General features: G+C 36.6%; 3 protein-coding genes, 1 long non-coding RNA gene and 1 other non-coding gene across 6 annotated transcripts in view; 4 read left to right on the top strand and 1 right to left on the bottom strand.

The window, feature by feature from the left end:
* LOC145562310 (zinc finger protein BRUTUS-like) overlaps positions 1–4824 on the top strand; it is a 15480-nt gene extending 10656 nt beyond the window's left edge. Inside the window, exons 11-14 of one of the 2 annotated variants that reach the window (XM_081622537.1) lie at positions 1–183; positions 289–348; positions 3770–3841; positions 3930–4824. The exon at positions 1–183 is cut by the window's left edge and continues 52 nt beyond it. In XM_081622537.1, the coding sequence (XP_081478663.1) occupies positions 1–183; positions 289–348; positions 3770–3841; positions 3930–4070 (456 nt within the window). In that variant the 3' untranslated portion in view covers positions 4071–4824. Of the gene's footprint in view, positions 184–288; positions 349–3769; positions 3842–3929 lie in introns of those variants that run through there. The other variant, XM_081622539.1, reaches the window with a different exon arrangement.
* An 8197-nt stretch (positions 4825–13021) lies between these two features.
* On the top strand, positions 13022–14083 carry LOC145564964 (protein FAR1-RELATED SEQUENCE 5-like). Its single transcript, XM_081625108.1, has one exon. It carries the CDS (start codon positions 13022–13024, stop codon positions 14081–14083), a length of 1062 nt encoding a protein of 353 aa, XP_081481234.1.
* Positions 14084–14379: 296 nt separating this feature from the next.
* LOC145564963 (uncharacterized) lies at positions 14380–18076 on the top strand. The gene is made up of 4 exons (XM_081625107.1): positions 14380–14577; positions 14706–14985; positions 15253–15434; positions 17765–18076. The coding sequence occupies exons 1-4, from the start codon at positions 14380–14382 to the stop codon at positions 18074–18076; spliced, it is 972 nt and encodes a 323-aa protein (XP_081481233.1).
* Positions 18077–46648: 28572 nt separating this feature from the next.
* LOC145565883 (small nucleolar RNA R71) lies at positions 46649–46755 on the bottom strand. The gene has a single exon (XR_014095245.1). It is a non-coding gene; the product is annotated as a small nucleolar RNA R71 (small nucleolar RNA).
* Positions 46756–50693: 3938 nt separating this feature from the next.
* Positions 50694–54317, top strand: LOC145563733 (uncharacterized). Its single transcript, XR_014094587.1, has 4 exons — positions 50694–51190; positions 52361–52528; positions 53121–53270; positions 54059–54317. It is a non-coding gene; the product is annotated as an uncharacterized LOC145563733 (long non-coding RNA).
* The last annotated feature ends 17772 nt before the right edge of the window (positions 54318–72089 follow it).

The raw sequence follows: 72089 nt of genomic DNA, 5'->3' as shown, positions 1-72089 counted from the left end.
GGCTCTGACTTCTTCCATTGTATGACATGCAATTGCTGCCTGAGTGTGAAGCTAGTCGATCATAAATGCCTTGAGAAAAGTTTAGAGACAAATTGCCCTATCTGCTGTGACTTCCTCTTCACATCAAGTGCATCTGTCAGAGCTCTTCCTTGTGGCCATTATATGCATTCAGCTTGCTTTCAGGTTGGTTGATGGCAGAATTTTTTTGTTACTTGGTTTCATGTTCAATTTATGTAATAAATTTGATGAATAAGTGCTTGAGTTCTCTCCTCTTTGCTGTGATGTCAGGCTTATACTTGCAGCAGTTATGTTTGTCCGATTTGTAGCAAGTCATTGGGAGATATGGCGGTGAGAATGTTATTTATGCTGTCGTGCATTTTATAATATGCAATCTTCATTTATTCTTTTGTTGAATCATGAAACATGCTTCATGAATTGCTATAAAAGTATCTGCCACTTATATTTCCCGTAATTATTTCCTGTACTGCATAACTACCAAAACTCTCTTCCAAGTGAATATAATAATGGAAACGGAGTATATTAGTTTATTTATACAGTATAAAATATTAACTATGTTTAAAGCTGTATAAGATGGATAATATTTTATTGCTTAACCATAATAATCATGTAAAATAGTTCTGAAACATAATAATTATAATACAATGTAGAGGAATGAACATGAAGGTGATCAGGGCATAACATGTGTATTAGCACATTAATAATATATTGTTGGAAAGCCTTTAATAACTACTCCTAAGACTGTAGTATGAAAATGTTGTGTCCTATGTTAATGATTTTTCCATGTGGTCGACTATTTTTTTGAAATTTATATGCCTTTTTAGCTTTGACCAATTGATTACAATTGCGGCTTTTTTTTATTACTACCTTTGTCCCAAAAAGGATACACTCACCTTTGCACGAAGTTTTAGGTGTTACATGGTTTGCCTATCCATTGTTATTTATTGAAATAATGGATGCGGTAGATGTAGTTTCACCTTTTCTTTGTGTGAACAACTTGAATTGGTGAGTATGGAGACTATATCTAGCAAAAAGACCTATTTCTCCTATTCATACCCAAATTGACTTGTCACAGCTATCCAGTACAAAGTTAACCCATCGAAATCAAACTTTATTTGCTTTCTCTATAAGCTAATTTTCTATTGACCTAAAATTGACCCAACTCAAATGGACTCAACCGGTGCCAAAAATTTCCTCTCCCAAATGACTCACACCCATTGTAGTTAACCCAAACGGAATAACCCTTTTACCATCTCTAGCGGGGACGAAACTTCTTAGGTGTAAGAACTCTGGGTCCTTTCTTGCAAATTTATCAATGGTGAGGTCCTTGCTTGCAAATTATTAATAGTTGTAGCTTGAAGCTTACCAATGTAGAGCTACATTAGATGTTGGTTGGGTCAAACTACTTAGGTCTACAAAACTATGTAGTTTCACAAATCCCAAAGCATGTGCTGTCAAATAAAACAAATAAATTGTGTGCGAGTAATTTCTCCTTTTTAAAAAAAAAATTGATGTAGTAGCTTGCAATTGTGGAGGTTGTAACTTAAATTGATGTAGTTTGGGAATAATGTTGTAGCAAGCCAAAGCTACATCCCTTGTAGCTATCCATTGTGGATGCTCTCATTAATATTTTAACAGCGACATCCCTTGTACCTTTGGCTTGCTACATCATTATTCCCAAACTACATCAATTCAAGCTACAACCTCCACAATGGCAAGCTAACATTTTGTAAATTTAGTATTTACATGTTACAAAAAAATTTTAAAAAAAAAGAAAATCAATGCCAAAAAAATAATCGCATATAATTTATTCTTTTATATTTGACAACACATGCTTTTGGGCATTTTGAAACTACATAACTTTGTGGAGCTATGTAGTTTCACCCAGCAACTTCTAATATAGCTCCACATTGGCAAGCTAGTAGCTACTACTGTTGAATATTTGCAAGCTAGGACTTATCTTATACCGTTGTGGGTGCTCTGATGGTCATTCTTAAAATGCAAGTATAAAGAGTATTCAGGAACAGAAAAATAGGAAAGTGTAAAGAGTATTATTGGACGGAGGGAGTAACTTTTTACATAGGCTGTTATAGTGTTGAAAAATCAACATAAACAACAGTCTCTCTGTTATACAGCTATAAGGCCTGAAGATAGAATGATGAGAGATAATTATTGAGATTATGGAATATTGAAAATGAGATAAAACCTTTCAGCTACATCAGAATTCTGAGGGTTTTTATTTTTTATTTTTAAAAAAGAGTAACATAGACACCTTCGCTTACAGTAATTGACTAATTTCTCGCATTTTCAAAAGCAAATTCTCATCAGAAATACGATTTCTTCACACAAACTGTCTTTCAAAGCTCACTATTGTTGGTGTTTTATGTGTACATTCTTAAGAAATTTTAAAGTTGAACACTCCATATTAAACAATCTTGGTAAAACTTTATAGATAACCTGCTTTATGCAATAGCTAAAATGCAAATCATTCTACTTTTGAATTGGCTTTAAATTTATGATGCTATTACTGCTCCTTTAAAATTGAATTTTAAACAATCTTGAACGGGGTTTTCATACTCTGTTTCTCTCTTCCTCCCCTTTTTAGATTTTATTTCCTTCCTAAGGTGTGCAAAATGTTATTGTCTCTTCATCCTGAGTTTTAGCATTTTCATTATTGGTCATTTCTTTTCTCACTCCATGACTACTTTTAGTTTTTTTACTTTGATAAAGAGAAAAGAAGCATATGCGACTTGCTGCAATTCTGATGGCAGACATTTGTGCCAAGATTAAGTAGAAAATGAAGTCAGTTTGAGATGTTTAAATTTATACAAGCACAATCTATTGTATTCAATTTGGAAAAACCTATGTATACTCTTCATTTCAATAGCTTTACATTTGGAGGGTTTCTAGAGGAAAGTAAAATTGGAGTTAGAGTTATTTATTGAAACGAACTCTAAGGTTAATTTGCTACAATTCAAAGTAGAAGGGTGGATTGCACAAGTAGAGCTAGGCTATATTCTCTTAGATGGGGCGCTTGGTTCACAAATTTGCATGGCTTGGAATCAGGACTGAAACCGACATCTATTCACTTAGTTCGTAAATTTTAGAATTTCAGGATTACCATTATTTTCTTATTTTGGTTTTTATCACCAAAAATCTATAATCTTGTATTGATAAAACTATGAAAATTCGATATTTGCAAACCGTAATACAAGATCCCACATGATAATATTTTTCCATAGTGTATATATGCAGTCAAAAGTTAGAGAGATCCAACTAGACCAGATCACCAATTCACCACACCAGAAATTTCAGAGTAGACAACCCTAATAACTTCATATTGGAGAACAAAGCCCTAGTGTTGAGTAACCACTTTGCTGCCTGTTCTCCCCACCTAATCTAGTTTATATACAGTGGGCTCTTTTATTTGTATATGTTTAGATATTGAAGGCTTTTTCTCCCACCTTCCCCCACCCCACCTCCCCCCACACTACCTCCTCTTACTCTTGGAGAATCACTCAAAGATGCTGGCAACAATCTGCTAAAGGAATTGAGATCTGAAAGCTACTTTGTTTTTAAATTCTTAGTCCTTTTTCTTTCAGTAGTAAAGTGATGTTGATAGATTAGAATATGCTGTGTCATTAAGATCACTTCATTATAGGAAACTGGAGGTTTTTTTTCTTGCTCTATTGTTTTTGGCACTAACTAGAAAATTATGTTCTCTTGCTCTTACGGGGTTCCTCTCATGTAGGTCTATTTTGGAATGCTTGATGCTCTGCTGGCTTCTGAACAGTTGCCTGAAGAATATAGGGATCGTCACCAGGTGAGGGCATGCACTAATTTTTAATATTATAATAATTTAGTTTTTATGTTCTTTGCCGGTTGGGTTCATAAAAAAATTGGTGATTCAGGACATACTTTGCAACGATTGTGGTAGAAAGGGAACTGCACGGTTTCATTGGCTTTATCACAAGTGTGGATCATGTGGATCATACAATACCCGTGTCATCAAAACTGGTCTGGTTGACGCCGGCAGTTCAACATTGAAATAACAGCAATATAGGTGTCCTTGTGGGTTGCTATACTGTATATATCTTGGCGGCGGTACATATAGAACTTCTTTATTCTTTTTCCTCCCTCTAAGGGGTGGTGCGGGAAGGCTAAATTCTAAGATTTCAAAATTTTTGGCCAAAGTAGGCAAGATTCAGACCATCTTGCAGTTCCACGATGATTGCTTTTCAGCAAATTTGCAGAAACGAGTACATAGTACACACGTCCAATGAGGAAAATATTACTTTGATACCGTGTGTTAACTGATTGTTTTACTTTGATGGGGTTTGGGGCAGTTGCAACTCACAAATGCGTAAGAGTAACATTAAGAGAGCGTTTGGGATGTTCTTTGAAAACAAGGGTGTTTGGAATGTGGATTAATGTGCAAGGGTTATTGGGTGGGATGAATATTCTTCAGGTAAAGAACAGCTTCATTCAACCACTATTTTTTTGAGATTAGCAAGAACTTGTTTTGATAGCATATCTTAAGGAATTTAAACAACTGCTTCAAATACAATGTTCAGAAGAACAAAACTCAACATCCACGAGCTTATTAGCCAATGGCAATAGGCATTTTGCACATACATAATTACATATGTATAGTCCTTTTTTGTGGATTCTCGTAACCTTGCTGTACGAAAATGGTATGCGCAATTAAAATGGATGATTGTAGCATTTTCCTTATATTTGGAATGTATTGAGATTTTTTTAAAAAAAAATCATATAACAAATACGGAGTACTAAGCTACTTTAATATGCCTTTGCGGCTTTGCCGTTCCATTTTCTTGATCAAACGCACATTAAATAAATGAAATTGGGTGTTGATATTGCCAAGGTAAAAAAATTACTTTCAAGGCTAAATTATCTATTATTGGCTGTAATTTAAAAGAATCTATAAATATCAAACTTGTTTATTCAATAAAATATTTTTTAATCTTTTAATAGTCTTTTATTGCTAATAATCTTGTATTACCTATAATTTTTAGTAGCTAAATATTCCGATTAAAATTTTTTCAAACTCCACCAACTGATTATTTTCTTCAAAATCCTCCATTAAGTCAATACTCTCACAATTTACTAGTCCTTATACCGAATTTATATACTTCTTAATTTTTATCTAGCCCATGGTGATAGTGCACCAACTTCAATTGATCATCCTGTCAAAAAAAATAAATAAATAATATATAAATAAATAAAACTTCAATTGATCATAATAATGCACCTCATGTGTTGGTTAGATGGATTGTTTTTAGTTTCTTACGGATATCATGTAAGTGGCTATTATACTCTTTTTGTTATGTAGCACTTCGTATAAGTTTTAACCTTTTTAATGATATACAAATTAAGCTTTAGAAAACAAAAGTTTACTCTAACATTGAGAAACTACTACTCCGCATTTGTTCAAAAAAAAAAAAAAAAAAAAAAAAAAAACACTAAAAATATGTATTTGGCTATGGATATTGATCGTATGATGTACAACTCCTTAGGCATATGATATATTTCTTCGAAGAATGATGACTAGCTGGTTTGCCTATTAATGTTTATCGTCTTTAGAATGAGAAAGATTTAAATTGAAATATTTAGCTACTAAATTATAGTAACAAAATATTACAAGACATTATTGGGAATATAAGATTATTAAAAGATTACAAAATTAATGAGTTTGACATTTATAGATCGATTCTCATAGATTACAGACAGTAGTAGATAATTTAGCCTTGGAAGTGACTCTTTTGCCTTGGCAATATCAGCACCCATGAAATTTTGAGTTTTGCTATCATCAAAATACCCTGTTTTGATTTTTGTTACCTGCCTAAAATTTTATTTTGCTATCTAAAGTTACAAAATTTAGCTTTTGCTACCATTTAATGGAATCTGTTAGGTTCTAACAAGCTAAGTGTGGCTTATCACATTAAATAATGATTTAATATATTAAAAAAAAAAAGCCTTAATGATGTGGATTAAACCACGGAAAGGGATTCTAGCGATTAGGGTTATACCTAATTCAATAAGTTTTGATTTTTTCGACTCAAACGAGATGAAAAGCAACATTAATTTTGATCTTTTCGAAAGAAAAGCAAACGTTTTGAAATCAATCCGATTCACTCGAACTAACTCACAATTTTCATGTTTTCATAAACTCAATCAATCTTTCTATTCTCATTAACAAAAAGTCAAAAACAAATATATATATAGGCATATAATCCAATAAAAAAAAACCTAAAATATAAAAATAAAATCCTAACAAACTCTAATAATATCTTATAAAAAGATAAATTTTTCTAAGTAAATCATAGGAATACTAACAAGATAAAATAATATGACTACTAACATAAATTAAATAAATCTAATCGAAATAAATCTAGACTCATAAATTTTTTTATGCTTGATCTGCATCACTCTACTAGCCCGTGAGCCACCCCCCTATCCCCGTTAGCCACCCCTCCCCCCTCCCCGTGCCAGCTGTCGACGCCCAAACGATCCCCCGGTTGGCGACCTCGCCTCCTCCCTTTCCCCAACCCACAATGCCCACCAAACCCTTTACAATCACTGCATCCCCAACAATCCGCTCATTGGCCTCAATCGAAACAAGTGATGCTGCCCCTAATAATCTTCACGGCCGTGCAAATGATTTCTGTGAAGATGAAAGAGGTTATATTGATTAATAGAATTACAAAGCTTAATATAGTACAAAAGGAAAGCTAAGAATATACCTACGGTAGGAACAAAGTAAACCAAGATAATATCCTAGACAAAAAGATACTATGTACATAAGTAGGAGATTACAAAGAATAATAATATTTCCTAACAATATAATCAAAGATATGTGCAAAGATTATATTGAGAAGATAATATCAAGTGATACTCCTAATATTATCTTCTACATGCCCCCGCAAGACGGACGACGGTTCAGAAAGTCCGATCTTGGATAATAAGATGTCCAACCTTGGTCTAGACAATGGTTTTGTGAGGAAATCAGCAAGCTGGTCGCCAGTAGGAACATGGGTAACTCGCAAAGTACCTTGTTGAACTTGTTCTCGGATAAAATAGAAGGCTATTGCTAAATGCTTCATTTTTGAATGGAAAACTGGATTGGCAGAGAGGTGAGTAGCACTTAGATTATCACAATATATCACTGGAGTATGGAGAAGTTGCACCCCTAATTCGGTGAGCGGATTGTGAACCCACATAATTTCAGCTGTGGTGGAGGCAACGACTCGGTACTCGGCCTCAGTAGAAGAACGAGCTAAGGATTTTTGTTTCTTTGAGAACCAAGTAATTGGAGTGCGACCAAGGAATACTACATGACCCATGGTGGAGGTGTAGTCATCTCTATCTCCTGCCCAGTCGGCATCGGAGAAGGCATGGAGGATACAAGGTGAATCACGATAGATGTTGATGCCTTTGTCAAGAGTACCATTGAGGCAACGTATAAGACGTTTCAATGCAGACCAATGTTCCGAAGTTAGACGGTTCATGAACTGAGATAATTTATTCACAGCATAAGCTACATCGGGTCGTGTTAAGGTGAGATATTGTAGTCCACCTACAGCAGCTTGGTAATCTCTTGGTTCATCAAGAACAACCCCCAAATGAGTGGTAAGATGTTGTTTTACAACCATAGGGGTGGGGGGGGGGGGTTTGCTTCTAGCATGCCCATGCGCTCCAGCAAATCTGTGATGTAACATCTTTGGTTGAGAAATAAACCATTAGGAGTAAAGATGGGCACGGGCCGTGTCAGCACGACTCTGGCACGGCACGGCGGCCCACTAGTGGGCCGTGGACTGTGCCATAAACAAAAAATTGAAATCCGGCATGGGCACAGCGGGTGACATGGTCGTCGGCACGGCCCGTGGCATGGCCCATGCCCAATTATATTAAAACTAATTTAATTAAGTTTATTTATATAAACTTATTTAATTAAATAAACTTAATTAATTAATAAATAAATAAGTTTATTTATATAAACTTATTTAATTAAGTTTATTTATATAAACTTATTTAATTAAGTTTATTTATATTAATTTATTTAATTAAGTTTATATAAATAATTTATGTTTAAGTTTAATTAAATTAAAGTTGTTCAAAAAAAAAAATATTAACATTAACATAAACATAAAAAAAATAACATTATTTATATAAACTTAACTTGTTCAAAATATATATATATATATATATATATATATATATATATATATATATATATATATATATATATATATATATATATATATATATATATCGATTTTTTTTATATACATATATATTTAAAAATAAAAAATAAATTACGGGTGGCCCGCATCCCGGCACGGCACGGCCCGCCAGGCACGTGGTTTGTGCCGTGCCGTGGGCTGGGGTGTGCCAAAATTTGGCACGGCCCGCCGCGAAGCCGGCCGGCACGAGGCCCACCCAGGCACGGCCCGCGACGGCTCGACAAGGCACAATGCTCACCTTTAATTAGGAGTAGGCATAACCTCTACCCCAAGGAAATACGAGAGATTACTCAAGTCCTTAAGTGAGAATCGTTGGGCAAAACTTGCAATAAAATAGTCAAGAGCTGCAATGTTAGGGCCGATAATGATAATGTCATCTACATAGACAACCAAGTAGATGGGATTGGACGAGTGATGCAAAATGAATAGTGATGTGTCATAAATACATCATTTGAAGCCTTGTCCAAGAAGAAAATTTGTAAGCTCGGTGTACCATGCTCTAGGAGTTTGTTTGAGACCATAGATAGCCTTTTTGAGTTTACACACATGAGTGGGGTGCTTGACATCAATGAAGCCTGGAGGTTGGGACATGTAGACTTCATCATGAAGTGTGCCTTGAAGAAAGGCATTATTAATGTCAAGTTGACAAAGATGCCAATCTTGGGAGATGGCAAGACTTAGCAAAGTACGAATAGTTGCCGGTTTTACAACCGGGTTAAATGTCTCCGTATAATCAATGTCGGGTCGTTGTTGAAATCCTTTTGCAACCAAACGAGCTTTGTAGCGTTCAATTGAACCATCCTTCTTGTATTTAATACGAAACACCCATTTGCATTTTACAGTAATGCAAATATTATGAGAAGCAACTAAATCCCATGTACCAAGTTTGTAAAGAGAAGCAAGTTCTTCTTCCATCTTGACACCTAAGTGGGTCTTTTAGAGCTTGAGCTACAGTGGTAGGAGTAATTGGCTTACTCTGGGTGGAAGTAGGTGACGTAGGGAAAATGTAGGTCATTATCTAATCTTCCCTAGAGCCAAACAAATTTATAACCACTTAACAAACCTAAATACTAGTATAGAGGTAAGTCAAGGGTCGAATCCAAAGGAACGGTAATGTTCAAGCACTCTCAATTATGTGCTTAAGCTAGGTTGAAATCAAAGGTAAGAGGTAACACTAACAACTAACAAAACAAACAACCAAACAAATAAAACACTAGGAATGGTATCAACAAGTAATCATGACAATTGCAACAACTTGAGAAGATCATGTCAATCAAAGGTTGTGAAGACTAATGATAAGAGCTATCAATTGGAATCAAAGAGCTATCTCCTAATTGTTAAGCTAGGGTTCACTATGAATAACAAACTAAGAGAATCACAATCCAAACCAATCAATAATTGAAATTCCTAAATCAATTGGTCGTGTCATTAGCAATTACAATGCAATCTAGCATAATTCTCAAGGCCTAATCGAATTACACATGCAAACCTTCATTAATCACTTTAATCTCAACAATCAATCAACACAATTACCAAATTAATCACAATCAATCAATCATACAAGTTTCACCCAATTCCTAGCCAAACAACTACTCAAGAATCATCATCTATCAACAATCAACTAAAGAAATCAAGAATCAACAAATATATCAAGAACAATTCCACTATCAAGAATCAAACATCAAAATTAAACCAAACAAACATGAAATTAAACAAAGCAATAAAGAGGAGAGAGAGTGAGAAATCCTCATTGATTGATAATGAAGATCTTCAATACAATTGTCATCTTGAATCTTCAATCACTCAAATAACCATTGAAATCCCTCGCTTTCTCTCTCTAAAACTACTCCTAAACTATCCCTAAAACTAGAGAGAGAAACTCTCAATCTAAGCTAACATATGAGAGAGAAATTCTAAGCTAGTCTAAAGTTGTTCAAAAATAGAAAGGTCACAAGTATATATAGCAAAGAAAAACAAAAGGGACGGAGAGCCACGGTGCGCACGCACAAGAGGGTGTGCTCGCGCGCACCAACCTATGGTGCGCACGCACAGGAGGGTGTGCGCGCGCGCACCATATGGTGTGCCAGTCATGCATACTGTTGCGCTCACGCACCATAGTGATGGTCATGCACTCGGCCTCTTGCTTTAGTTCTAGCGCTCACAAGCATGCTCCTCATCGACGCTCTCCAGGTGATGCCCGCGAGGAGGGCATCCATTTAATCTTCAAATATTTGCGCACTTTGGACCTAAAATCAATGAGAAAACATCCGTAAGAGAGCGGCAAACAAGATTACAAAACTTCACTTGCAAGAAATCAAGTAAAAGTAAGAGAGAAAGCAAAAAGAATAGAAATTAAACTAAAATAGCTAATTAAGAACAAAAATCATGGAAAACTCATAAAAGTAAACGAAAAACCAAAATGAGTTATAAATACGGAAAACCAAATAAAACTAAGAAAATTATATGAAAATAATGAAAGACTATATAGAAAATGAACTTAAATCTTATTCTTTTGAGCGCCATAAATGACGCTCATCAGTAGGATGAGAATATTTGGGGTTAGGTTTAAAAATGTTATTCTTGGACCTAGAGATGATACCAGCAGGTTGTGGGTTAGATGAAGATGATGACTCGGGTTGTGGGCTTGATTGAATCTCGGAGCTAGCATCATCATTAGTTGGGCAGTGAGATAAAGTATGTTGGTTGGAGTACTCCACGTGAGAACGAGGACTTATGTTTGGGTAGAAGAGTGGTGCAGTAGGTTGAGAAGTGGAGGTGACATTATTATTTATGGATGGAGTATTAGTGGAATCATGAGAGGATGGTGAAATTGGTGAATGTAAGTTGCTAGTATTGGATTGATGTGGGCCCGTGGAATTTGGATGTTCTAGTGTAGGCATGCGAATAGGATTTTGGAGTATGGGTAGATTAATGGAGCACCAAGAATCAGGGTGAGGAGTAGGAGTCAACGGTTGATCAACTAATTGAGAATATGAAAATTCATTTTCGACAAAATGAACATGCCTAGATGTATAAACCCGATTATTTGTTGGATCTAAGCAATGATAGGCACTTTGTGTTTTGGAATAACCGATGAAAATGCATGGTTTGGATTTTGGGTCTAATTTGTGAGAAGTGTCAGGTTTAAGCCAAGGGTAACACAAGCATCCAAAGCTACGTAACACTACAACAAATCATCACTTGTACCACGAATTATGCCACAAGAATTCTAAATTCGTGGCCTAATTTCATTTAGCCACTGGAAAAATAAACTATGATACAAACCTTAAATTAGAAGAAATATTTATGCCACGGGTATTTATAATCTCGTGGAAAACATAACACTTGTGCCACAAGCAGCGCTTTTCCTGTGGCAAACTTTACATTGGTGCCACGATTAGCTCTTTTCCTGTGGCGAACTTTACATTTGTGCCACGAGTAGTTTTTTTCTGTGGAAAATTTACACTAGTGTCATGAGTAATAATTTTTCCGTTACAAACATACTCTTATGCCACAATTTTGGGTACAATATAAAACTTTTGTAGCTAAATCTACACTTTTCAAGAAAAGGAGGAAATCATATCATACAATAAATTTACTACACAATTACAAAAATGTGATTAAAGATCGCAAAATATAGAACGATTAACAAAGACAGACGTTTGCTACAAAAATATAGAACTATTGGAGGCATTCTACAATTCAATAAATATTGAACAATTAGCATAGTTAACCCTTCTCCATTAATTTTATTTACTTTAATAAGAAGAAAAAAAAATCAAATAATTATTGTATATAATGAAAAACGGTTATCTTACAACCATTTAGCATTTTTTTAAAAAAGAATTTAGCATGTTTTTTTATTTGTATTTTATTTTTATTTATGGAGGGCTAGTAGAATTTAGTACCTCGTTACCTTTTTTTTTTTTTTTTTTGAAAGACCTCTTTTACTTTTTATTACCTCGTATTATTCCTCATTATTTTTGGAGTAGACTGCTAAACAACGCCCACATTTTTATCGAAATCGCCCACATTTTTATGTAAACTTCCAACATTACCCTTTTCTTCCTCTCTCTCCTAACACAACCACCACCGCCCGTCACCACCATTGCACCGTCGCCACCAGCGCCAACATGACGGAAAGTGATAGCGGCAGGCCGCTCCGCCGGATCCACTTGGCGAGGTAATTTATTTTCGCCGGAACTCAAACCGCCCAAAAAAACGGTCCACCGTGGTCAAACCGCGCAAACCGGGCGGTTAAACCGTGGTAAAACCGTGCAATACGGGCGGTCCAACCACGGTCAAACCGTGTAGTCCAGGCGGTTTGACCAGGTTTGACCATGGTCAAACCGCCTGAACTACACGGTTTGACAGTGGTTGGACCGCCCGGATTGCACGGTTTTACCACGGTTTAACCGCCCAGTTTGCCCGGTTTGTTTTTTTTTAAATTAATATTGTTTTTATTATTATTATTTAATTGTTATTATTATTATTATTATTATTATTATTATTATTATTATTTCATTGTTATTATTATTATTATTATTATTGTTGTTGTTGTTGTTGTTGTTGTTATTATTATTACTATAACTATGATTATGATTATTATTGTTGTTATGATTATGATTATTATTATTTTGATTATTATTTTAAAAATATTTTGTTGGGATGTTTAATAGGCATCACTACCGGATTATGGTGGCGATGGCATCGAGTACAATTCATATTTTATAACGTCAATGATCTTCCCGACTTTTGAAGAAGCATTTGAATGGGCACAAAACATTTCCATACGTTATGGTTTTTTCCTTACAAAGTTTTCGTATAAGAAACAACGAGATGGTCGACCGGTCAAGTATCTTAAGTGCGATCGTGGCCATAGAAACACAGCCGAAGATAGAGATATGGAGAATGTTGTACGGAAAAACACGAAAAGAAAGGGTGTTAAGTGTCCATTTCGTATCAAGGTCACATGTATGGTGGACGATCAAGGGTGGAAAATCATTCCTTCATCAGGTTTGCATGGCTTGCATAACCTCCCAATGATGGTATATCGAGAGGTTCATTGGCAAGTGAGTGGTCTAAGTCCGGCTGCAAAGAAATTGGTTAGTCAAATGAGTTCAGCATGTGCTAAACCTAGTCACATAATGGCGGCAGTGAAAGATGCGTTTCCCACTGAGAACCCTAACATGAGACACATCTACAATTTCAGAAGTCGTGTTAGGGTTGATGCTAGTGAAGGGAGAGATGTCGTCAACCAGTTCCTTCACTTGGCCAATGAGCGCAAATACGTTGGTTGGGTAGCTGCTGACCCCGACACACGTGTTGTCACCCAGGCCTTTATGGCACATCCAGTGATGGCGAATATGTTACGAACATATCCACATGTCATAGGGATGGATTCCACTTACAAGACAAACAGATACAACATGCCGTTTTTTGAGATTGTTGGGATCACACCGACAAATCAAAACTTTTTGATCGCGTATGCTTTAATGAAGACAGAGTCCTTTGAGAGTTACAAGTGGGTCTTGGAGAAATTGAAGTTGTATATAGGTTTTGAAGTGACTCCTAAGGTGATACTAACTGATCGAGAGTTGGGACTTATGAAGGCGGTGAAAGAGATATTCCCAAACACAGCTCACTTGCTATGTAGGTGGCACATCAACAAAGATGTGTTGGCCAAGGTATACCATTTGTGTAAGAAAGACATGGTGACTGCCGAGAAATTTAGGAATGGGAGGTGGTCAAAAATCATGAATGCGACAACTGAGGATGAATATGAATTTGAGTTGCAATAAATGAAGGATACTTGGGGAAGGTCAAGGCATACCATTGTGGATTATGTGAAAAAACTTGGCTTGTGCACAAGAACAAGTTTATTCCGGCTTGGACAAATAAGGTGCTGCACTTTGGCAACGTGAACACGTGTAGAGTGGAGAGTCAACATTCTGTGCTTAAACAGTGGCTCGGAAGCTCCAAAGGGTCAATAGATTCTATCTTCAACCGTGTACACCGCGCCACTGAGAGTTTGCTTATTCAAATTCGTCATCATTTGGAGGACTCCAGACGACGAATTGGAGTGGAGTACAGGGGAATGCCCTTGCACAATCTCAGTGGCTATGTTTCCTTCCATGCTCTCAAAATTCTTAAGCAGGAGGTGAACAGGATGAGAGAGTTATCTGATGATGTGTACGAGCGTTGTGGTTGTGCGATGTTGATGACACACGGACTCCCATGCGCTTGTACTATACACACCTCGATTCAGGGTGGTACGGGGTTGTATTTGGATCAGGTCCATCCTTTTTGGAAAACCCTAGTCATTGGAGACGGTGTTGACATTCCTATCTTTGAGGGTGAGTTGGAACAGGACACGACGCAGTTTAGATCCCTGGTTGATGAGGTACTACTTCGTGATGCCAGTTTTGTGCGAAGTGTGAACCGAGTGTTGTGTTTGCGGAGCTTTACCCTGAAGATGTAGATTATGAAGAGCCCGAGATAAATGAGACAACCAGGGGTCGACCACAAGGCCAACAGTGGTCCTCATCTACCAGGCGTGATCCAAGTGGCTTCGAGCATATTCCGGGCGGTCGTAGTCGTGGTCGTGGGCGAGGTCGCGGCCTAAGTAGGGGTCGTGCTACTTCTACATCTAGCTCCGGATGTGGTCGATCACAATCATCAGTAAACATGGAAACGCCTTCTGGTATATGCTTTATTATTATTATTATTATTATTATTGTTGTTGTTGTTGTTGTTGTTGTTGTTGTTGTTGTTGTTACTTGCTATTATTATTATTATTATTATTATTATTATTATTATTATTATTATTATTGTTACTTGCTATTATTATTATTATTGTTGTTGTTGTTGTTAATATGTTTTACATTTAATTAATTCTTTTGGGATTTAATTAGTGCGGATGTTGTCGGGTTTTTATAATGCTAAAATACTTTCCTGGTGATTATTACAGGTAGTCAGATGAACATCGATGATTTTTTATACGTCGATCATTTTCCAAAATTCATGTTGCCGTTTTTGGAAGGTTGGCTTGACCCGATAGGTGACGGAAATTGCGGATTTCGATGTGTTGCAGATTTCTTTTTGGGTGACCAGGAGCAGTGGATGTTGGCCAGGACTATGGTTGCAAACGAGGTTGTCGCGCATTGTAGGGAATATTTCAAGCATTATGATAACCCCAAACTTGAACCCCACTGTGATCATACACTAAAGTACGGTGGCGTTCCAAAGGGAAAGACAAAGAGCAAAAAGAGTCGCCAACAAGTTTTAGGAACTTGTAAACCCAAAGGACAATCCAAAAGGACCATCAACTACTCCATAAGGTCTTGAACCAAATAGGGTCCGGGGATGAGGGTACGAATCCAATCTACAAAAGAAAAGACCCGCCCTATAAAATAGGCCTCTACTTTGTTCTGCTCGTATTCATGTGCGCTTTTCGAATAACATACAAACATTATATTAAACCTACCCTGTTTATCTATGTTGGTTGAATATTAATGCACAAACAAGACTATTATTGGCGATCACTTGAGTTAAAATCACATTAGCCTAAACCAAATTATTAATTATCTTATTAAGCGTGATTTCAAGTACAAATTCCCTTTAACAAGCATAAAAGGTGTGATCAAGCAATAACAATAAAATATAAATCAAGCAACATAATAATAAATCAATAACAATAATAATAATAATCATGATAATCATGATAAGGCATAATAAAGCTTAATAATAATAGCAAGATCCTAGGCATGATACTAACAATATTAATAATAAATCCTAGCATGTCACTAAACAATAAAGATCAAAGCTTTAAACCTAACATGGTACTAACATGATATTAGAAAGAGTAAAGGCACCCTAAACATGATACTAGAAAGCAATAACAACATCCTAACATGATACTAGGAATTATAAACAATAATAAGCAAATCTAAACATGCTTTCTACATTGAAAGAGAGTAATAAGATTACATACTTTGAAGCCTTGTACCTCTTTCTAATAACAAAATACAAAAGTTAGTAAACTTCAATGAAAATAATAAACAATAATTAAAGAATTAAAGAATTAAATTAAAATCAAATTAAATAAAGTTTTGACTAGTTTTGGACCAAACCCTCAGAAAATATCAACCTTACACGTCTAGGGCGAAGGCAACTTCGAACTTGGCTAAGAGACTCTAAGTCTTGTGAATGCGGAATATTGTGTGAAAAAAGGCTAGTTTAGAAATAGAGAGAGAGAAAATAAGAATTAAGTAGTTCTTGATGAGAGAATAGAGAGAATTGAGGATGAGAGTTGATAGAGAGAATTGATGATTGTGAATGATCTCTGAAAACAGGAATTCGGACCCTATTTATAAGAAAAATAGTCCGGAAAAACATAGAATTTGATAAGGAATAAAACTCCACTCTGTCGCTAACAAACCGACCTTGTCGCCAGAAATTTATCCTGTCGCCAGGCGACAGAGTCTGTCGCGAGGCGACAAGCCTGTCGTTTGGCGACAGAGACAGTTTTTGCGGATTTTGTTTTTATCATATCTTTTGATCTAGAAGTCCAAATAAGTCATATAATATGTCGTTGGAAAGCTCTTGAAGTCTACTTTCTAATGCAATTAGAATCAGATTAAAATCTTTTGTAGATAAAAATATATGGACGAAATAGTGAAAGGGTGTCAGTTTTGGATAGAGTTTCGTATATCTTTAATATCTTTTTCGTTATAGCTCGGAATTATTATTATAATATATCATTGGAAAGATAATTTCAAGATCTATCCAACCATATAAAATTTGGATAAAAAATATGTGGCACGAAAATAATATCTGACTATCTTGAACATCTTTAAATCCGAATAGAATTAGGAAAGTTTTAAAAAAGGAAAGTTTATATTCAAATCAAATTCTATGATCTTATCTTTTCAAAAAAGGATAATTAAGATATTTTAGAAACTTATAAAAGATTCTAATCAATCCTAATTAGTTTAGGAATAGGATTAAACCTTTGGACCCTCCTCATGATCATTGGATCGTAGGTAAAATCTGGTTTGGGCCCAGTTTAGTATTTTGGCCATAACTTCCTCATTATTCATCGGAATTGGGCTTATAATATATCGTTGGAAAGGTCTTTTCAAGCCCCATCCAATTACACCATTATTGGACCCTTATCATGGACCAAAATAAACTAAATTGGACGTTTTCATAAAATAGAAATGGTTTTCGAAAACAGAAAGAAGGATTTTAATAAAAACTAACTGCAACACTTGACTTTTCACACTTTCACCTCATTCGATTATGGTTTGACGTGACAGGTATTCATCACTGGGTTTGGTTTTGGGGAGACACAATTTGGTGTCTACACGCATCCTAACATTTACTCTCAAATTTATGCTGATCAACTGGAGAACGAGGTTCGTCGTATCAGATGGACTGGTGGGAGATGCACAAGTGAACATTGGATGGTAGTGTTTCAGGACTTGTTTCCGATCGCTAACCTATTCAACACTACCATTATGCTTTTCGGTGCTGGCGTAGATGGAATAGGTGTGTATCCATGCATCACTGTGCTACCATGGAGTGCCCCGTCCACTGCCACGGGCCCATATAGGGAGTTTGCACTCCTCACAGTGGCAAACTATCACTATGTTCGATTGGACATGTCACCTAATTTTTCATTCCCTCCTGTAGCAGGTTTTTGGTACGACGTGCGCGATTTTAGTGTGCAAGACTGGGATCAACGATATGTAGGTCGGATAGCAACATGGCATACTTTAGCTACAAATTAGTGATAAGAACTTTGCAATGTTTAGTTGTAGAACTTTGCATAGTTGTAGAATTAAGCAATGTATTATGCAAATTTAAATTCAAATAATAAATTTAAAATTTTTTACAACATAACCTAAAACAATGAAGTTAGTTTCTAAATAAGAAAATGAAATCAACTACATCCTCATCATTGCGTCCCACGCCGCAATAAGGTCCTGGGCCTCAACCACTGTGTGGGTAATCTCACCGCCGCTATCAGCAATGAATCGTCGTATAACATGCATGGAGCGACCCATCCACTGTAAAAAATACGAAAAATAATCAGTACCAATATTAAGTTGCACAATAATCAATGGAAAACAAGTAACAAATACTTACGTAATTAGTGTTCGTCCTCCCTGGAATTGGTGGGGGGGCAAGTATCGCGGTATCACTAATAAGCCGAGGATGGGAGTACGTGTAAAACCAGGCCAAGTAGTCAGGTGTGCATGTGGGTTGTCCATCCAATAGAGGTGGATGGAACGACAGGCCGAAACAGCAGCTCCTAGGACCAAACTTATCCTATAACCCCTGACCTCGAAAAGTAACGCTATACGACCGGACATTAGCAGGTCTGTACGCGCTGTCAGGCCTAAAACCGGGCCGCGGTATCCCCTGCACATGACCAAGTTGCCGTAAAACCCTGTCTGGGTTATACGGCTCGACGATGTCCCGAAACTGTATACATCCCATGTACGTGGTTCTCGGGACGTCCTGTGCGGGGGTAAGTGTATAGGGCCGCCAGTTAACCTGCACACGCAATCATAAGAAGAATGTTACATTAGTTTTGAAGACGTTAAATAATAATATAATATACGCAAGCGAAGTTCACATACTACCTCAGCATCAGTCATCTGATCAAGTCGGGTACGGAAAGATATAAGTCGCTGGTGATCCCTCGACTCTGAGCGTGGATCCCACATTGAGGCCCGTGCCTCACTTGGCTGTACCACTAAAGCTCCCTGACAAGGCCGAAACATGGGAAGTACTCGTATATCCACGCCTGCAGAAGCATGAGACAACCTCTGATAGCCTTACACTCAATACGGGAGGCGATACCCAACTGCCGATACAGGAAAGCAAGTGTAGTTGACCCCCAAGAATATCGGTGAAGATCGTCATAAGACTTCTTCACCTCTAAAATGCAGGAGGGAAGAAGGCGGTGAGCACTCTTGTCAACGAACAAGGTGCTACCAAGTAGTGTGACAAAGAAACCCATGAACTCAATGTCTGGGACCCGATCCAACAACTTGCACCGTTCATAGATGCTAGTCACCGCTACAGCACCGTTCTCCCAAATAGCTTTCGGCTTCACCAAAAGCTCATCCCTACTTAGCCCCAACAACTCCTGAAAGTCAACCTGGAGAGATGCACTGTCGCTAACCATGTCAACCAAGTCACCCTCAACGGGGATCCCCAGAATATAAGCGACGTCATGTAGTATGATCGTCATCTCACCAAAGGGGAGATGAAAAGTGTTCGTATCCGGCTGCCACCGTTCAACGAACGCAGAGATCAGAGGCCAATCAATGTGGAAATGCATGATAGACGGCAAGTGCTGTAGTCCAGTGACACTAAGGCGTGCACGTAAATCTGCACTCAGCTCTGTCTCCTATTCCTGCAACGACCTACACCACTGAATCCTACTGTGGCACCTCAACGGATCACGATCATCCCCGACCCAAACACGAGAAGCAACGTGAGCTGCATAGCTAGGGATAAGACTGCCATCAGCTGGACCACCTGGCATCGCCTCGTGAACAAGCCAAGACGTATCTGAGTCTCGAGAACCACGAGACCTACGAGTACGGCCGGTGCTCGAAGTTGTAGTCGTAGAACCCACAAACCTCCCTCCTCTACCTTTCCTCACGAAAATCCCAGACGACGACTCCCCGTGCTCGAATCCTCCTCGCCCACTCTCGGAAGTCATGGCATCCTCCGTGTCATGATGATCAGAATCATAATCATCCATGACCTGATCTAGCTCGTGTTGAGCATCCGAAGGCCAACCCAGGACATCATACGCCGTGCGAGAAGCTGCCCTCTCCCTCCTAACAGAAGCATCAACACCACGAGATCGAGTATGTCGAGGACCCGATCCTTCGACACGTGTGAACTCGATATTTAGCCTTCTAACGGTTTGTGGCTATTATTTAATAAAAAAATACTCAATTCTATAAATCTAATTAATATTCACTAATAATAAAAAATTACATTATTTTATTTTCCTAAACATAAATCTAATTTATAATCACTTAAAATAAACAATTACATTATTTTATTTTCCTAAACATAAATCTAATTAATATTCACTACCAATAAACAATTACATTATTTTATTTTCCTAAACATAAATCTAATTAATATTCACTAATAATAAACAATTACGTAATTTTATTTCCTACACATAAATCTAATTAATATTCACTTAAAATAAACAATTATATTACTTAATTTCTTAAACATATTTCTAATTAACATTCACTTAAAATAAACAATTACATAATTTTATTTCCTAAACATATTTCTAATTAATATGCACTTAAAATAAACAAATATATAATTTTATTAATATGCAAAATAAATATATAATTAAATTAAATTTTTTTTAATTACGTAAACCGCCCAAGTAAGACGGTTTAACCACGGTCAAACTGCCCAGGCAATACGGTTTTACCGTAGACAAACCGCCCAGAAAATACGGTTTGACCGTGGTCAAACCGCCCAAACTATACGATTGAACCATGGTCAAACCGTATATCCTGGGCGTTTTGACCATGGTCAAATCGTCTAACTTGGGCGGTTGTACCACGGTTGAATCGCACAGACAGGGCGGTTTTAGTACTTTTTCGGCGAAAAAAAATATACCCGCTCCGCCTGGGCTGTGTACTCCTCCCTCGCGCGTGCTGCGTTCCTCGACCGTGGCATTCTCAACAGTTATGGGCGGTGGTGGTGGTGATATTGAAGTGGTGGACCTTGTGGTGGTGGTTGCAATGTGCGGTGGTGGTGGTGATTTAAGGTGGTGAATGTTGTTTTGCGGCGGTAGCGGCGGCAATGGTGGTGTTGGTTGGTGGTGGTGGTGATTTTAAGTTTTCTTGAGAGGTTTTAAGTGAGGAGAGAGAAAGAGGTGATGTCAGAGAGTGAAAGAGAAAAAGAGTTTAGGATTTTGAGTATGGGTAAGAACGTAAATTCATTCCTAATTTGTGGGCGTTATTTAACAACTCCCTTTTTGGAGTACTTCTTATTATTTCTTTTCTAAAAAAAAAAAAACAAAATCACATCTATACTCTAATTCTCTAAACGATAAAACGTCACTTGTTTAACTCCATAAGCGGTGCACCGATTACGCCTCCATCGCTTCTCTATTGCTACATCGCTGCACCATTCACCATTGCCGCACCGCTCCGCTACGCCACCATTACACCGCTCCGCTGTGCCACCACAGCATCGCTATACCGTCGTACATTCCCGTTGCGGCGCCACTGCACCATCCAGGTTAGCTTTTGATATTTTCCTCTCCTACAATAATTTGTTTCGGGTGAATTTTTCAATCTAATTGTAGTATTTATTCATTCGAGTTATTCAATTAAATTATAGTTAAAACTCAATTCATCAATTACTGTTTTTTATTCGAATTTTAGATGAATTAAAAAAACTTCAAAGTTCAAGTTTTTGCGATGTAATTTAATCGATTTTTTTTTTTTTATGTAAATTATTGAATCGAATTGCAATATTTTGAATCAAATTACACTTAATTTATTCGAATTACATTTATTTCAGTATTCATCAAAATGATTTTAACCAAATTAATCTTACCTAGGTCAACTTTAGAACCCTAATTAGATAAAGAAAGAGGGGTAGGGGAAATTGATTACCACTGGATTATTGGTTTGACTATTGTGTATGCATGTGTTCAGTTTATTTCAATACTCTGCAAGCTATTATTGATTTGACTATTATGTATGTTCATATAATTTATTTTAATAGTTTTGCGTCTTGATATGTCGTATTTGTGCTTCCATGCATTAACTTTCTATCATGTACATGCCTATTCTCATATCATGTTCAAAATCCCCAATTATGTTTTTCATCACTGCAGTAGCCTTGACCTGCAACATTATATTCCATTTCCATTTTTTCTTCTCTGTATAAATTTTCTTATACACAACTAACTTGAGGGAACTGAACTAAAGTACTGTGATATTCAAAAAAATTGTGGTTTTATCTTTAGTTCTACCTTAAGGGTGATGTGGCTATATATCTACTAATATTGCAAATCATTACTATTATAGTTTGCAGCCTGATCTTAAATTGTAGAACTACTACAAGAGAAAACACATAAGTGGAGGGTTCTTGGGGTTCCTCCAAACAAAAAATTGAAACTTTTAAACCATCTGATACTTCTTTTAAGCTTATGATATACATTTATTGAGATAATCAGAATGTGAGTTTAGTCTCACTTTCAATCTATACATGTATTTTTATTCTACCTTTTTAGTGATCATGGTTTATCTATCAATTTGCTTCAAAATAGTTCTTTTATGTTTGTTGGTGGGTTAATGAGAATATAACCTTTTGTGAGTTGGTTTGATATTTCTTTTAATGATCTAATAAGTGGCTGTAATTTAAATTTGTTTCTTAAGATCTGTACTGATCAAATTCTTAGATGAAAGAAATGATTTTGTTGGTTTGTTGCTGAAGGTTGACTTTAGGTGAATAAGGTTTGATGGTTCTTAAAAAGAAGTTTTTTTTTTGTAGCAATAGTTATCGTCCGATCAATGCAATTCAAGTGACTATGAATAAAAACCCCTATATAAAGATTCCTTAACAAGATATATGTTAAATATACTCATCTTAATTTTATAATTGATATACTTCTTATTAACTATAATAACCTATTTTTTAATCTGGCTTCTTTAAGTGATCCAAGGTTGACACTTTAGCTTTTTTTTATAAATCCTGATTGTGATTACTGGATGCTCAATAATATCAGAATTTTCTACATGGCTGCTATTGCACACTCAAATTTAAATTATTAACTCATCTGCAAAGTTGCTTTAGTTTTTAAGTACTTTTCTTTTTCAAATGGCCTATGTGCTTATGCAATTTCGTGAAGTTTCTTGTGTAGTCTTGTTGATTATGGTAAGCCATTTACATATCATATTTGTTGGGTTAATTAGAGGTTTCTTTCTCTTTTGGATGTGGATGCATTTGTTTTATTTTTTCCCCATCTTGTTTGCTGACTCTGTCTTGCAATCTGATGAAATCATGAAAACTATTCTGCTACAGTTCTGACCCTTCAAATATTATTGAGGTCTATATATGTATCAGCTGTTTCTATTCTTAGCTTATACCTTTTTGAGCTTAATTATAATAATTGGTCTATACTTGAAGGCATTCTGATTTGCACTACTTTCCATTACAGGAGAGGAAATGGTGTTCGTTGTTGTATAAGCTGTGCTGGAGAAACCAAGCATGGGCTTTAACATTGAAGGTTTTCTTCTTCTTAAATCAGATTTTACTGAAACGTTTTGAACTTGGTTGTACGTTTCTTGTCTTGTGAAGGGTTCTACTTGTCAGTGAAGATTTATATGCATATTATTGTGTTTATATTGATAAATCACATAGAACATCATATTTTCCTTGTTGTTTCTAGTCTTTATGTATAAACCTTGATATGTATTAAGAGGGTTGAATCTGGGGTATAAAAAGGCTATTTTTTTTCGAAATGTAGCATTAGTTTTGGCTTTTTTTTTTTTTTCTTTTTTTTTTTGTAATCAATGCTAGTCTTGAAACCTAAGAAGGCGGTTGGCCCTGATGGGGTACCGATAGAGGTGTGGAGGTGTTTGGGTAAGATTGGTATTGATTGGTTAACAAACCTTTTCAACAAGATATGGACGGCTACAAGGATCCCACAAGATTGGAGGAAGAGCACCTTGGTCCCGGTTTATAAAAACAAAGGAGACGCTCAAGATTGTTCTAACTATCGAGGAATTAAGCTTATGAGCCATACTATGAAGTTGTGGGAAAGGGTGATTGAACAAAGGTTGAGGGCATGCACAAGCATTTCAGATAACCAATTTGGTTTTATGCCTGGGAGATCTACTATGGAGGCAATCCATTTGATAAGACAAATGATGGAGTTTTATAGGGTAAAGAAGAAAGATCTTCATATGGTCTTTATTGATTTAGAGAAGGCATATGACAAGGTGCCAAGAGAGATACTTTGGTGGGCAATGTTGAAGAAAGGTATCCCACGAAGGTATGTAGACCTAGTTAAGGATATGTATCGGGATGTGTCAACAAATGTGAGGACATGCGGATGGTTGACAAAAGATTTCCCTATTACAATCGGATTGCATCAAGGGTCTGCATTAAGCCCTTTTCTTTTTGCAACGGTTCTAGATGAATTAACTAGACCAATTCAAGATGAGGTTCCATGGTGTATGCTGTTCGCAGATGATATCGTTTTGGTGGATGAGACTAAGGATGGGGTTAATGTCAAGTTGGAGCAATGGAGGCAAAGGTTGGAATCTAGAGGGTTTAAGCTAAGTCGGAGTAAGACTGAATATTTGGTATGTCGTTTTGGCACTCAGAGGGGGACACGCAATGAAGTGGTGAGTTTGGATGGAAAGGATTTGACCATGAGTGAATGTTTTAAGTACCTAGGGTCGATCATCCAGAAGAATGGTGACATTGATCAAGACGTGACCCACAGGATTAAGTCAGGGTGGCTTAAATGGAGAGCGGCCACGGGAGTGTTATGCGACCGCAACATTCCCTTAAAGTTGAAGGGAAAATTCTACAGGACTGCCATACGACCAGTGTTGCTCTATGGTACAGAATGTTGGGCTTCTAAGAAAGAGCATATTAAAAAGATGGAGGTTACGGAAATGCGCATGTTAAGGTGGATGTGTGGAAACACTTTAAGAGATAGAATCAGAAATGAGGTTATTCGCAAGAAAGTAGGTGTGGCGGGCATTGTAGATAAACTAAGGGAAAATCGTCTGCGTTGGTTTGGACATGTAAGACGGAGACCCGAGGGTGCACCGGTGCGAAGAGTGGAAGAGTGGGACCATGGAGGGATTAAACGAGGAAGAGGGAGACCAAAGATGACTTGGTTGGAAGGAGTGAGGAAGGATATGAAGTGCATGGATTTACGTGAGGATGAAGTTTTGGATCGTAAGGGATGGAGGAGAAAGATTTATGTTGATGACTACACGAAATAATCAAATTTGGTTCATGTTAGCCGACCCCACTTTTGGGATTAAGGCTTTGATTGATTGATTGATTGATTGAATGCTAGTCTTGAAACATGTGTACTTGCTGAAATCATACTTTAGAGGAGCTCAAGCTCTGTGCCAATCTTTTTTGTATGGAAGTGTATTTTGGACTTTCTTTTTTAGTGTACTATACTTTGCTATATTTGGCTCATACTTATTTTAGTGTATGCAAATGTTCTTCTGAAATTACTGGGAATCAAATTTTGGACTTATGATGACATTATCTCATAACAAGAAAGCGTTAAAGTGCCTGTTGGTTGAAATTGAAGAAGTTCGTGTTGTGAGGAGTGCTGGTCGGAGAAAGCAAGATGTTTTAGACGCTCCAAGGTCTGCCATTGCTGCTATAGTTGTGCATTGCTGCTGCTCTCTACTGGACCCTGCTTCTGTATCGCTAATTGTTGCTTCTCTAATTGTAGTGTACTCTAATTGACTAATTTTATTTTATTTTTGGGATGAAAAGTGTAAATTTTCAAGATATTAATGAAAATACCCAAGTTTTATGTGTATGTATGTACTATGTCTGTTGATCAATTTGCCTATTTGCTTTTTTCTACCAGTGTAATTTGTCACGGTAATATTTATGGCAACAACGTTTATTAGCCACGGTCGTATTTGTTGCAAACAACCAACTTATTAGCCACAGTATTATTTATGGAACAATGTTTATTAGCCAAGGTAGAATTTGTGGCAAATAATTTGTCAGCCACATTAATAATTGTGACAAGTGAATTTTTTTGCCACGTGAATACCCGTGGAATAAATATTAAAATTTGCCATGACATCCATTTTCATGTGGCAAATTTCTAGCCACGACCTCTTGTGCCACAGGAGTAAATTTCTAAATTCCCGTGGTTAAATTACATAGCCATGGGAATTTGAAACTTGTGCCACGTATTCACTCGTGGCACAAAGGTTAATTTGTTGTAGTGTAATTTGAGATAATTAGGAGGAAATCCAAATAAGTAGTGATATGGAGACTTATTGGATAGAGTGGGAGTAGGTAGCCTATTTATTAAATAGGATGCCGTAGTAAAAGCATAAGACCAAAAACTATTAGGAAGCTTAGCATGTGATAAGAGAGAGCGACTGGTTTCAAAAATGTGACGGTGTCGTCGCTCCGCAAAACCATTGTGTTCGAGAGTATGAAGAGGGGAAGTGAGATGGGATACACCATCAACGGTCAAGAATGATGCTAGCGCCTCGTATTCACCCCCATTATCAGAATATAGGACTTTAATAGATTTCTCAAAATACTTTTCAACAAGAGCTTTATAACGAATAAATACAGGTTAGGTATCGGATTTATTTTTGAGATTGTAGAACCAAATATATTTGGTAAAATGGTTGACAAAGATGACATAGTACTTAAAACCATCAAGGGAATGAATGGGAGATGTCCATAAATCAGTGTATACTATGTCAAGTGGTGCATTGGAAATTAAAGTAGAGTGATTAAATGAGAGTTTGTGACTTTTACTGCATTGACAAGCATTACCATTAAAGTGCAAATGTAATACCCCGTATTATATACGTATTTTATTTAAAATAAGTATTTTGTGAAATATTTAAATAATTTGAAATATTTTATTTACGGTATTTTAATTATTTATTTTAAATAAGTTTGGAAATATTTTATAAAAGGAAAGTTTATTTAATTAATTATTTTATTAAAGTTGGAGTTTAATTTAGGAAAGTTTTATTTTAGTAAAATTTTATTAGGAAAGGGATTAGGAAAGAGTAAAAAGGGAAAGTTTAGGTAAGAAGGGTTTCTAGAGAAAGGGGTATAAATATTCAACACTTGGGGCAAATTAAAAATTTGTCCAAAGTGGAGAAAACCTAAGATAAACTTTCTCTCACTTCTCCTTTATTTTTCTCCTTTTACTTTCTTTCTTTTTCCCTTTCCCCTTGTTTTCGGTTCACCACCGCTGGCCACCACCACCACCGGTGGGCCGCCGGCAACCAGCAGCACCAGCCGGCAGCGGCAACTACCACCAGCAGCTAAAGATGGGCACGAGCCGTCTCGGCACGCGGGCTACACGGGCCCGGCACAACTCCAGCATGGCGGCCCACTTGTGGGCCGTGGACCGTGCCATGAACAAAAAATTGAAATCCGGCACTGGCACAGCGGGTGGCACGGTTGTCGGCACGCCAGCACGGGCCATGCCCAATTATATTAAAACTAATTTAATTAAGTTTATTTATATAAAATTATTTAATTAAATAAACTTATTTAATTAATAAATAAATAAGTTTACTTATATAAACTTATTTAATTAAGTTTATTTATATTAATTTATTTAATTAAGTTTATATAAATAATTTATGTTTAAGTTTAATTAAACTAAAGTTGTTCAAAAAAAAAATATATTAACATTAACGTAAACATAAAAAAAAATAACATTATTTATATAAACTTAACTTGTTTAAAAAAAATATATATATCGATTTTTTTTTATATACATATATATTTTTAAAAAAAAATTACGGGTGGCCTACAGCCCCGCACGGCACGGCCTGCCAGGCACGTGGGCCGTGCCGTGTCGTGGGCTGGGGTGTACCAAAATTTGGCGCGGCACGGCACGGCCCGGCACGAGCCCCACCCAGGCACGGCCCGCGACGGCCCGACACTGCATGAGCCCCACCACTGGCCGGGCTGTTGTCGGTTGCTCCTTTTTCGAAAAAAAAATTAATTAATCTTTGTTTTAATTTTTGTTAAACCTTAGATCTAATTATTAAATATGGGTTTTGTGATTGATATTATGATGTTGATTATAAGTAGTATTTAATTTAATTTTTAGATTTTAATTCTAATTAAAAAGCCCCAATTTTGAAACCCTAGATTCATAAATTTTTAATTATTGAAGGATTATGATTTAGGGTGGTTTAAACCTTTGATTTAAGTGTTTTAAAGCCTAATTACATCAAGTTTTCATTAATATATAATGCTGGAATTTTTGGTAGTACATTAAAAATCAAGTTTCTTAAGGAATTTTAATTACCCATTAATTGGGATTAAAGTATGCCGTTTTAAATATAATTTCAGCTTATTTTAATTAAATTATGAGGGATTTAATAATAGTATATATTGCTGGAAATTTGTGTAGAGAGGATTTAATACTCTTTTATTATTTTAAATTGTAGGAGACTTCGAAGTGAGTGATTTTTATTAGTCGTGGCGATATTAAGATCGTATTCAAGGTACGTTCGCGTACTTGGCATATTTTTGATGATGTAGTAGCATGCTAGATGTGATTAATTGAATACAAGTAGTATCATGCTAGATTTGGAATGGAAATTGTGATTTGGTTGTTATTGGTGATTGAATTATGAAGCATGATTTGTTTGTGATTGATTAATGCTTGGAAAATAATAGTTTGGAATGTTGAATATGAACCACACTTTTATTTATGGCATGATAGAAATCATGTTTAATTAAACTGAATGTTTAATTTGGATTGGAATATATAAAGAGAATTTTATTAAGGTTCATATAATTTTTATTGATGTTATAAGCATGAGAAAGGAGCTATGTAAGTGTCTATGTACATGAGGAAGGTTTTTTATGTTGGTGTCTTAGTGCACTTAAGGTGTCTTATACATCGAGGTAGATTTAGAAAGGGTTCAACATTAAATATGACGTGGTCACTAATTATTCAAGAATTAAATTAAAGTGTTTAATTGTTTGAATAATCATGATGTTTGATGTTGTTATGATTTGGGAGTCATCACCAAGTTTAATAAATTGTAAAGAACGTAAAGTGAAAGAGATTACGCATTGTAGACACCCAAATGTGTCTCCCCAAAACCAAACCCAGTGATAAATACTTTTCACGTCATTTGATTATCGAACGAGGTAAAATGTGAAAAGTCTAGTGATGTGGTTGTTTTTAATAAAAATATTTCTTTCTGTTTTCGAAAATATTCTTTTTCGTACCCTATTTATAAAAAACGTCCAATCCAGTTTAGTTTGGTCCATGATAAGGGTCCAATAATAGTGTAGTTGGATTGGTCTTGAAAAGATCTTTCCAACGATATATTATAAGCCCAATTCTGATGAATAATGAGGAAGTTATGGCCAAAATACTAAACTGGGCCCAAACCGAATTTTACCTACGATCCAATGATCATGTGGAGGGTCCAAAGGTTTAATCCTATTCCTAAACTAATTAGGTTTAATTAGAAGCTTCTATGAGTTTCTAAAAGATCATAATTATCCTTTTTGAAAAGATAAAATTAAAGAATTTGAAATTGAATAAAACTTTCCTTTTTTAAGTCCTAATCTATTCGAATTTAAAGATGTTCAAAGACAGTAAGATATTATTTTTGTGCCTCATAATTTTTATCCAAATATTATATGGTTGGATAGATCTTGAAATTATCTTTCCAATGATATATTATAATATTAATTCCGAGCTATAACGAAAAAGATATGAATGGAATACGAAACTCTATCTAAAACTGATACCCTTCCACTATTTCGGCCATATCTTTTTATCTACAAAAGATTTTAATCCAATTTCAATTGGGTTGGAAAGTAGACTTTAAGAGCTTTCTAACGATATATTATATGACTTATTTGGGCTTCTGGATCAAAAGATATGATAAAAACAACATTCGTAAAAAAACTGTCCCAGTGCCAAACGACAGGTCTATCGCCTGGCGCTAATACCTGGCGCTGCTCCTGTCGTCTGGCGCTAACTCCTGTCATCAATGACAGGAGGTCTTTTATTTCGAATTGGACTCGAACTCTTTTCTATCGTATCCCGAGCTATTTTTTCTATAAATAGGGGTCGTATCTTCCCGTTTTTTAATCATTCACAACAATCATCTCTCACTATTCTCTCTCTAAAAAAGCTAGAAGCTTTCCTTCTCTCTCTATTCTTTTTCTAAAACTTCCCTTTTACAAAATTCCACATACATTAGCTCTAGACACACTTAGCCAAGTTCAAAGTTGCCTTTGCCCTAGACGTGAAAGGTTGATAATTTTTGAGGGTTTGGTCCCAAATCTCTATTTCAATTATTTAATTTAATTGTTTGATTTTATATTTTCCTTGAAGTTACTAACGTGTGTGTTTTTTTATTAGAAAGAGGTACGCGGCATCGAAGTAAGTAATTTAATTACTTTATTGATCTTTTGATATAGAAATAATGCTTAGAGTATTTTGTTAATTCCTAGTATCATGTTAGGATGTTTTATTGCTTTCTAGTATCATGTTTAGGGTTAACTAATATTTCTACTATTATTATGATGCTTCCTATTTCTTTTTTTAATATCATGTTAGTGTCATGTTAGGGATAAAGATTTGATCTTTAATGTTTAGTGACATGCTAGGGTTTGTTATTAATCTTGTTAGTATCATGCCTAGGATCTTTCTATTATTATTATGCTTTATTGAGATTATTATGATTGATGATTGTTGTTATTATGTTGCTTGATATTATATTTATTATTATTGTTATTGCTTGATCACGCCCTCTCTTGTAGGATTAAAGGGAATTTGTACTTGTAATCACGCTTAATAAGATAATTAATAATCTTGTTTAGGCTAATATGATTATGATTCAAGTGATCACCAATAATAGATTTGTTTGCGCATTAATATTCAACCAACATAGATAAGCAGGTTTAGGGTTAATCTAATGGTTGTATGTTAGTCAGAAAGCGCACATGAATACGAGAAGAATAAAGTAGAGGCCTATTTAATCTAATATCCTTTAGGTTGGATTTGTACCTTCATTCCCGAACTTCCAGTCATGGTTCCAGACCTATTGGAGTTAACGATCTCCTGGATCGTTAAGGGGTGAAACCTTCACCCTATGCGGTTTACAAGTTCCTAAAACTTGTTGGCGACTCTTTTACTCTAGCTTCCTTCCCTTTGGACGCCACTATGCTTAAGTGTATGATCACAGTGGGGCTCAAGTGTAGGATGCTTAAAATATTTCCTACACGTACCAAAACTCTTGGAACGTATATACCTTGAGTATGAACATATGGGAGGAGTTATGGGGGTTTTATATTTAACCATAACTTCTACTGGGAGTATAGGATGCTGTATTTTCCTTTTTATTATTATGCGCAGGAATTTCGCCACTTACGAGTGGTTCTTTTATACTGGCATGGTTTGCTCCCGTGTTAGTACCCCTTTATTGGGGCAGGTTAGGGGGGAAACCCGTTCGATGCGTAATCAACACTAAATAAATTAATTAGTTACTTAGTTGAGAAGTTTTGTTGAATGTTGTGTGCTTGATAAACAGGTGCAACAAGGTAAGTTGTATGTTGATAGGTCAATGCATGTTAGTGTGTTTAATTACGCTTATGTACTCTGCTTTTGCTGATTGTGTGTTTGTTGGCCTTGTCTTTACCTTGGCCCTATGATGACCCATTTTTAACGGAGAGTAGTGGAAACAAGTAGATAGAAGCTTTTCAGGTGATGAAGTATATTCATGATGGGCATGAGTGAAGAGCGAATCATGCTATTTTCCATAAGTTTATGATGCGTTATTGCTTTCTTTATATTATGATATTTCTATTGCGAGACTAACATGAATGTTTTAATTAGATTGGTTTATTAAGGGCCTACAATGGTTCCAAGTCGTAGGTTTGACTTTGTTTTACTTTGGTTTGACTTTACTTTCGTGAGTTAACTTTTTAAGTTGAGCCGTTTTAAATTTATTTTAAAGGAGAGTCTTTCGCTGTTTGTCTTTGATAGTTGCCTTAGCCGTTTTCACGGTGGCGGTAATATCTTAGATTTTCCTATTTAAAGTTTTAAAAGGTATTTTAAAATAAAGGGATTTCTAGGGTGTTACATAGTGGTATCAGAGCTTTGGTTGAGATTTTATTACCACTAAAGCCAAAAACGTGCTTTAAAGTGTTTAATTTTAAACTTGGCCAAGTACTTATTTATTGGTGAATTTTGTTTAGAGAATTATTTTATTTTGAGAAGATCAAATATTTTATTTGATTAAATTAAAAACCCGAAATTTTTTTAGGGGGGTCCGAATTTTTTTTATTTTTTTATTTTTTTTTTGTATATAGGTCCGGAAATTTTTTTTTATTTTAATAAGTGTTCGAATTTTTTTTAGGGGGGAGGACCGAAAATTTTGGTCTTTTTCCCTCTTTATTTTCAAAATTTTAAATTAAAAAGGAGTCAAAAATATATTTTTTTTAGTTTGTTCATTTTGCAGGTAAGCAAGGATTAAGGTAAGTATTATGTGTTTAAAGCTTTTAAAGCATGTTGGTGAGAATAGGTAGGAAAGAAATTGGGCATATAAGTTAGCATAATCATGTTCTAGTATGCATTAATATTTAGGTTGTGAATGTTTAATCATGTGAATAAATTGCTTGAGAGCATGTGTTTATGCGATTAGAAATAAGAAAAATTGTTTGATTGAACATTGAACCTAATTCATGCAAGAACTGTATTATTTTGTTTTCTTTGGGAAAGTGAATTCTTTTCTTTACATGATGTCGATTCTTCTTAGCAGATACACCGAATTAGGCACTCTCACTAAGAAACCGAATGAATATCCCTACGATTATGTTCAAAAGATTCGCTATTTCTATTCCTACATGAGCAATTTCCTAAGGGACAGGGTTTATGATAATCTTGATCGTATTTCAGCTATGATTGTCCACTGCCTACCAGAGGAGCCTCCTTATTATGCTGTCAAAGCAAAATTTTCTGATTTCTACTTACCAGGGGACATCCCAAACTACCACAAATATAGAGATTATTATGGGCAATGGTACCCGGACTCAGATTTTTAATTTCTTATCTTGTTAGGGTCGAGAAAACTTATTGTTGACATTTCCACCTTCCATACCCTGACTATTATTTTGACAATCCAGTGGGGCAAAATCCCCCTTCTCCTAGTCACCAGTCAGGGAGTTCTTCTTCTTCTTCTTCACAGGGTAGCCAAGTAGAAAATGGAGAGCAAGGGGAGGGAGATAGTTCCCTCATGGAGATTCCTAATCCAAATCCAACTCCAATCATTATAGAAATTTCTTCTGATGAGGAGGAAGAGGGAGAGTTCGTGCAAGTAGAACCTGAACCAAAGTCACCAGAAGCCATGGAGGAGACAAATGATCTTGAGTTCGACCCTAGTAGCTACAAACAGTCTGCGGACAAGAGAGACAACATTCGAAAGGATTAGATTTTTATAAATTCCTTCATTAGGGATTCTTAGTTTTAATTTCAGTTTATTATTCTTTCAGTTTTAAAGTAATAAGTGGCATGACACAGTGAGTCAGTGAGCTTATGTAGTACATAAGTTCTTAGAACTCAATTTTTATTTCAGTAATTCTATTTTATTTTAATTAATAAAAATCCTATTTATTTCTTTGTCAATTTATTTATATTATTGATAAATAATTCATTTTACTTTCCAAAATTATTCATTCACATCACTATTCCAATAGCCAAATTTCAAGCAAAATCATTCCAATAAATTATTTCTAAGCTATGGGAATCTATGGGATTATTTTATTTATCTATGTGATGCTTTATTAAATGTATGGTTGGTTAGCAATCAATAATTGATTGACAAAGCTACAAATTTAGGGAATTTTAGCTTTTGCTATCCCATTTTGTTAGCTTCAAATTTTACTGTGAATGTTTCAAGGGTGTTAAGTAATAGATGAGTGTATGCCTTGAGAGCTAGCCAAAGCCATTTCTAATATAGACCCTTGTTCTTAATTTAGGAGAAGCAAAATGGCAGGGGGAAGTAATTCTGGTAATGATGGGGGTGATTTGAGTGAAGTCGTGAGGCAATTAGCAGTAGTGGCCTAACAGTTGACAAGGAATTCAACCAATAATGGGGATGCTCAGGGAGAACTTTTCAAGAAGGTGGCCCAAAGTAAACCACCAACCTATCAAGGAGAGCCTGACCCTACCATACTGGAAAATTGGTTAAGAGAATTTGGGAAACTGTTAGGGGCAGTTGGATGCCCAGAGAATTCTAAGGTGGGATGTGCTACTTATTACTTGAGAGGTGAAGCTGATCTTTGGTGGCAACAAAATGAAGCTACTATTAGAGCATTACCTGGATTCAATTGGACTAAGTTCCAAGAGAAAGTGAGAGATAAGTTTTACCCTATCTTCTTACAGAAGCAAAAGGCTGAGGAATTCTCAAACCTCAAGATGGAGGAGATGTCAGTTACTGAATACTACACAAAGTTTATTGAGTTGTCTCGTTTTGCTGAAGAGTCTGTTGTAGGAGATTATAGGTACTAAATGCGGAATTAACATGAATCATATTCATATAGCACCAAACCAAGGATCTCATGCATAACACATAAAGAAGTAAGAATTATACCTTTGAAGCGTGATTCCACGATGATCGAGCAAGAACAATAGGGAGATAAAGAACCCCACGTGTGATTCCTCTACTTAGTCCACGAGCACGGATTAAACCTCCACTAATGCTAGTTAGTTGTGACCGAACGCTTCAATCAACCTTCAACGGAGATTAGAGTGACGAACACACCGCAACACCACCCACGCACCACCACACGCACCACCAATGGAGGGGAGACGCACGGATCTAGGGAGGAGTAGAGGAGGGCCGAAAGTGAGAGAGAGAATTAGGGTTCGGGATCTCTTGGTTGCTTGTCTGACAATTTCACAGTGTGTCAAATTGTTATGTCATGCAACCCTAGGTATGGTTTATATTTATAGATCATATCTAGAAATAAAACCATGTCCAAATCCTAATTGAACTCTACTTACATTCCAAGCCCAAACATAAGATGTGTCATATACTCATGAGGCCCAATAATGGGCCTTCAACTTGTTTAACCCAATACTCTAGTGTGTGACCTTGTAGGATCCATCCTATAAGGCTTTGGACCATTTGACAAGCCCAAAGTCCAATTGTCAAATCTAGCAACAGACATTGGCAACCTTATAGTATGAACTTATTATCTCCATAACTGTGATCCTATGATATATCTAGTAATTGCACTTATCGAAGACATAACTCCTTCAATCTCCCACTTGTCTGAGACAAGTGCACAATATTCAAATTCCTTAAGTCAATGTGTGTCGATTTGATAATATGATTGCATCTCATGTCTTGATCATATTAATCTACAAATCTTTCTTGAAAACTGAGTTAGAATTACAAAACAAATGGTTACTATGTAATCCATTTGAGCACGGCCATGCATTTTCTGAATTCTCCCACTTCAAGGGGCCAAGACACATTCCTAATTAAATAGGCAGACTCAATCCAATCTTATGGCAACCAAAGCTCCCACTCAATTCATGAAGTGACCGGGAAACATCCTTTATAATCTCCGGTTAAGGTAAGACGTTTGAATGTACCACAGTCAAAACAATCATTGAATAGAATCAGTGTTCCACTCATGTCAAAGGAATCCACTAATATATCCGGAAGTTCTATACTTGAACTTCAAAGTAGGTCTATAGTTCGATCCTGCATCATTCATGCATATCCATGTGATTGACCGAGCCTAATCACTATGCTCCCATAGCCCATGAAACCGAGATATCCAATCAATCTTACATGCTAGTCCATTCATTGAAATCATTTATGTCCGCTTTAATGATTTCGAACTAGGAACTCAAATAATATGTGGATTTTGTTCACCTGTGGGGTTTCATACACCAGGTCTCTATCTGATAGATAACCTGATGAGCCCATCAATCCATAATTATTTTGGACATTTTATTTAATATTAAAACCATAATTAAATAAGAGAAATAATAGAATTTCTGATTAAACATAATTCTGCAAATGAATGTATTACATATGTAATTTATTTTCTCAAAACAAAATACAACTTTTAATTACATCATTCGCCTCAATCCAGCTTCATTAGCATGTTTCTCATGCTTTGGAGTTGGAAGGGGTTTAGTAAGTGGATCAGCGATATTCTCATCCGTGTGAATTTTGCACATCTTGACATCTCCTCTGTCAACGATCTCTCGAATGAGGTAATACTTCCTCTCTACATGCTTGGATTTGAAATGTGACCTAGCTTCTTTTGATTGAGCAATAGCACCATTATTGTCACAAAACAACTCGATTCCCTTTTGAGCACTTGGTACAATGTCCAGCTCAATCAGGAACTTCTTTATCCAAACTGCTTCTTTAGCTGCTTCAACAGCAGCCAAATACTCTGATTCTGTTGTAGAGTCTGCGACAGTGCTTTGCTTCGAACTCTTCCATCTCACTGCTCCTCCATTCAGACAGAAAATGTATCCAGATTGAGATCTAAAGTCATCTCTGTCTGTTTGGAAACTCGCATCCGTATAACCTGTGACAACCAATTCCTTTTCGCCACCATACACTAGAAACATCTCTTTAGTCCTTCTCAAGTACTTAAGGATGTTCTTGGCAGCTGTCCAGTGTGCTTCTCCTGGATTTGCCTGAAACCTGCTACACATGCTTAGAGCATATGCAACATCCGGCCTTGTACAAATCATGGCATACATGATTGATCCTATTGCCGAAGCATAAGGTTTATCACTTACTCGTCTCATCTCCTCCGCCGTTTTAGGGCACTGAGATTTACTGAGAGTGATGCCATGAGACATGGGGAGAAATCCTCTCTTAGAGTCTTTCATGGAAAATCTATCAAGAACCTTATCAATATAAGTCTCTTGACTTAATCCAATCATCCTTCGAGACCTGTCTCGATGGATTTTGATCCCCAATATGTATTCGGCTTCTCCTAAGTCTTTCATGGAAAAACAACTCTTCAACCATTCCTTGACTGACTCAAGCATTGGTATGTCATTTCCCATGAGAAGTATGTCATCCACATACAAGACTAAGAAAACTATGCTGCTCCCACTAAACTTCTTGTATACACAAGGTTCCTCTTCACTTTTGACAAAATCAAACCTTTTGATCGCTTCAACAAAACGAAGATTCCAACTCCTGGATGCCTGCTTTAATCCATAAATGGATTTCTCAAGCTTGCATACCTTACTAGGATTTTCTGGATCTTCAAAACCCTCAGGTTGTGTCATATACACTTCCTCCTTCAAGAACCCATTCAAGAATGCGGTTTTGACATCCATCTGCCATATTTCGTAATCGAAAAATGCGGCAATCGCTAGAAGAATCCAAATGGACTTAAGCATTGCTACTGGGGAAAAAGTTTCATCATAGTCAATACCATGAATCTGTCTGAACCCTTTTGCAACTAGTCTTGCTTTATGGATGTAGGCATTTCCATCCTTGTCTGTTTTAATCTTGTAGACCCATTTGCAACCAATGGGTTTTACCCCATTAGGCAAGTCAACTAGGGTCCACACTTTATTTTCAGACATTGATTCCATTTCGGATTTCATGGCTTCAAGCCATTTATCTGAGTTGGGGCTCATCAAAGCTTGCTTGTAGGTTGTGGGTTCCTCATTCTCCAATAAGAAGATTTCAGAATCCTCAGTTAACAGAACATCGACAAACTGTTTGTTTCTGATTCTGGCAGACCTACGTGGGGTAGGAGCAACAGTAGAAATTTTCTCTCCAACTCCTTGAAGATTTTCGCATGAATTAGATTCAAGTGGGGCGATAGGAGTCTCGCTGGTGGAATTAGCTTGCTCCGACGCATGATTAATCGTTTCATGCGCCCTCGCCTCTGATGTGGTGTTATCCACATCCATTTGTTGCTCGTCTCGAATTTCTTCGAGAACCACTTTACTCCCACTTGGCTTTCTAGATAGAAATTCCTTTTCTAGAAAGACACTATCGCGAGCAACAAACACTTTGTCATCTTCGCGATTGTAGAAGTAATACCCTTTTGTTTCTTTGGGGTAGCCCACAAAGAAACACTTGTCTGATTTAGGGTGTAGTTTATCGCCTTGTAAACGTTTTACATAGGCTTCACATCCCCAAATCTTGAGAAAAGACAACTTTGGAGCTCTTCCATTCCATATCTCATATGGAGTCTTTTCTACAGCTTTGGATGGGCTTCTGTTTAGTATTCTTGCAGCTGCTCCTAATGCATATCCCCAGAATGATATGTGAAGATCAGTAAAGCTCATCATGGACCTAACCATATCAAGTAGAGTCCTATTTCTCCTTTCTGACACTCCATTTAATTGAGGTGTCCCTGGAGGGGTTAATTGTGAAAGTATTCACAATTAATCAGATGTTCATCAAATTCTTGGGTTAAGTATTCGCCACCACGATCAGATCGTAGTGCCTTAATTGTCTTCCCAAGTTGGTTTTGTACTTCATTCTGGAATTCTTTGAACTTTTCAAAGGCTTCCGACTTGTGCTTCATTAAGTAAATGTAACCATATCTACTTAAATCATCAGTAAAAGTAATGAAGTAGCTAAATCCACCCCTAGCTTTTGAACTCATTGGTCCACATACATCTGTATGTATGAGCCCCAAAAGGTCACTAGCTCTTTCACCTGTACCCGTAAAGGGTGACTTAGTCATTTTCCCAAGCAAGCATGACTCACAGTTTTCAAATGATTCATAATCAAAAGAAGAAAGGAGTCCATCCTTATGTAATTTCTGGATGCGCTTTTGGTTAATATGTCCAAGCCTACAATGCCATAGGTAAGTTGGGTTTGAACCATCTGTTTTCTGCTTTTTATGATCTATGTTGTAGACATGAGTTGTATATTCTAAAACATACAAACCATTAATTAACTTAGCATTAGCATATAACATGTTTTCTTTCGAAATAAAACAACGTTTGTCTCTTATTTCAAATGAAAAACCTTCAGTATCTAAAACTGGAACTGAAATAATGTTTTTAGTAATGCTGGGAACGAAATAACAGTTATTAAGTACTAAAATTAATCCAGAAGGTAGTCTCAAATGATAACTCCCAATAGCAAGTGCAGCAACTTTTGCTCCATTTCCTACTCGAAGTGTTACTTCTCCTGGATCTAGCTTCCTACTTCCTTTCAAGCCCTGCACGTCATTGACGATATGAGCACCACAACCGGTATCAAATACCCAAGTGGAAGATGAAGTAAGATTAATTTCTACAACAAAAACATCAAGTAACTCCTTACCTTCTATTTTCACTGGTGTATAATGGGGACACCCTGGTGTATGGACTTGCCATCCACCACAATAGAAGCACTGGCAATCTCTCCTTATCAGGTACTCCTCAGCATGGTTAAGTAAGATGTTGATCAAATTCGCTGATGATCCCTCATCATTATGAGAAAGTCTCACAATGTCAAAACCAGCATGGAGCGAGAACAAAATAATGTCACGTGCAGAATCATCATCGATCGGTTTCCCGAGGACATCCATTTGGTTGATCATATCAACCAATTCATTAACATGGTTCCTCACAGACTGACCAGGCAAGAGTTTCTTTGCCATTATCTTACCATGAATCCGGTAAGTCTCATACCTTAAACTGTCAGCCCAGGAATAGTAAATCTGAGGGATCGAGTTAACGATCTCTCTTACATTTGGATCATTGATACCTCCGCTACCCAATGCCCCCATGCCACCCCTACAGATAGCACGAAGACATTGATATAAGTTGGTCACCTCATACCGTCTGAACCTATTATACCAACAGTTTGGAATAGATTCCAGTATAAGGTTCTTGACCTTTATTGCATCCAAAACTAATTTTGCATGCATTTCAGGGTCCTGACCAGGAGCACACTTGTTCTCAACGGGTACATATAGGCGAGCATCAAGCTTGAAGCTTGTGAGAACATTTCTCAATTCGCCCTCCCATTGCCTGTAGTTTCTGAGATTAAGCCTTAAATTGAGTTTCATTGGTAAATCTGTGTTGTCATATAAGTTATTCATCTACAAACAAAAACAAAACGAGGCAAAATTCAATAATAATGTTTAATAAATTTAAAGTACCATAAGTAATATTTTATTGGTAACTTTAAAGCATTTTATTCAATATTTAAATGATCCCTATTGAATAAAATGATTCCAAGATCCTTTATTTGTGCAATAATTAACCGGACTGAGGCCCTGCCATCAACCATTACATTTTCAAGGTGAGTAAACTCTTTACTGATTACAACTCTTTGTAATTCTTGGTTGAATAATTAATCCATCACATGTTTAATTATTACTCTTAGCTTCAAGGTTCTAAACTGATCTTTAGGTAACCTTGTTGAATATAACCAATTAAAAGTGTAGTTATGCGGTCCTACCCCCACTTCCCCAAGATATATTATGATGCTCTGCTGAGGCCGACCCATCACAAACGATCAAGGTTTTCGTCGGGTTTTTAATTGGGAAAGCTGTATCAATATTTCTGGGATCTAGATTTATTATGTTGTGATTGTATAGTGAACTCTAGCGCATCATCAAGCAACATAAATAAACCTAAACATGCATAATCTACTAATGCAATAAAACATGACATAGTATGGCCCCTTAATCCTAAGAAAACTAATAAAGTAGAATGCTCCCACTTGGATCTTCATGGATCTCATCTATCTTGCTCCATTGGGTCTTCACTTCATTGGCTTTTGGATCAACTGCAACCTGTAAATATATTCTATTCTATCTACTACTTAAATAAAATAAAATAAATTACAAAAAAAAATACTCAACGGTACGCAGACCGTATTTAGATTACAAAAATACTTCACGATGCGCAGATCGTATTTTAGAATCTATGGGCCATACTAGTCTATATATAGCAATAAACAATATCATATATTATAAAGTGCCATATAATAAATCACTCATCATGCTTTCCTAAACTACAACATCGAATGTCTATAATAAAGGAAACATGGCTATAAATATCTCATATTTTAATTAATTATTGTAATTAGATAATATTATATATTAATCATGACCAATTATAAAATATCATATATTTTAATTTAGGTATGAGATAGAATCAAATCTTATTTGAAATTATGGAATATAAATCATATTTATTTTCCATGATTATCTAAATAATTTAGGAATTCTATCCTAATTACTTGCCAATCATATATTTTAAATCAATTATTATCCATAAATAATTATGAGATAATCACATTATTTAATCAATTATTATCCTTATAGAATCTTTTGCTCCATAATTATCCAAACTTAACAAAAATAACAACTTTAATTTTGTTAATTATCTTTTCAAAATTTAAACTTAACTTTTAAAATTTTGAAATCTGATTTTATCTAAAATAAAATTAAAAAAAATTTTTTTTTTTGAAAAACCGTCAGCCACCGTGGTGTGGCCAGCCGGAGCCGGCCACGGTGGCTGCTGCCCCTGCAGTAACGCAGGAACAGCAGCAGCAGCAGCACACGCAAGGCTGCGGCACTGCTGCGCTGCTCCTTGCTGCCTGACCCAGCCCCGCCCCCTCCCTCCTGGACCACCAGCAGCGGCACCACCGTGGCAGCGCCACCCAGCCGCGGTGCTGCTGCTGTTTCCCTTTTTTTTTTTTTTTTGATTTTTTTTTTTTTTTTTTTAAAAATATTTTAATTAATCAAAACAACTCTTGTAAAAATTAATTAAAACTTAATGTGGTCCATTTAATCCCAAAATTAAATCATATTCAATTTTGAAATTAGGGTTCTTGATGAAATTAATCCCCAATTTAATTTAACATTTAAATTAAATAATTTGATCATGAAAAATTCATAATTTTAACATGTAATCAAATAGATTAAATTCCTTAAACATATTACCATCGAAATAAATCAAAATTAAACACAAATTTCACAAATTAGGGTTCAATATTTCGAAATTTTCGAAAATTAGGGTTTAGGGGTTCGAATTTTTTTGATTAATTTGGGGCAAAATCGGATCAAATTATGGCTAATATGGAGCAAATTAAACACCTTTAATGATTCTATATTGTTAAATCACATTTAATATAACAATTGACTCATAATTAAATTATTCTCCCTCCTAATTGAATTAAAATTGTGGATTATCAAAGAATTATTACTCAATATATGTAGATGCAAGAGGCTAACTGATACCACTGTAGGAGATTATAGGTACTAAATGCGGAATTAACATGAATCATATTCATATAGCACCAAACCAAGGATCTCATGCATAACACATAAAGAAGTAAGAATTATACCTTTGAAGCGTGATTCCACGATGATCGAGCAAGAACAATAGGGAGATAAAGAACCCCACGTGTGATTCCTCTACTTAGTCCACGAGCACGGATTAAACCTCCACTAATGCTAGTTAGTTGTGACCGAACGCTTCAATCAACCTTCAACGGAGATTAGAGTGATGAACACACCGCAACACCACCCACGCACCACCACACGCACCACCAATGGAGGGGAGACGCACGGATCTAGGGAGGAGTAGAGGAGGGCCGAAAGTGAGAGAGAGAATTAGGGTTCGGGATCTCTTGGTTGCTTGTCTGACAATTTCACAGTGTGTCAAATTGTTATGTCATGCAACCCTAGGTATGGTTTATATTTATAGATCATATCTAGAAATAAAACCATGTCCAAATCCTAATTGAACTCTACTTACATTCCAAGCCCAAACATAAGATGTGTCATATACTCATGAGGCCCAATAATGGGCCTTCAACTTGTTTAACCCAATACTCTAGTGTGTGACCTTGTAGGATCCATCCTATAAGGCTTTGGACCATTTGACAAGCCCAAAGTCCAATTGTCAAATCTAGCAACAGACATTGGCAACCTTATAGTATGAACTTATTATCTCCATAACTATGATCCTATGATATATCTAGTAATTGCACTTATCGAAGACATAACTCCTTCATCTGTCTCTATGGAGAAGGAAAAGGCTAGGAAGTTTGAGAGTGGTTTGACTACTGATTTACAGCTGAAATTGTGTGGACAAGTGTTTGAAACTTTGGATGAGGTGTATGGGAGAGCTTCACACTTGTATGCTTCGGAGTTGAAGAAAAAGAAGGAACTGGCTGAGGTGGAAGTGAAAGAAAAGAGAAAAGAGGTGGGGCAAAATTCTGGGAACCAACAGGGTAACTAGAACAACTTCAAGAAGCAAAAATACCACCATGACAACAATAACTTCCAAAACAACAACAATTCCAAAGGTAACAATCGTCAAGGAGGGCGTAACTTCAATGGAGGGGCCAGAAACAATAACCAAGGGAATAACAAAAATGAGAGGCGTTATTTTTTGCAAGAGGTGCAAATTTAACCACCCTGAAAAGGATTGTGAAGGCAACTTGGTTACTTGTCGTGCTTGTAACAAGCTGGGGCATCGAGAGTATGAGTGTTTCTCCAAAGGTTCTAATGGGAATAAGCAGAATAACAATTCAGGAGGGACCCAAAGGAACTTTCAGGGAAACAATAATAACTTTATAGGGAATAAAGGAGTGTAGCAGAATGGAGCAAAGAACAACAACAGCAATAGTGGGAATAATCAACAGAAAGGTGGAGCTACAGGGAAACTGAATGTGTTGAGTAGGCATGAGGCTGAGTCCACGAAAGATGTCATCACTGGTACTTTTTCTATTTACTCTATTCATGTTAAAGTTTTTTTTTATTTTTTATTCTGGTGCAACTTTTTCTTTCATTTCAAAAAGAATTGTTTCGAAACTTAAAGACTGTTTGAAAACACTAGAAGTAGTAGACATGCCAATAACCTTTCCGACGGGTGGGGTAGTGAATTGTACCAAAACCTTTAGGGAAGTGCCTTTAGAGATCGAGGGGAAAGTGTTTCTGTCTGACCCCATCAAGTTTGGGTTAAGTGATTTTGATGTCATCCTGGGAATGGATTGGTGGAGCAAATACGGTGCAGAAATCAGTTGTCAATCGTAGAAGGTGAAAATTAGACCGAGTGTGTCTCCTTAGGGAGCACCAATTTTGTTTGTTAAGAAGAAAGATGGGAGTATGAGGTTGTGTATTGATTACCGGGAATTAAATAAGGTGACAATAAAGAACAAATATCCACTTCCAAGGATTGATGATTTGTTTGACCAGTTAAAAGGTGCAACAGTTTTTTCTAAGATTTACTTGAGGTCCGAATATCACCAGTTGAGGATTGCAGATGAGGACATTCCTAAAACTGCATTTAGGACGAGATATGGACACTATGAGTTTACAGTGATGCCATTTGGATTGACAAATGCTCCGGCAATCTTTATGGATTTGATGAATAAGGTGTTTCATCAATTTATGGATAAGTTTGTAGTAGTGTTCATAGATGATATATTGGTGTATTCAAAGAGCAAAGAGGAGCATGTAGAACACCTGAGGGCAATTCTGCTGATATGTCTATTTTATATAGTGTTTTACCCCCGTCCCTTGGTCATAATTAGTGGTGTTTTTAGCTCTTTAGAGCCACTTTTATTACTAATTGGTGTTTTCTAGTGTTTTAGTAGTTTTAGTTGAGTTTTGTAGGGAATTGCACATTTGGAGCATTTTTCCGGGATTTTATGGAGCAACTACGAGTGTTGGAGGAGCACGACCACTTTTCGTAGCCCAAGGCTGGTTAGAGTCATCGAACCGGTGATTAAGGGCTCAACATATGAGATATCGAGGCGTTGGACAGAGTATTAAAGCCCCAAAAGAGGAAATCCGGATTGGACTGAAGAATCGGAGCCCAATAAAAAGTCCAAGAAGGGCCCAAGTGGCCTTGCCCGGCTCAAAGGTCTCCACCCGAAGGCGCGCCCGGCCGGGCGGGGCGAAAGAAGGAAGGGCATTGCTTCGCCTGAGCTCGCGCCTGACCGGGCGCGAGAGATGCTTCAAGGTTCAAAAATGCACGCCCGACCGGGCGCGTGTTTTGGGAGCTCGTTTCCGACGATTTTACTTAGTTTCTAATTAGGATTTTTAGAGGCTTTGTATAAATGCGTTTTAGTGTTTTTGGTACAATTTACCTCTTTTCTTAGCTTTTCTCTCTCTACTTAGTTTTGAGATTAAACTTCTCTCTTGTTTTTCTCTCTCTACAACTTTGTTCTTAATTCAGTCCATTATTTCCATTAGTTTTGGTAACGATTCCTTCTCTATTAATTTTCAGTAATTTAATTTCTTTATTTCATCATGACTTGTTTAATTGCTTTGATTAGTTAGATTTAATTATGTGTGGGTAGTTTTCTTTCTAGGGTTTGTGGGGATCTATAAATAATATGAGGGGGTAATTTATTGTTGTTGATTATCAATGCTAGATTAATTTCCTATTGATTGATTTAATGCTATGCAATTAGACTTGCACAGGTTTAATATGTATGAGTTTAGCAATATTGATTCGAGATTCGAGAGATGAGATTTGATGTTTAGGCTTAATTTCAATAGGCAGGTTAATTTATAAATGGCTAAGTCAAGATTCGAGAGATGTGATTTTATACCGGTAGATTAATTCTGTGATTGTAATACGTAGAGAAAGCCCTTTATGATCTGATTAATTGATGTATTGATGATTGATTGTTATGTTTTACCCTGGAGTATTATTTATTGGTGAACCTATGTCCTAGGTCTTTTATTCATTGATTTCTCTCTACCCTTAATCTTAGTAGTTTAGTTTCCATTCGATAATAATAATTTGTTACTTAATAATTTAGATTGGTTTAATTACTTAGGGATAGAAAGACTTGTTTCCCTGTGGATTCGACCCTACTTCCCTATCTACTTTAGTTAGAGGATTTAGGTAATACTTTTGATTAGGTGATACGACTTTAACCTGTTAAAATTTGGCGTCGTTGCCGGGGAAACGGTTTTATTTTTATTTCTAATTATTTTTGTAGTCTAGATTATTTTCCTTCGTCCCAGAGAACGTGAGTTTTTTTGGGAAAGTTCTCATATTTGTCGTCTAGTTCTTTGTTTATGCCTAGGTATTCCAGATCAGGTTACATTCGATCCTGAGATTGAGCGTTCTTTTCATAGACAAAAGAATTTGAACAGGCAAATACTGGCAGGCTCTGGGGGTGATATTCCTAGGGACCCTCCAGCGATTCGAAAGTTTATTCAGAACCAGAATCAGAGATGATAGGAAATCCACCTAAAAAGCTCAGTGATTATTCGCAGGCGTCACAAACGGATTTTCACATCTCAATCCTACTCCGGCTCTTGATGGAGTACAATTCGAGATTAAACCCCAATTTATCACGATGATAGAAAGGAAGCAATTCAGTGGAGCTAAGGGTGAAGACCCAAATCTTCATATTGTAGATTACTGTCAATATAGCAATACCATTAGGCTAGTTGGGGTCACACAAGACCAAATCAGGGAGATCCTTTTTCCTTTCTCTTTATGTGGAAAGGCTAAATTGTGGTTTAATGGTTTGAATAGAATTGTGCTTGGTATTACTAACTGGGAGACACTTGTTTTGAATTTTTATAACAAATATTACCCTGCAGAGAGGACGGCTTTACTAAAGAGTGCAATTCAAAACTTTGCCCAAGAGCCAGATGAAACTTTATATGAGGCTTGGGAAAGATTCAAGGATTTGCAGAGAGAGTGTCCCCACCATAATTTAGCACAGTGGCAGATGATCCAAGCCTTTTACAATGGGATTGGAAATTCAACTAGAACAATTTTAGATTCTGCAACTAGTGGGAGGTTTATGAATCTCAATGTTGATGATGCAGGACAAGTTATCGAATATATGGCAATCCACAATTCCCAATATGGGAATCCTAGAGGTTTTTCTAACAAAGGGAAACATAGTGTTGACTTCGTATCCTTTTTGCAAGCTCAATTAACCTCTATTTGTCAGAAATTAGATAATCTTAGTACTGCTAATATAGCTAATGTTTCTGCTATTAATAATAATAATTCTAATGATGCTTTCTGTGAAAATTGTGGAATTGTAGGTCATTGGGAACAAGATTGCAGGAGTTCCATGGAGCAAGTTAATGCCTTTCAAGCCTATGTGCAGAATGACCCATCATACTCCAACACCTACAATCCTGGGTTCCGGAATCATCCATATCTTTCTTACCGGAGCACCAATGTTCAAAACCCGCTGCCCCCACAACAATCACAAGCACCACAACAACCACAGCAGAAATATTACCATTCCAACTCTAGCCAGAAAACCCAATCACAACCCTCCTCATCTTCTTACCCTGCTTTGTCAGAAATTAGAGCGATGCTATCAAGTATGCAAAAGCACATGGAGAGTAGGGATGCTCAAATTGATTTGATCATACCTCATAATAAAATCATGGATAATTAAATTGCGCAGATTTCCTCTACTCTACAAGCCCGCCAACAGGGAGCCCTACCATCGCAGCCAACCAGACTTACATATTAAGCTTTTGCAATTACCCTAAGGAGTGGTTCACACTATGATGGGCCTCCTATGCCCAGATATGATGAACCTGTTTTTATTAAAAATGCTAATCTTGATTCTATTAAACCAAACAATGTTGCTATTAGCCCTGCAGGGCCCCAGGGTAGTACTAATATATCTGATAATACATTGCATGGTAAAACTACAAGGAAGGTTGCAACCCAAGATAAGAGTGGCGATGTTCAAAAACCAGTTATTAAACTACCATTCCCCAATATACATTTAAAGACTAAATTGGATAAGCAATTTGGTAAGTTTCTGGAGATGGTGAAAAATTTGCAGGTAACGGTTCCTTTCACAGAACTAATTACACAAATTCTTGCGTATGTTAAATTCATGAAAGAAATATTAACTATGAAAAGGTCTATTAGTGAGGTAGAGATAGTAGCTTTTACTGCAGAATGTAGTGCCGTACTACAAAATAAATCTCCACCTAAACTAAAAGATCCGGGTAGTTTTTCTATCACTTGTCATATTGGCAATCTGATGATTGATAATGCATTATGTGATTTGGGTGCTAGTGTTAGTGTCATGCCATTGTCTGTGTGTTCTAAGCTAAATATGGGTAAATTAAAAGCTACCAATATTACTCTGCAAATGGCCAACCGTTCTTTTAAATACCCCCTAGGTGTTTTAGAGGATGTTCCTGGTAGAGTAGGTAAATTTTATATACCTGTTGATTTTGTAGTTCTTGGTATGGCGGAGGATTTGCAAACCCCAATTATTTTGGGTAGACCATTCCTTAATACTGCAAGAGCAATCATAGATGTGAAAAGTGGTAAACTGACGCTATCAGTAGGGGATGATAAAATTATTTTTAATTTGAATAATGCCCCTAAAAGCCCCATGACAGAGGAGAAGTGTTTTAGTATTGATGTGGTTGATAATTGTTCTAATAAGCCCCAAGCTCTTGTTAAAGATCCCTTAGAGGCGGTATCTTGTGTTGCATCTTCTACAGGAAAAATAAATAGATGGAAAGAGGAGTTGATGCAATAGAAAGAGCCCTTTACTGTGAAGGGCTTGGCTTTGAAGATGAGAAAGAGGAGAAAAGTGAGCAAGTTGCGAAAACTGAGCCTATAGTGAGAGTTCCACCTGATCGAGTTGTAGTTGCTCAATCAAGTGAAAAACTAAGGCAATCAAAGGCCAAAAAGGGTTCCCTTGCGAGCAGTAGCGAAGAATCACCAGTTCAAGCCAAGGAACATCCGCCCGATTGAGTGAGTTGGCGACCTACCGGGCGTGTCAGGAAGCAAAGTCGTGGTCTAAAAATTGCCCGACCGGGTGAGGAACCACCCGACTGGCGATAGGCCAAGGGTCTTAACTTCTCGAGATGTGGTAAGAGGGTCGTGCGGGACCTACATAAACTAGCGCTTTGTGGGAGGCAACCCGTATTTTCTTGCTTTTTAGTCTAGTGTTCTTTCTTTCTTTTTCTTATGAGAGGAGAGAGGAGGGAATTTAATGAGTTTTATGAGTTTTTGTACAGGTTTGGAGGAAAAGAGTTACCCAAATTTGGAGAAAAGAAAAGAAAAGAAAAGTCGAATTCGTAGTGCTGTAGCGCGCCCGACCGAGCGAGACAGTTGACGAGTACAATCTTTATTTCGCCCGGGTGCGAGAAGGAGAAAACCAAAGGATGAAAAATCGAAGGATAGTTCGCCCGGGTGCGAGAAGGAGAAAACCAAATGCATCAGATCGCTCGATCGGGCACGAGCTCATCCGGACCTTTTCTTCTTCTTTCTTTTTCATTTTTGTTTCTCCTTCCTCCTTATTTCTCTTTCCACCATTGTTTCTCTTTCTAAAAACCTTAAAATCTCTACCCAAATTCAAAAAATTTTACATATTCTTACTCCTCTCTTCATCCTCTACACTTCTACACCAAAAATTTTCAACTCCAAACAAATTTTTACAAACCTATATTACCAAATGGCATCAAAGAGGTCAAGAACACTAGTTGGGCGGGGTTCTAGTTCGAGCCAAGCATATGACCCGGACTTGCAGCTTCCACAATGGCCAACCATTCGAATCACGACGAAACTCAACGAGCACGGCTCATAAAACTCTTTGAGCGTGAGGTAATCCCCTCTCGGTGGTTACACCGCCCTACTCTTGAGTCCTTAGGATTGTTTGATTATGTTAGAAGATTCATGAACGATATAGGAATGAAAAAATTTGTTGATATGCATCATCCTACGTTTCGTGAATTGACTTGTGAATTTCTTTTCTCTTTGAATGTTGTAAATAGTAAAAATGGGCCAAATTTGCATTTTAGGTTGACCAATAAGAATATTAGTTTAACTTATGTCGAACTTTGTAAATTATTTGATTTGGAATCCGCACTCTCCCATCTATGGCATGAACAATATAAAATGGAAGATATCTATCATGTTTTAACCGGTTTACTAGCCCCGAACTCTCAACATGCTAGTGCCCGACCTATTCATCACCCTGTTCCTAAAATTTGGCAAAGATTTTCGGTTGTTTGTTTTCTAGGTAGGAATGAGCCACACAATGTACAAACTAACGAGCTAGCAGTCATTGGACATTATGTGTTTGGTTATGGTAAATTGAACATGGGTAGGTACATCATTCACCATTTGAGTAGACATGCCACGGCTAGTACCACAGCTAGTACCCCTATCCGATTAGGAGGCCTAATTACTAGGATAATGGTTAAGAAGGTCGGTTTTAGTGAGACTAGGGCCAAAGGTTTCACTAACTGTGGGGGGGGGGGGGGGGACACCTACATGACCACTAGGCATTCAGAGGACTTGGGATGGGTACGGTTGGATAGCCAAAAAATCCCCCATTGGTGTGTTAGGGTAAGAACAGAGCAACCATTGCCTATCTTTCCCCTGCCTAACACTAGTGGAAAAAATCTCATTCGTAACAGGCTATTTGTAACGGGCAAAGCTATGCCCGTTACATTAAATATATTCGTAACGGGCAAAATAATATCCGTTACGAATACTTATTTATTTGTAACGGGAAAATTAGTGTCCGTTACGAATACTTATTTATTTGTAACGGGCAAATTAGTGTCCGATACAAATGCTTGAACTTGGCCCAACTGATGAGAGGAGCCCATTACTTGGCTTTTTATTAGGGTTTTACCTAGCCGTCATTCTCCTCTTTCTCTCTCATTTTACACTCTCTCTCCTCTACTCTCCTCTCCGACATCAATCTTTCGATCCCCTTCCATTCAGAAAAACGGCGAGATCCTCAATCAATCTGAATGGAAGGAATGAGGAAAGAAAAAAATGGTGAAATTGGGGGTTTTGATTTGCTTTTTAGATCGGAGGGTTTATTGATTTTGCTCTGAGCTGAGGCTTCTCCATTCTCCAACTCGATTTTCTCTGCTAATTTTCGGATTTATGCCATAATTTATGCTTTAGTCGTTTTTTTTCATCATTATTCTGATAATTTTATCATCCATAATTTTGATTTAATTTTTCTTGGTTATTGTTTGTTTGTTGTTTGTTGTTACTTTAGACTGTTCGCTTGTATGATGCGAGTGCCATTGTGCTTTGAGGGGAGTTCAAACTTGGTGGTCCCTGTTCTAGATTGCTGCTTTCATGATGATACTTCTGGTTTCAGTGCCTGTGGTGATTCCACTGTTCGGCGGTGGGTGTTTTCTCTTTTATTTTTTTATATTTTTGAATTTTTTGAAATTTTTTGGGCTTTTTTTTTTCCTTTGTTTGAATATAATTTGATTCCGATTTTTGAGGTTTTAATGTTGGAATTTAAGGATTATAAGGTTGATATGGAATACTTTGTAGAATACTCGACTAATTATTTATTTCTGGTTTTATCTTTGATTTTTTTCATTTGGGTTTATAGGGTTTTGTGATTCTGTTTCTGGGTTGTTTTTAGTTTGAAGAATTCATTAATTTTGGTTGAATTTGGTGCATTATTCGAAGATTTGTTACAGAATTTAGGAGTGTGCTATTTTGCCAATATAATTTTGCTAGATACACCGAGTAATTCTATTTTGTTTTCAATTGTTTATTAGGGGAAAAGAAATGGTAATTTTAACACATTTTGTTGATAAAAAAAGAACAAAATGTTTTGGCCTATAAAATATAGAACTTCTGCTTCTTTGGTAAGGATATTATTCTCATACATGAAGTATGTTTTGGCCTTTTGGGTGGCAAGTCGAGTGGGGTGTTCAGTATTATAGACAAAAAGGAGGAACTCAGTGAGCCTTGAGTGGTGATGGGATATTAAGATCAGAAAATAATGGCTTTAAATCAAGCATTTTGAAGGACTTTTCATGTGAACTAATAAGTTTGATTTATATGCTCTACATTTTGAAGTGACTATAAAACTGCTTCATGATGTCTTATGTTGTTCCAGAAGTCGGGATAGTTTGCTAAGTGCACTGATTTGCTTCCATACATGAGTTTTGTAAAGATGATTACGGCCTTGTGCATGAGAAGAACATTAAACAGAGAGGTGAAAAAATGAATCTACCAACGTGTCTCACAATATTATGTTTATGTTAGATGATATTCTGCTTATTTTCTGTCAAAATCATTGCACCACAATCCAAAGCATATTGGAAAAAACGAAATCACCCATGTCCTCATTATTTTAATGCTTGTCCTATTACTGATTTTGCGTAAAGATTGTAGTGTGTAGCTAAGAGGGGAAGTAATAATATGATACAATGCTTTTCCAGTTACTGAATTTGCATAAAGATTAGTGTGTAGCTAAGAGGTGTTCAATTTAGGACATGTCTATCAGATGCTGGCTTGCTGTGATGTGTATTAACTGTTACATGTTTTGGATCAGTTTTTACGACAACAACAGCAATACGAAAGAGATGTTGTGATTGGAGAAATTGAGTACAGCCGTAAGATGTTGCTTAAGAAGCTCAGTGAGTATAAAGGGGAGCACTCTGATGTGATACAAGAGGCAGAAGCTTTTGCAAGTATGAAGGTGGAGCACGACTGGTTTAAGGTACTCAGTTTATGGTTATGTATTGTAGCTTATTGACTGGTTTAAGGTACTCAGTTTATGGTTATGTATTGTACGTTTTGTTAAAATTTTCCACTAAGTTACTTAGTTTGATCCTCAATCAATGCTGATAAGGTTATTTTGATGATTATGTGACCTGGGTATAATGTTGTTACTTAGGATTTGTGATCTGAAGAAGTGGGTAGTTGTTAGATTTGTTTGTGATGCTATATGTTATGGTGGGTCGATCAAATTTTGGCTATTGCTTTGAGGGTTTTGGTTTAGATGAAGAAATTTGCTTGTTTTGCTATATCGATATTTTTATTTCTACTTGTTTCATGAGTTTTGATTTTTTTTTGGTTGAGGATTTGAGTTAGATCTCGATGATTTTCTGTTTAGTTGATGTTTTTCTATTTATATGTTTTATTATTTTTAATTTAGAGGAAACTTTGAAATGAATATGAATTGTTTTGGATATCAAGTGTTGATAAAGGTCTCTACTACACAACCTTTGTTTTTTGTATTTTCTTTTAGATTATATTGACACCTGGTTTTGTACTAAAAGGGTTCCTGCTTTCTTATTGTTTGATATCAGCAAGTGCTGTGGATTTAGCTAGTAATGTTGGAGGAAAAAGCTATCAGTCTCGATTAACTAGATGACTTTGCTCCAGAAGAAGGGATGATTCATGTAAATACTACATCTGTTGGAATGAAACCAAAAATAGCCGAAACACCTATTTCTAAGGTTCAGCCCTCTCTTTATTCTTATGCATATATACCTTTTATTACTTATGCTATTTTCAAGTATTGTTAAATGCAATAATTTCTACCTATGCTCTGCTGGAAATTTAATCGTTTCAACAGTAAATTATTTAGCCTATGTTGTCCCTGTTTATTTTAATTTATGCGGGAATCATGGTAGCCTATGGCCCTATGCTGCTGGGATACAAAATGATTTCTGTGATAATCGTCGTAGTTTGTTATATCAAAACCCATGTTTCTCCCCTATTGAAAGGGTAATGTTTTAGACATTTGACCACTAGACTTTTTATCATAGTCAAGAGCATCATGCAACTATTAATGGGGTGCCCTCGTTTAATCTTATCTTTAAGTATAGGTGTATAGCCATTGTTTACTATATCTGGATTTATTTAGGAAGTAAAAAAATCGCAATATGGATGCTACAAACTACTCATTTATCCAGAAATAATAGCCACCTGTGGCAAAAAAATGTCTCCTTTTATCAGATGCCTGGGAAGTGTTTACTTTTGACAAAATAGTGATACGTTGAGTAATTCAACTCTTATATTATTCCTCTTTAATAAGATAAGAGTTGAATTACTCAACTGGCCATGAATGGTTGATTGGTTTTGTGATTTGCTTTAAAGCATTTGATTGCTAGAAAAGGAATATTCAAGCAAAACAAGAACTTTCTTTGTCTCTCAATGGGCAAAGTTCATCCTTTTTTGTGTTATTGATTTGGTGTTATTTATTTTTGTGATTTTGATTTTTATTTTCCATTGATTGGATTAGGTGAGAAGGAAAAAAGATTGGGGACTTTTCTATGCTGCAGCTGCTACTATTATTGTTGTTGCTGCTGCTTATGGTTGCTGTTGCTCTGCTGTTACTGTTGCTCTAGGATGCTGTTTAAGCTATAATATTATTTACTTTTTTTTTTTTTGAATCATTAACCTTTTACAATATTATGAGTTTGTAAGCAGTTTTTAATTGTAAAATAAATTTGGTGTGTATGACATGATTGATAAATATATATTTGTGCCATGAAAACAAATATTTGGATTTGGTGGGAAATATTGTAGTTAATGTGGAGTGGTGAAGGGATAAGAAATAGGGGTATTTGTAACTAGTACATATATTGTGCCTGTTACAAATACCCCTATTATTTTGATCTTTCTAGACATTATTTGTAACGGGCACAATGAATGTCCGTTACAAATATCCATCTATTTGTAATGGGCAAGTAGAGTGCCCATTACAAATAACTACTTATTTGTAACGGACATTTCACCTGCCCGTTACAAATAAGCAGTTATTCGTAACGGGCATTTCACCTTCCCGTTACGAATAACTTTACCCATTCGTGACGGCCATATACGTAACGCCCATTGACCGTTACGGATAGTCGGTTTTTGCCCATTATGGATGGCCTTTTTTCCACTAGTGTAACCCCGATTTGACCACCTTTCCCCTTGGGCAAGAGTTTTACACCTATGCTGCTTTAGTTGCCTATGCCTAGGGGCGAGCACCTCCATCCCAGCCTAAGCCTATTGTAGTGTCATCACCGCCTCATATGCCCCTACCTCCCCCTAGGCAAGACTTAGAGACCGTATGGGATCTACAGAGCATAGGGCAGGCCTTAGGCCGTATTGAAGGGAACTATGGGGAGATTAGACAGATGATTGGTTTTATAGACCAACGTTTGGGTCGTTTGGGTTACATTCAGAGGAAAGGGTAGGGCTTTATACCCTAGGTTTGATGACTATGCTCGTCGGGGTACTATTCTCGACGATGCTCTCTACCTCGACTGGTTTCAGGCACCACCCCAGGGATACGTCGATCCCACCTCCCATGGTATTTACACAGACTACTTGACCTTTTATGGATATGGCCAGGACATTCCTTTTGGGGGGCCTCCGATGGGAACTTATAACCCTAATTATTTTGGTGGTAGTTCTTCTGGTGGTGCAGGTGGTAGCGGTGGCAGATTCGGCTTCATGGATGATGAGGCGGATGATTAGATATGATGGGCTAGTTCCCGAGCCAATGAGGACATTGTCTGATCTTGGCTTGGGGGAGATTTTTGGATTTTGGTATCTTTATTTTCTCTTTCTCTTATTTTTGGTGTGTTTTAGTATAGATTTATTGCTTTCTAGTGTAGTTTTATTGCTTTGAAAAAAATGGAAAATACAAAAAAATTGAAAACTCAAAAAAATACAAAAATACGTTTCAATGAACTGTAAATCATGCAACCCTGTGCCGCATACTTGAAAATTGTTTTGATTCTTGGTATATGATGATGAGCATTGTAGATAGGTTAGTCATGATTTGATATTTGATTGCTTGGATGCCTTAACATTCGTCAATTTTGTCCAACTACTTGTGAATATAGTGCTTGACTAGTTGATTTTGGTTAGGAATTGTGTGTTAGTTCCTGGTATGTCAATGAATTTGAGTATTGGTTTGCAATTTTGAGCAATGTTTATAAGACTCATTATTATGCACATTGAGGAGGACGAAGGCATTTGTTCTTTAGGTAGCCTTCAAATGATTTTAGATACAGTTGTTCCCTTCTTGCTACCCATGTTGTTGCCTTGACTTTTTGTTGATTATTAGCCACATTACAAGCCGATTTTGCCCCATTGATTACTAGTCCCAAGCTTGGCTTGGGAGAGCTATTAGTGAGTGAGGTGAGGGGGTTTTGGGGTGTGCTTATTCTTTGCACAATTTGGGTGGTTATGAGGAGTTTTTTTTGTTCTTGATCGTGTTTTATTTTTGATGATCTTGAAAGTTAAATTTCCTTCAAAAAATAAAGTGTGATGATATGAAGAAAAAAAAAGAAGAGAAGTTCAAAGAAAAAAAAGTGAAAAAAGGTGAACTTCCAAAGGAAAAAAAAGAGCAAAAAGAAAAAAAGTGTTTAATGTTCAAATTTTCTAAGTGAAGGTTGGTTTAAAGAAAGAAAAAAATTGAAAGTTGAGTTTCAATGAAAAATAATCAAACCAAGTTTGAAAGTTAAAGGTTGTTTATTCACTTTAGTTTTACATTGTTATATTTTTAGGAGTGAAATTGTTAGTGTTGGGAATTGTTGTTATGATTGGAGTTGTATTTGGTAAATTTTTGTAGAGTTGAGTTTTGTTGGAGATGGTTTGGTCATTATTTATTTTTGGCCTTGGGTTTTATTAGGATTTGGCTCCCTTATGCATGTTTTTAATCTCATATTTTTCTAAATTTATCCTACCTTTTACCCTAGCCTTACATTACAAGTTTTAAAGACCTTCTGACCTTTGTGCATAGAGTTGTGTGAATGTGAAATTAATTGTTTATCAATGCGAAGAATGACTTGACATATTCCGAGTCGACTATTAGGTTGAGTGCTTGTTTTCTTAAACACATAAGAGTGTGAGTTGGGAGGGCATTGTTCACATAAAGGGATTGGGATGGAGAGCGATCGAGTACATCTTTTACTCGCCACATAAATGAGAGTTGAGTGTGTGAGCACTAGTCTTGAATTCTATATGCTCTTGTGGTTTGCTTTATTTGACAAGTGTTAGGGAGGATGAGTGATTAGATGGATGAGATTGGTTGATGTTGGTGCATGCTTGTTAGATTTGCCTTGAATTGTTGTTCTTGATTTTGATAAATTGGGGTGAGGCATGTTTTATGTATTCATTGATGAGCTCTTTGCTTAGGGAGAAACAAAGGTTTGGCTTGTGGGAGTTTGATATGTCTATTTTATATAGTGTTTTACCCCCGTCCCTTGGTCATAATTAGAGGTGTTTTTTGGCTTTTTAGAGCCACTTTTATTACTAATTGGTGTTTTCTAGTGTTTTCATAGTTTTAGTTGAGTTTTGTAGGAAATTGCACATTTAGAGCATTTTCCCGGGATTTTATGGAGCAACTACGAGCGTTGGACGAGTACGACCACTTTTCGTAGCCCAGGGCCGGTTAGAGTCATCGAACCGATGATTAAGGGCTCGACATATGAAATACCGAGGTGTTGGACCGAGTATTAAAGCCCCAAAAGAGGAAATCCGGATTGGGCCGAAGAATCGAAGCCCAATCAAGAGTCAAAGAAGTGCCCGAGTGGCCTTGCCCGGCTCAAGGGTCTCCGCCCGAAGGCGCGCCCGGCCGGGCGGGGCAAAAGAAGGAAGGGCATTGCTTCGCCCAAGCTCGCGCCCGACCGGGCGTGAGAGATGCTTCAAGGTTCAAAAAGGCGCGCCCGACCGGACGCGTGTTTTGGGAGCTCGTGTCCGACGATTTTACTTAGTTTCTAATTAATACGTTTTAGTGTTTTTGGTACAATTTACCTCTTTTCTTAGCTTTTCTCTCTCTACTTAGTTTTGAGATTAAACTTCTCTTGTTTTTCTCTCTCTACAACTCTACAACTTTGTTCTTAATTCATTCTATTATTTCCGTTAATTTTGGTAACGATTCATTCTCTATTAATTTTCAGTAATTTAATTTCTTTATTTCATCATGACTTGTTTAATTGCTTTGATTAGTTTAGATTTAATTATGTGTGAGTAGTTTTCTTTCTAGGGTTTGTGAGGATCCATAAATAATATGAAGGGGTAATTTATTGTTGTTGATATCAATGCTAGATTAATTTCCTATTGATTGATTTAATGCTATGCAATTAGACTTGCGCAAGTTTAATATGTATGAGTTTAACAATATTGATTCGAGATTCGAGAGATGAGAATTAATGTTTAGGCTTAGTTTCAATAGGCAGGTTAATTTATAAATGGTTAAGTTAAGATTTGAGAGATGCGATTTAATACCGACAGATTAATTTTGTGATTGCAATACGTAGCGAAAGCCCTTTATGATCTGATTCATTGATGTATTGATGATTGATTTTTATGTTTTACCCTGGAGTATTATTTATTGGTGAACCTATACCCTAGGTCTTTTATTCATTGATTTTTCTCTACCCTTAATGTTAGTAGTTTAGTTTCCATTCGATAATAATAATTTGTTACTTAATAATTTAGATTGCTTTAATTACTTGGGGATAGAAAGACTTGTTTCCCTGTGGATTCGACCCTACTTCCTTATCTACTTTACTTAGAGGATTTCGGTAATACTTTTGATTAGGTGATACAACTTTAACCTGTCATCTGCAAACAATGAGAGAAAACAATCTTTATGCAAAGTTCTCTAAGTGTGAATTTTGGTTGGAAAAGGTAGCATTCTTAGGTCATTTTGTGTCTAAGAATAAGTGGAAGTAGATCCAGCCAAGATCGAAGCTGTGAAGGGTTGACCTACGCCCAAAACAGTATCTGATGTTCGGAATTTCTTAGGTCTAGTAGGATATTATAGGCGTTTTGTGAAAGATTTCTCAAAGATTGCTAAACCTATGACTACGCTGATGAAGAAGGACAAGAAATTCAAGTGGGACGATAAGTGTGAAGAAGCATTCCAACTCTTGAAACAGAAGCTGGTTACAGCACCAGTGCTTACACTAACAGACGACAGTGGTATCTATGATGTGTATAGTGATGCATCAAAGAATGGCTTGGGGTGTGTGCTTGTGCAAAATGGAAAGGTGATTGCATATGCATCAAGGCAGTTAAAGACCCATGAAATAAATTACCCAACCCATGATTTACAACTTGCTGCAATTATATTTGTACTAAAGAACTGGCGTCATTACTTGTATGGAGTAAAATGTAGAATTTACACAGACCATAAGAGCTTGAAGTACATTTTTACTCAAAAGGATTTGAACTCTCGCCAAATGAGATGGTTAGAGTATACGACAGATTATGACTTAGACATACAATATCATGAGGGGAAAGCAAATGTAGTCGCAGATGCTCTGAGTCATAAGACCAGTCATGGATTGAATAATTTAGTAGTGGTTGATGAGTTATGTAGGGAAATGAGGAAAATGAACTTATAAGTTGTAGAATGGGGAGTACCAGCTGGCATTCTTGCGAATTTGACTATCCAACCAACCATATTCGATGAAATAAGGGAAAACTAGGTAGGAGATATAAAATTGGATAGGATTCGTGAGAAAATAAAACAAGGCAAAGCTACAGATTTCAAAATTCATGAAGATGGGAGTTTAAGGTACAAAGGTCGATGGTGTGTACCCCAAGAATGTGAGGAAGTGAAAAGAAAGCTAATGAAAGAGCGACACAATACATCCTACTCAGTGCATCCAGGAGGGGATAAGCTATACAAGGATTTGAAAAAGGTGTATTGGTGGCCTAGAATGAAGAATAAAGTTGCGGAATTTGTAGCAAAGTGTCTGACTTGTCAAAAGGTGAAAATAGAGCACAAAAGACCCCAAGGGACTGTGCAATCATTGGAAATTCCTGGATGGAAGTGTGATTACATTCCAATGGATTTTGTGACTTGCCTTCCAAAATCAAAGAGTGGAAATGACACCATTTGGGTAGTGGTGGACAGACTTACAAAATCTGCGGTGTTCATACCAATGAAGGAGACTTGGAAGATGGAGCAACTTGCAAAAGCTTATATCAAGAATGTTGTGAGGTTACATGGAGTTCCAAAGGATATTATGTCTGACAGAGATTCCAGGTTTCTTTCAAAATTCTTGAAAAGTGTATAGGAAAACTTTGGTACGACACTTAAGATGAGTACATCGTTTCACCCTGTCACAAATGGTCAAACTGAGATAACCATTCAAACCTTGGAAGACATGTTGAGAGCTTGTGTTATAGATTTCCAAGGAGGATGGGAGGATAGCTTGGATTTGATTGAATTTTCCTATAATAATAGTTATCATGCGAGCATAGGAATGGCTCCATTTGAGGCATTATATGGGAGGAAGTGTCGTAACCCAATTTGTTGGAACGACATAAGTGAAATAATGATTCTAGGGCCTCAAATGATTGAAGATACAATGAAACAAGTAAGGGAAATTTAAGCCAAGATTCAAGCAGCTCAAGAGCGCCAAAAGAGCTACGCAGATTTGAAGCGTGGAGAAGAAGAATATGAAGTTGGTGACAAGATGTTATTAAAGGTGTCACTAATGAAAGGGGTGATGAGGTTTGGAAAGAAGGAAAAGCTTAGTCCGAAATATATTGGCCCATATGAGATACTGCAAAAGATAGGCAAGGTAGCCGACATGTATCCCATGGAACTAAGCAAAGTGCATGATGTATTTCATGTATCCCAATTGAGAAGATAAATCCCTGATAAGTCTCATGTATTACAACCTGAAACCATTGAATTAGACCAAAGTTTAACCTATGAAGAGAGACCTGTCAAAATTTTTGACAGTAAAGTGCGTAGTACACGCAATAAGAATGTTAAGATTGTAAAAGTGCTATGGTCTAACCAAGAATATGAGGAAACTACTTGGGAGGCAGAAGATGAAATGAAAAAGAAATACCCATAGTTGTTTCAGGTATGTTGAGTTACGGGGACGTAACTCGTTTTCTTTAAGGGGGGTAAAATGTGGTAGAATTTCGCGCTTCTTCCCTATATTTTTAGTTATTTTTGTGCTTTTTGCACAATTTTAACGAGTATTTTGAGTTATTGTGTTCTAAAAAAGACACGAAAAGGTAAAGGTATGACATAAAGTACAACAATATTATACAAAGTGAGGAAAAAGTTTGAATTTCGTTTCCCAAGTTTCGGGACGAAACTTCTTTTAAGGAGGGTAGACTGTAATACCTCGTATTTTATTTAAAATAAGTATTTTGTGAAGTATTTAAATAATTTGAAATGTATTATTTACGGTATTTTAATTATTTATTTTAAATAAATTTGGAAATATTTTATAAAAGGAAAGTTTATTTAATTAATTATTTTATTAAAGTTGGGGTTTAATTTAGGAAAGTTTTATTTTAGTAAAGTTTTATTAGGAAAGGGATTAGGAAAGAGTAAAAAGGGAAAGTTTAGGTAAGAAGGGTTTCTAGAGAAAGGGGTATAAATATTCAACACTTGGGGCAAATTAAACTTTGCCTAGAGTGGAGAAAACCCAAGGTAAACTTTCTCTCTCTTCTCCTTTGATTTTTCTCCTTTTTCTTTCTTTCTTTTTCCCTTTCCCCTTGTTTTCGGTTCACCACCGCCGGCCACCACCACCACCGATGGGCCGCCGGCCACCAGCAGCACCAGCAGGCAGCGGCGGCTACCACCAGCAGCTGGAAGCAGCCAGCAGTAGTGGCCGACCTGCTGTCGGCTGCTCTTTTTCCAGAAAAAAAAAATTAATCTTTGTTTTAATTTTTGTTAAACCTTAGATCTAATTATTAAATATGGGTTTTATGATTGATATTATGATGTTGATTATAAGTAGTATGTAATTTAATTTTCAGATTTTAATTCTAATTAAAAAGCCCCAATTTGAAACCCTAGATTCATAAATTATTAATTATTGAAGGATTATGATTTAGGGTGGTTTAAACCTTTGATTTAAGTGTTTTAAAGCCTAGTTACAGCAAGTTTTCATTAATATATAATGTTGGAATTTTTGGTAGTACATTAAAAATCAAGTTTCTTTAAGGAATTTTAATTACCCATTAATTAGGATTAAAGTACGATGTTTTAAATATAATTTCAGCTTATTTTAATTAAATTATGAGGGGCTTAATAATGGTATATATTGATGGAAATTTGTGTAGAGAGGATTTTAATACTCTTTTATTATTTTAAATTGTAGGAGACTTCGAAGTGAGTGATTTTTATTAGTCGTGGCGATATTAAGATCGTATTCAAGGTACGTTCGCGTACTTGGCATATTTTTGATGATGTAATAGCATGCTAGATGTAATTAATTGAATACAAGTAGTATCATACTAGATTTGGATTGGAAATTGTGATTTGGTTGTTATTGGTGATTGAATTATGAAGCATGATTTGTTTGTGATGGATTAATGGTTGGAGAATAATAGTTTGGAATGTTGAATATGAACCACATTTTTATTTATGGCATGATAGAAAGCATGTTTAATTAAATTGAATGTTTAATTTGGATTGGAATATATAAAGAGAATTTTATTAGGATTCATGTAATTTTTATTAATGCTATAAGCATGAGAAAGAAGCTATGTAAGTATCTATGTACACGAGGAAGAAATTGTATGTTGGTGCCTGTACACACCTAAAAATGTCTCCCCAAAACCAAACCCGATGATGAACACCTTTCACCGTCATTATTGGTCGGGTTGAGTATTTAATCTTTGGAGTGCTTGAATCCATGTTCTATCCAATACATTTCATAAACCAATCCATTTCCTAGCTCATTTCCCTAAACCATAACTTGTTATGCACTTTTCGTGTCCACGTCACAAAACCGAGAGAAACTGATTTTTTTGGTCTTATAATTTTGATCCAATTATTATTTTGTTGGATAGGCCTTGAAATAAGATTTCCAACCATATATCATAAGCCCAATTCCGAGCTATAACGAAAAAGATATGAGCAAAACACTAAACTCAGCCCAAAACCAACACCCTTCCACTAAAACGGCCATATATTCAAATATAAAAATTATTTTGACCTGATTTCAATTGGATTGGAAAGTAGACTTGATAAGCTTTCCAATGATATATTATATGCCTTATTACGAGTTATGGATCAAAAGTTATGATGATTTTAAATTGGGTAAAAAACTGGAATTACCGCGCACGGTGTAAAAGCATCGTGTCACGGCGCCTGATGACGTGGCACGGTGCCTGGTGCCGTGAAACGGTAATTTACAACGTGTCGCGGTGCATTTTTCCATGTTTTTAATCCACCGTGTCACGGGAATATTGCCGTGCCACGGGATTTTGCACGAGAATGATTTGTGGTGTAATAGGTTTAAGGCTTAGAATAGGAGAGAGAGAGAAGAGAATGATTTGTGGTGTAAAAGAGAGAAAGAGAGAAGGATTTGATGCCCTAAACTGCAGAAAGGAGGGGGGTATTTATAGGGAAAATGAGTAGAGGGAACACACGGAACCCTAAAAAGATAAAAACCCATGACGCGGTGCAAAATCCCATGGCGCGACAATATTCCCGTGACTCGGTGGATTAAAAACATGGAAAAATGCACCGTGAAACGTTGTAAATTACCGTGTCACGGCACCAGGCACCGTGCCACGTCATCAGGCGCCGTGACACGGTGCTTTTACACCATGCGCGGTAATTCCAGTTTTTTACCTGTTTTAAAATCATCATAACTTTTGATCCGTAACTCAGAATAAGGCATATAATATATTATTGGATAGCTTATCAAGTCTAATTTCCAACCCAATTAAAATCAAGTCAAAATGATTTGTAGATTTTAAGATATGGTCGTTTTAGTGGAAGGGTGTCAGTTTTGGGCCAAGTGTAGTGTTTTGCTCATATCTTTTTCGTGATAGCTCGGAATTGGGCTTATGATATATGGTTGGAAAGATTTTTTCAAGGCATATCCAAACAAATAATAATTAAATCAAAACTATAAGACAAAAAAATCAGTTTCTCTCGGTTTTGCGATGTGGACACGAAAAGTGGATAACAAGTTATGGTTTAGGGAAATGAGCTAGGAAATGGATTGGTTTATGAAATGTATTGGATAGAACATGGATTCAAGCACTCCAAAGATTAAATACTCAACCCGACCAATAATGGAGGTAAAAGGTGTTCATCATTGGGTTTGGTTTTGGGGAGACATTTTTAGGTGTTTACAGTGCCTTAGTGAACTTAAGGTGTCTTTGAGACCGAGGTAGATTTTAAAAGGGTTCAACATTAAATATTGTGTGGTCACTAATTATTCAGGAATTAAATTAAAGTGTTTAATTGTTTGAATAATCATGATGTTTGATGTTGTTATGATATGGGAGTCATCACCAAGTTTAATAAATTGTAAAGAACGTAAAGTGAAAGAGATTACGCACTAAAACTCTTGGAACGTATATACCTTGAGTATGAACATATGGGGGGATTTATGGGGTTTTATATTTAACCATAACTTCTACTGGGAGTACAGGACGCTGTATTTTCCATTTTATTATTATGCGCAGGAATTCCGCCACTTACGAGTGATTCTTTTATACTGGCATGGTTAGCTCCCGCGTTAGTACCCCTTTATTGGGCCAGGTTAGGGGGGAAAGCCGTTCGATGCGTAATCAAAACTAAATAAATTAATTAGTTACTTAGTTGAGAAGTTTTATTGAATGTTGTGTGCTTGATAAACAGGTGCAACAAGGTAAGTTGTGTGTTGATAGGTCAATGCATGTTAGTGTGTTTAATTACGCTTATGTACTCATCTTTGCTGATTGTGTGTTTGTGTGTTTATTGGCCTTGTCTTTACCTTGGCCTTATGATGACCCATTTTTAATGGAGAATAGTGGAAACAAGTAGAGAGAAGATTTTCATGTGATGAAGCATATTCATGATATGCATGAGTGAAGAGAGAATCATGCTAGTTTCCATAAGTTTATGATGCGTTATTGCTTTATTTATATTATGATATTTCTATTGCGGGACTAACATGAAGGTTTCAATTGGATTGGTTTATTAAGGACCTACAATGGTTCCAAGTTATAGGTTTGACTTTATTTTACTTTGGTTTGATTTTACTTTCGTGAGTTAACTTTTTAAGTTGATTCGTTTTAAAATATTTTAAAGGAGAGTCTTCCACTGTGTGTCTTTGATAGTTGCCTTAGCCGTTTTTACGATGGCGATAATATCTTTGATTTTCCTATTTAAAGTTTTAAACAGTGCAAAACAGATATTTTAAAAGAAAGGGATTTCTAGGGTGTTACAGCAAAGAGCTAGAAACATTAAGTTTATAGTTGGAAACTATGTTTTTAAAGATAGTTATAAAAGGATGACCAAGACGATGATGCCAATTAATAGCTGGCACTTTGACGGTAAAAAAGGCTAAAATAGGTGAAGGAGATGGTAATTCATAAACCCCGTGCTTAGCTAGACCTTGTATAAGATGTGCCCCCGTAAGACTATCCTTGATTAGGTAGGAATTAGCCGAAAACTCAATAACAAGATTATTATCATAACATAATTGGGAAATGGAAATAATGTTACGAGTCATAGTAGGTGCACATAGGACATTCATTAACTGAATAGATTTAGAAGAAGCAGGCAGAGTAATCGAACCGGTGTGAGTACTGGAAACACTCGTGCCATTACCGATGACAATATCATTAGGTCCCTTATAAGGGTGTTGGAGAGATAGGTTAGTCATCTTGTGAGTGACATGGTGAGTTGCACTGGTATCAAGAAGCCAACTGGGAGAAGACTTATCATTGCTAGTTGTTACCACATTAGCATAAGGTGGTGTTGTAGTTTGATTGATAGGAGGGGAATTATGCTTTGTGGCAAAGGAGAATTGCTTCTGGAATATGATGCAATTGGACAAAGAGTGTGGCCAGAAGGCCCAGCAATATAGCAATTGTTAGAGTTTGCGAGATCGGAAGTTATGGTAAGATGTGTTTGATTAAAGAGGGAGAAGGGAAAAAAATTTAGATCTTATCCTGCTCGGATACCATGTGAAGATGAATAAGGTTATATTGATTAACAGAATTACAAAGCTTAATATAGTACAAAGGGAAAGCTAAGAATATACCTACGGTAGCTAACAAAGGAAACTAAGATAATATCCTAGATAAAAAGATACTATGTACATAAGTTGGAGATTATAAAGAATAATAATATTTCTTAACAATATATCCAAACATATGTGAAAAGATAATATTGAGAAGATAATATCAAGTGATACTCTTAATATTATCTACTACAATTTCTTCATCACTTAGTGGAGCATGAGAGGTAAAAGAGAGAGAATTGGATTAAGAAGGGGTGGATTTTGAGGTAAAGGGTGAATTGGGTTGTAGAAAACAGAATATTTTGTTTGAGGAATTGAGGATTAAGGGTTTGGATAAAGGGTTTAATGGGGTTTTGAGGGAAGCTAGAGTTATGGAGAAGAGGGTGATGATGTTGGGTTTGTTGTTCATTCATGGCTTTTAGGGTGGTTTTAAGGGTTGGGTTTAGGGTTAGGGGTGTTGGTTTTTAGGTGGGGGAAAGGGGGGCCGTTTCTGGTTGGGGGAAAGGGGGGAGGGGGTGGGTGGGAGAAAGCGAATAGGGTGGGGTCGCCAGCACCCGGGATCGCTCTCGGAACTAGCAGGGGGAAGGGTGGCTGACAGTGAGGGTGGCTAGGCCCCACTAACATAATAACCAATTATGATAAGTGGTAGCAAAACTTATGTTTATGGCTTTTAGGTGGTAGTAAAATAAAGTAAAATTTTAGATGGGTAGCAAAAGTCAAAGTGTTGTATTTTAGTGGTAGCAAAAGTCAAATTTTCCGTAAATAAATAACATTCCTTGTTAAATTTTTCTATTTCCTTTCTCAGTGTTAGCTAAGTTGCATTAACCATAAAGATTTACAACTAATTAATATCGGTAATTCGAGACCATTATGTATTCATATTTGCAAACTATAGTTGAACAAAGATAAAATTGCTAACGTGAAATCTCGAACAATAACCATATTAGTATAAAAGTGACTTCATAGCACCCATGTGTCATTGGTATTAAAGTTATCCTCGATAACAAATTGGTGTAAAAGTAAGTGACGACAAATTGGTATTTAAGTTAGCAAGTGATGACATATTGGTATATAAGTTAGCGAATGACGATGATGAAACATTTTTTCTTGCTAGAATAAGTGCATATTGTACACATTATTATTCTTATTTTTGTAACTTTAGGATCCGTTCAACATCGCTGTATTTTTTTGTTTTTTATTTTTTCAAAAGGAAATTTTAGAAAATAACACCAGAAAAAAAAAACCACCACCCATTCTTGCCTTCCTACTCCCCGAAAACCACCCCATGGCGCGAACTAAGGCGTCGAAACTCTCCTACCACTGCAACATCATGCTACCACCACCTACCTCACGACATCCTAGAACTCCCCTACCCAGATCCGTCGCCGACACTCTAACCCACACCCAAACCCAAACCCAAATACCGCTTTACATCTCTTACTCTCACCGTCACCCTGACCTGAACCCAAACCTGTACCCAAACCAAATCGAATCGGGGTTGAGGCTGAGGCTGGGTACGATGTCGTGCGTGGTTTAGGTGGTCGGCAGGGCTGGCCTGGTTTTGTCGGTCGGCTAAGGGGAGTCAGCAGCGCGGGTTGGGGTGATGACGGTGGGCCAGGGTGAACCAGCACCGGTGGTGAAGGTGGTGGCTGAGTTAAGATTTTAGGGTTTTTTTTCTTTTCTTTTATTTTTTTTTCTTTTTTAATCTAGTAGATAATTGACACGTGTATAATGTGGGGCCCATTAACGGTTTAAAACCTAAATAAATAAATAAATAAAACGTAACATTTATGGTGTGATTAGAGACTCGTTTGGCTATAGCCTATAAGTGTGATCATATAGACTTGTGGAGTCCTAGTAAGTTGCATTTTTTTTTTAATTATTTGTTATTATTAAACATAAATTTTTTTTAATATTCTTCGTAACTTTATGATTTGGATTTTTTGACTTTTACCACAAAAAAAAAATCAGGACATTGTTTTTTACTATAAAAAATTTTAAAAGTTTTATTTTACCACCAAAAATATTTCTAAAAATTCTTTTATACCACGCACCTACCGTCAAGAAACCCGTTAAATTTAACGGTTAAAAAAATTCTTTGATTTTCGTGCGCAAAACATGTTGTTCATAGGTTTAGGGGGGCATTTTAGCCCTGTGGATCCAATTTGAAGTCAGAATTGACAAAAAATAATCGAAAATGCCTCATTTTGCGTGTTTCACGTAAACCAAGGTATTTTTAAACACGCAAAAGGAAGTATTTTCGATCATTTTTTGTCAATTCTAACCTCAAATTGGATCCATAGGGCCAAAATGCCCCCCAAAACCCCTAAAGATGATGTGTTTGACACGAAAATCGAAAAATTTAAAATATTCCGTTAGGTTTTTGACGGCAGGTGGTAAAAAACAATTTTTAATTTTTTTTGGTGGTATAATAAAATTTTTAAAATTTTTGGTAGTAAAAAACATTTTTGTGATTTTTTTTTGTCGTTAAAGTCAAAAAAACCTTTTTGTTTTCTTAATTAATCCAAGTTTTTATCTTACCTCGGGTAAAACTTATCTTACCTAATTAAGGTAAACTCTATTAACTTTTTTTTATTTAATAATGAATCTTAAATAAATCTATTGGATTCGCTAATTTATAATCATACATGTGAAAATAACCCGTAATTGTCGCCTACGTGGTGCGACACTTGACGAAAAGTTGAAACGTCAAGTGTCGCTGTCTAGTGACCTGGCTAAAAGTTTAGCTTTATATATTAGTTATATGATATGATATTAGATTTATTATATGCGTTTAAGAAGCATCATAGAGACCGTGAAAAGTTAAATGAAAAGAAAAAAAACAGGGATAGAAGGTGCACATAACACCCATCTCTGGATATTAGAGATAATTGCATAAACTTGATTTTTTTCAATCTAGGTTTAAGCCAATTTGATTAAGATGTCAGCTTTTTTTAAAAAAAGTAATAATAAAAAATAAAAATAAAAAAAAATTTACACATAAAAACTTCAAAATTCCTCAATGGTGAATAGTCAATTGTATAAATCATAGTCCTAAAACTTAGATTATGTTTCATATTGCAACGGTGAATTTTTCAATCAATTTGTTTTTTTTAAACAAGTCAAATTTTGATATCGATGGTGATAAAAGGATTTATTATATTTCTTTAGCCAATGGATTCTCTCTCCTCTTCTTTATCTGTGTAAGTAGAAGTAAGATGATGGTGAGTAAGAAAAAGATGATAAAAGGGAAAAAAAACGACAATTTCACCAAACGCCATTAATTATTGGAAAAATTGATAGGAATATTATGACCTTTCAACGATCTTCCATAAATATAATGACCTTTAGATTATCCCTCAATATTAGGACCTTTGAGCCTGATCTTCCATAAATAGGATAAAAAAATCGATAACCTGTTTAAAAGGTTAGCGTTAGACACGTGTCGCATTGTGACAGGTTAGGATTTTTTTTTTTTACTTTTTTAAAAAACTGATTTTTAATTAAATTATTTTTATATTAAAAAAATTAAGATTAAAAAAATAAAATTGTAAAATTAAAATAAATAAAATTGTAATTATTTAAATAAGAAAATTGTAAAATCTTAAAAAAATAAATAAATAAACCAACCACCACTAACTGCCACCCTTTCCTCCCTGCCACCATCGACCCCACATCCTCGCTGGCGCCCAGAACCCATTAACCCCAACCATTGACTTCCCCTTAGTTGATAACCTCAACCTGAGCCCCTCCTTGACTAGGACACCTTTCCCCCACCAATTGACAGCCCATCGTCAATCCCCTCTCCCACCACCAACTGCGACCCCATCGGCGCCCAGCTCCAGCCACACCTTACCAGCACGCTGCCCTCCCCTGTCACAATCGTCGCGCCTTCACCCCTGAACCACCATCCCTCGCCGAACGCCCTTACTCTTTCACCGAAACCTTAATTAAAACCCCTCTCTCACTGTCGAAACCCCCACCTGCACCTCCCCCACCCTCGAAAACCCTAGTTGCTAGGGTTCAAGGGTGGGGGAGCGTCAATTGGAGGTTTCTATGGTAAGGGAGGGGTTTTAATTAGGGTTTCGGTGATGGAGGGGGTTTGGCGAGGAGGTTGTGCACGGGTTTGGGGGTCTTCGAAAGGGATGGGGATGGGGATGGCGGGATGGAGATCGCCGACAAGGGGGATGGCTTGAGCCGGTGGGCTGAGGTGGTCCGACGCCGGCGATAGGGGCTGTTGGGGTGGGGGTGTGGGGGGAGGGGCTGCACTGGTCAAGGGGGGTTATTTTTTTAGCTTTTTTTATTATTAAAATCACAATTTTTAATTAAGAAAATTGTAAAGTTAAAAAAAAGTAACTGACTAATTTAAAGGTGACACGTGTCACTCTTAACCCCTTTAGCAGGTCACCAACCGATTACGTCCTATTTATGGAAGATCAGACTCAAAGGTCGTAATATTGTGGGATAATTCAAAGTTTGTTATATTTGTGGAAGACCGCTGAAAGGTTATAATATTTCTGTCAATTTTTCCTAAATTATTTTAAAATTTATTAAATGCCATGAAGTTTTTACAAATTCACCAAATGTCACCAAACTTTTAAAAAAGTTACCAAATATCCTTAATGACTAACGACCGTAAACTCGGTTAGTCATTAGGATAAATCATGACATGTGTCATGATATAATTGGTTCCTTCTAGGCATTTATTTTAATAAAAAAAATAACATTTATTTCAATAAAAAAAATAACATTTTTTTCTCAATTTTTGTAACGAAAATTACTCTTGTAAGGTTTTTTTGGGTAGTTATGACCCTTAATGGGTCCATATCTTGAATTACTTATCGTTAATTTTAACTTTGAAAATAGATGGGAACAAACCTGATTTTAAGCATTATTATCACATTCCTAAGAATATTAGTTATTTGGTCATATCCTTGATTATATAGTTTATCAAATTGGTGAATTAAGAAAATAATTTGATAGAATACATTATTGTTGCAATAATATTGAAAATGCGCTATTAACAACAACAACTGATACACTACCCAAGTAGCTAGTTTATGAAGGCAAACAATAATTTATTAAAATACTCCCTACCTCTAATTTATTTTAAATGCATCAGTTTGACCGGCACATTTGCCGAGACGCAACTTTAACCATTAATATCTTTACTGGTCTATTAGTAAAAGTTATAACAAAATAATATTATGAAACTAGACATTATGACTAATCTAATGATATATTATATAGTAACGTTTATTTATTTGGAAAAATTGATTCTAATAATCTCACCTTTAACCGGTTCGTCATTAATAATCCCACCTTTAAATTATTATTTAATAATCCCACCTTTGTAGGAGATCTTCATCGAAGGCGGCCTGGGTCGAAGTTAGAAAGGCTCAGGATGAGGTAACGGGGACGACCACCATCCAAAGAGTCTATCTGAAGACTCAAATAACCGTGCTGACCGATAAAGCGGCGCGGCAGGCTGAGGATCTAGTAAAGTTGGGCAAGGCTCTTCAACAGGAGTCTTTGGCGAGGGATACCTTTCGGCGGGAAAGGGATGTGGCGCTCCTGGATGCCCAACGATGGAAGGAGGGCTTCGAAGCCTCCGAAAAGCTGAAGGGGGACCTGACCCTTGCCCATCAGAATTTGGAGACGGCCTTCAAGGAGGCGGAGTCCCTCAAGGCCGAGGTGGAGACACTGAAAAAGACTGTCTCAGACTTGACTGAGCAGCTAAAACCACCTCGGCTGCCCAGCTCCACCGAGATCGTCCGCATCGAACATAACGCTGAGGAGGGGCTGAAGAGCCATTTCTTCGAAGCGTTTGAGCTGATGGTGGAGGAAGGGTCGGCCGCTTACTACCAGGAGCGCTTCACCAAGCACCTCAACTTCATCTGCCTTAGAGATGAGGCCAAAAAGGCCGGGCAGCCTTCTCCCGAGCTGGTCATTACTCCGACCGGATCAGACGAGGAGGAGGACGATGAAGAGGAGGCAGACGAGGTGGAGGGCGAGGAGGAGAAGGAAGAAGAGAAGTCAGCCGAGGATGCGTCCACCCTCGCCGCGGAGGAGCCTGCCAAAGATGAAAACTTGGCTAAGTAGAGCTCAGGTCCTCCATCGGCTGCTGCCTAGTTTAAGCCCTCTAGTACTTAGCTTTTTTCTGCTTATTTTGAACAATTTTTTTTTTTTGTTTCAGTGCTTGTTTTGAGCGGTTTGTATAAATATTTTTCCGCCTACTGAGCGGTTTTATTTTAATATAAATTTCGCTGCCCGTTGAGCGGTTTTCTATGCTTCTTTTTATACTTAGCAATTTTGCGC

This window comes from Chenopodium album, chromosome 10 (genome assembly GCF_948465745.1).
Source record: "Chenopodium album chromosome 10, dcCheAlbu1.1, whole genome shotgun sequence".
Classification (NCBI taxonomy): domain Eukaryota; kingdom Viridiplantae; phylum Streptophyta; class Magnoliopsida; order Caryophyllales; family Amaranthaceae; genus Chenopodium; species Chenopodium album.
Note: the sequence above shows the minus strand (reverse complement) of the source record. Positions and strands in the feature narration are given on the sequence as shown.

What these genes read in the sequence shown, in the direction of transcription:
- LOC145564964 (XM_081625108.1), top strand. Translation starts at nt 13,022, where the DNA reads ATGATCTTCCCGACTTTTGAAGAAGCATTTGAATGGGCACAAAACATT.
- LOC145564963 (XM_081625107.1), top strand. Translation starts at nt 14,380, where the DNA reads ATGCCCTTGCACAATCTCAGTGGCTATGTTTCCTTCCATGCTCTCAAA. An exon ending in AAACATGGAAACGCCTTCTG is followed by an intron (nt 14,986 to 15,252) that starts GTATATGCTTTA and finishes TGATTATTACAG; the next exon opens with GTAGTCAGATGAACATCGAT. An exon ending in GGACTATGGTTGCAAACGAG is followed by an intron (nt 15,435 to 17,764) that starts GTTGTCGCGCAT and finishes GTAGTGTTTCAG; the next exon opens with GACTTGTTTCCGATCGCTAA.